At 38.3% G+C, this 71,769-nt stretch overlaps 2 protein-coding genes across 7 annotated transcripts; one reads left to right on the top strand and one right to left on the bottom strand.

Annotated features, from left to right (window-relative positions):
- The first annotated feature begins 42,780 nt into the window (after positions 1–42,780).
- Positions 42,781–46,545, top strand: LOC127241304 (pentatricopeptide repeat-containing protein At2g41080). 6 transcript variants are annotated; one of them, XM_051260276.1, is made up of 5 exons: positions 42,781–44,838; positions 45,057–45,158; positions 45,232–45,318; positions 45,617–45,735; positions 46,136–46,545. In XM_051260276.1, exon 1 carries the CDS (start codon positions 42,831–42,833, stop codon positions 44,835–44,837), a length of 2,007 nt encoding a protein of 668 aa, XP_051116233.1. In that variant the 5' UTR covers positions 42,781–42,830; the 3' UTR covers position 44,838; positions 45,057–45,158; positions 45,232–45,318; positions 45,617–45,735; positions 46,136–46,545. The 6 variants fall into 6 exon arrangements, with proteins under 6 accessions (XP_051116233.1, XP_051116234.1, XP_051116236.1 ...); XM_051260277.1 differs by having other exon boundaries at positions 42,781–44,833; positions 45,057–45,318; XM_051260279.1 differs by lacking the exon at positions 45,617–45,735.
- Positions 46,546–46,637: 92 nt separating this feature from the next.
- On the bottom strand, positions 46,638–64,773 carry LOC127241305 (trihelix transcription factor GT-4-like). The gene is made up of 5 exons (XM_051260281.1): positions 64,037–64,773; positions 63,010–63,048; positions 47,940–48,071; positions 47,534–47,758; positions 46,638–47,445 (listed from the first exon to the last, which is right to left on the bottom strand). The coding sequence occupies exons 1-5, from the start codon at positions 64,638–64,640 to the stop codon at positions 47,237–47,239; spliced, it is 1,209 nt and encodes a 402-aa protein (XP_051116238.1). The 5' UTR covers positions 64,641–64,773; the 3' UTR covers positions 46,638–47,236.
- Between the last annotated feature and the right edge of the window lie 6,996 nt (positions 64,774–71,769).

Below are 71,769 nucleotides of genomic sequence, written 5' to 3'. Positions count from 1 at the left end.
TTGGGTCAGAGCTGCGAGTGCTTTCATGATCTCTTGCAGCGTCATGCCCATGATTGCAGCTTGAGTCTCCAGTGCTTCCACTCGTTCTTCTAGTGCGGCAGTCGTTTTCTTTCCAGCGGTCAGTTCAGCACCCAGACTCCTAGCGTATGTGTCAATTATTGTCTGAGTCATCATATATTGGGTGAGAATGGCTGAGTCGAGTTCCTTCAATCTTTTTTCAATATTTTCCAGAGATGAGCGGGGAGCTGATGGTCCAGCACCCGCCGCTGCTGGTGACTATTGCTCGGACTCAGCTGAACTGATTTCCACTGGCTCTTCCCCCCGAATGGAATCAGGTGCTGGTTCAGGTGTGACGTCCCTGAGGAATACTAGCTGCCTCGCTGCCTCGTACTCCAGCTGTTCTGCCTTCTTTCTCTCCATATATCTTCTAAATCGCAGCTGGAGTTGAGTCAGCGGTTTCCAATATTTTAGCAGCTTGGCCAGCACCTTCATTTTCCTTTTCTTCTCTCGCTCGAGCTGTCGCAGTTGTTGGATCTGTTGTACTTCGGCAAGCAGCTGAGTTTGTTTCTCCTGCAGCTTCCTATCCTGCTCCTTCTCCTCCTCCTCTATTAGCGTTTTGTCTGATCTGACTGAGGGAGGAGTCAGAGTCCTTGCAGGTGTCCCCATCCTAGTAGGTGTCTTTGGGCTGCGTGGGGACACTTGTAGGATAGGAAGGTTTGCAATTATTGTCTCCACCTTCTCGGCTTCATTGGCAGCTTCAGCGGTTGTGGCAGCGGGGGCCTCGGCGGGATATTCTCTATACGATTCTACTGTGACATCGATCCCGCCGATGGTTTCTTCAGTGAGCACAGTCTCCCGCTTCTCCTCTGCTCCAGCAGCAGTAGGTTCTACCGCTCCCGGCTGGTTAACGGGTGCGGCGTCCTCGCCTGTTCCAGCAGCAATTGGCTCACTTACCCCCTGCTGGTTGAAGGGAACAGGTTCATCGCCAAGCGGACTTGGCAGTCTTCGTGACACCTCTACCATCGCTAGCCTCTCTGGCGAAGATCTCTCGGGTTGAGCGGTGAGTTCTCTAATGACGATCCCCTTTCGTAGTCTGGAGAGGGGGATCGTGTCTTCGCTTGACTATACATCACCGTTTTCCCCTTCCCTTTCTCCTGCCTCGTCGCTCACCGAGGGGGTGTTGGATTTTTTCGTAGTACTTCCTTGACCCTCGGCTTCTTGACAGGCGGCGGAGCAGGGTCTTCTTGCTTCTTTGACCTCTTCTCGCCAGCGGCCGCTCGTGGCGCTTTTCCTCCCTTATTCTGGCCATTTCAGCCCCGAATAGATCCTCATGTATCTCCCGAGCGAAGCGGAGGGCTTCCTCTTCCTCATCGCTGAGGGCTTCATTGGAGACTGTTTTCTCATAATCGGGCTCGGCCTGAGGTGTCACATTATCTCTGATGATTTCTCCCTCCACAAAATTCATCCTCCTTTTTGGTGGAGGGGGCGCTTCCGCTTGCGCTTTCCTCTTTTTCTACTTAGGGATAAGAGTAAACCCCTTGGACTCCAGCCAGTTTTTGTGGAAGGTCGCTGGAAACAGCGGCTTCATTTGTAGCTCTGGGGCTGCAGTGGGCAAATCGACGCCCGCGCACCGGCATAGTTCTGTGATCAGGGTCCCATGACCCAATGTTCTATCTCCGTTTCTTCGATCCTAGATGTCCATGCCTATGATCGCGCCCAAATCCACATCAGCATTCTCCTCCAGAATTGAGCGAAGGGCAAGGAGGTAGTCAGGACGGATGTCAGTGGTATGTGCTGTGATCATTATTCTGCTCAGCGACCACTTCACCCATTCCTTTTTGTGTTCATCCACCGACCCAAACTTTAAGTTTCTCTTCTCGTATATAGGGGTGGTGGCGAAGGTCCTGTAAAGCGTCTGCAACTCAAGCGAGCTGCAGACCTCCGTTGCCTCCAGTTTGTCTCGCATCTCCTGGATGGGGTAGTGGTGTTCCTATCCCAGAAGTCGGTTGATCTTCTTGGCTGAGCAGTCTACCTATCTTCCCCGGATGTAGACATGCTTTAGACTCTCAGCCTGGTTCAGATTAGCATAAAACTCACTCACCAGCGATACATCCACTGGCTCACTGGGGTTTCTAATCAACCAAGACAGGCCTCGCTCCGCCAGCCAGTCAGAGAGCGGGCCTGTGATCTTCTCGGGGTCAAATCCTCTCTCATAGAGGATCCCCATAACCTTCATCCGCTCATAGGCCGCTGCTGCATCAATGTTGGAAAAGTAGAGTTTGTCAAACGGCTTGGACCTCAACACATCCTTTGCAGCATCGGCAACATTCTTTTTGGAGGTTTCACCTCTGAATGCTTTCATCCTCCTCAGCGGTGCTTCTTGGCAGGCGAGTTTGTCCCTCAACTCGTTCAGCTAGAACTCATTCAGCTCCTCGTAGTCCAACCACCAGTCACTCACCGGGTACCTCTGCTCTGTTTCTTCAGTGTATTCGAATCTGAGGTAGTCCTCCGGAAACTCTGGAATGAATTTTCTGAAGGGAATTGAATTCAGCTGCCTGAGCTTCTCCAAAGTCCTCTTTCAGCTCCAATACTCTCCTCATCCTATAATATGCCTCAGGCGGCGCTGGCGCTGGCTCTACAAATTATGCCCCTGAGGTTGTTATCACCACCTGACGTCCGTCCGTGGATTTGATCCTTTGGACTCTCTTCTCTATTCTCTCCTCAACCTTCTCGAACTCCTTCTTGAATGTTTCTCTCTTGACTGGATCTATTTTGTTAAGCCTGTCCTGAACCTAGGATTTCCAGAGTTATTGTTTAATTAACAAAATTTATGAATCCTGCCTTACTGCTTTAGAATGCTAACAACATTAATGTACAGGCAATCATTTTCATAATTTCAGTGATTTTAACCCTAGCTCCTCCCCCTCACAACGAAACAGAACACTACTGTGAGTGTTACGTTGTGAAAAAAGGAGAAAATCACAGAGAAGAACAAAACATACAAATTATTGCAAAATTGAACCATAGGAAGCAAGGAAATCAGTTATTGTATCTAAATCTCATAGATAATAGACCTAGATTCACAGAAATCAAACATATAAAAAGTTTCGCAAAAATGACGAACAGGCAGTTATCGCAAAAATAATTTGGGATTCTGTGTTTTTGAACATTAAATCAGGGAAAATCAACCGTAAAATCGAGTTTATGAACTAAGGTTAACCTAGATCTTACCTTAGAGGAAGCTATTATTGGCTGAAATGTCGAGATTTTGAAAAAAAATTGGCTTGGAGAGTGGCGGCTACTAAAGCGTCTGGAGGAAGGTACTGTAGGGTAAAAGTGGAAAATGACTGGTGACTGGGGTATTTATAGGGTTTTCTAGTGCTCATCTGGAGGGCAAGCGGAGCGCTGCCTAATCCATTATACTTACTTATAAAGGTATAAGGGAGGGCTTTCAGGGCGGGTGAGCGAGTAAAGCAATACTTCTATTCATCTAAGAATGACACGCAAACGGTGATGGAAGCTGTACTGGATGAGCGATACTGCTCCCCCAGTGAATATCAGGGTGAGACAAGCGAAGCGATAGATGGCTTGGGTCAGGCTTAGGTTAGAAGTTAAAATGCTAACATTAAACTACTCCTATAAAGCGACAATCCTATTTTAATAAAAGCGATAACAAAACTGTAAACCTATGCTATGAAAGCAATAAGAATTATGAAATCTATCTATGAAAGCGATAAAGAAGACTGATAAATTTTAACTACGAAAGCGATAAATTCTAACTAGGAAAGCGATAAAAGAAAGCTGTAAAATTGGCGGATATAAGATTAGGCTTTTGGATTCTCTTCACGAAATTCTATCATCAAACGAGCTTCTGAACCTCCATCAGATTAATATCTGCACTGGCCTGCTGCAATACAGGCCATTCGATATACGGTTTCAGCCTCGCTCCATTCACCAAGAAGGAGTTTCTTTCACCTGGGGTTTCCAGATTATTGATCCTTATGGCTGCTCCACTTGGCAGCACTTGCCTGACGATATACGGCCCAGTCCACCTCGACTTCAATTTCCCTGGGAATAAGTGGAGCCTAGTGTCGTATAGAAGAACCTTGGATCCCACAGTGAATTCCTTTTTCTTTAACTTCTTGCCATGATAGAATTTAATCCTCTCATTGTAGAGTTTAGCACTTTCATATGCAAGATAACGGAACTCAGTCAGATCGAGCAATCTTTTAGCGCGCTTCTCCTGTGGTGGGAGAAGAACCAAGTTGAGATACTTGATGGCCCAATACGCGCGATGCTCGAGTTCCAGAGGTAGGTGGCAGGCTTTTCCATATACAAGCCGGTAAGGGGACATTCCAATTGGAGTTTTGAAGGCTCTTCTGTATGCCCACAGCGCATCATCCAATTTCTCTGCCCAATTCTTGCGACTTTTATTTACTGTGGTCTGGAGGATGTGTTTGATTTCTCTATTTGAAACTTCCACCTGACCGCTCGCTTGCGGATGATAGGGGGTAGTTAGACGCTGGCGGACACCATATTGTTGAAGGCAAGATTGCAGCGCCTTATTCACAAAGTGGGTGCCTTCATCGCTTATTATCATTTTGGGGACCCCAAACCTTGAGAGTATGGTATATTTTAGGAAGCGGATCACTGATCGAGCATCATTAGTGGTGAGCGCTTGTGCTTCAACCCACTTACTCACGTAATCCACCGCCAGCAGAATGTATAATTTCCCATCGGAAGGCGGAAAGGGACCCATAAAATCTATCCCTCATACATCAAATATGTCCACAAACAAGACTCCAGTTTGGGGCATCTCATCTCTCTTCGAGATAGATCCCAATCTTTGACACTTGTCGCAAGATTTGGCAAAGGCATCAGCATTTTTCTGTAGGGTAGGCCAAAAGAAACCCGACTGCAAAACTTTGGCTGCTGTGCGTAGGCCAGCAAACTGCCCTTCTACATGGGCCCATGACATTCATTCAAAATCAGTGGGATCTCAGATTCCGCTAAACAGCGACGGATTATACCATCTGCGCCGATGTTGAACAAAAACGGTTCATCCCAAAAATAGTCCTTTGCCAAACTTAGCAATCTCTTCTTTTCCCTTTGTATGGTATGCGCTGGAAACTGTCATGTAGTTAAGAAATTGGTCAGGTCTGCAAACCATGGTTCCTTCGCTTGCACCAGGAACAGCTTCTCATCTGGGAATTGTTCGTTGATTCTTGGAGATATGTCCTCTTCTTGCCTTAACCTACTGAGGTAATCTGCCACATGATTCTCTTTTCCCCTCTTGTCCCTGATCTCTATGTCAAATTCTTGGAGCAACATAACCCATCTGATCAAGCGGGCCTTTGTCTCATTCTTCTCCATCAAATACTTAATAGCTGCATGGTCGGTGTGAACAATGGTCTTGCTCCCGATAAGATATTGTCGAAATTTCTCGAAAGAGAAGACGATAGCTAACAGCTCCTTCTTGGTTATAGTGTAATTCTTTTGAGCGGAATCCAGTGATTTGCTTGCATAATAAATGACGTTCAATTTAGATTCCACCCTTTGTCTTAGTACAACACCGACGGCATAGTCGCTTGCATCCGTCATCAGCTCGAATGGCTCACTCCACACTGATGCTAAAATAATAGGAGCGGAGGTCAACTTCTCCTTCAGAACTCGGAAAGCCTCCTCACACTCGCTTGACCAGTGAAACTGAGAATCCTTGCACAACAGTGATGTAAGTGGTTGCGTGATTTGAATGAAGCCCTTGACGAAGCGGCGGTAGAACCCCGCGTGTCCAAGGAAACTTCGCACTCCTTTCTTATTCGAGGGCGCTGGCATCTTTTCGATTACACTAACTTTCGATCTATCCACCTCAATACCGGTAGATAAGATCTTATGACCTAAGACAATTCCTTCATTTACCATGAGATGACACTTCTCCCAGTTCAACACAAGATCAGTCTCAATGCAGCGGAGAAGTAGTTTTTCCAGGTTGTTCAGGCATCTGGAAAATGTCTTGCCATATACCGAGAAGTCATCCATGAATACTTCTATACAGGAGTCCAGGAGATCGCTAGAAGGTGGCCGGAGCATTGCAAAGCCCGAACGGCATCCTTCTGTAAGCGAAAGTCCCATATGGACAAGTGAATGTACTCTTCTCACAGTCCTCCGGTTTGATGAAAATTTGATGGTAGCCTGAGTAGCCATCAAGGAAACAGTAGTATTCGTGACCTGCGAGCTTCTGAAGGCATTGATCAAGGAAGGGAAGCGGGAAATGATCCTTCTTCGTGGCTGAATTCAATCGTCTGTAGTCAATGCAAACCCTCCATCCAGTAACAAGTCTTGTCATGAAGACCTCCCCATCGTCGTTTGTCTATTCGACAAAGCCTTCTTTCTTGGGAACCACCTGGGTTGGGCTGACCCACTGACTGTCAATAATAGGGTATCTAATTCCTCCATCGAACAGGTTGATCATCTCTTTCTTGACTACCTCTTGCATATTTTCATTTAATCGCCGCTGAGGCTGTCTGCATGGCTTAGCATCAGCATCCAGCTTTATATGGTGCATGCACACCGCTGGGCTGATTCCTTTAATGTCTGTGATCTACCATGCAAACCCCGCTTTTCTTCTTTTGAGAAGTGAGATGAGCTGAGCCTCTTGGTCCGGCAACAGTGAGGCGGAGATTATCAGCGGGTAACTCTCCTCCGGGCCAAGGAATATATATTTGAGGTGTTCAGGTAATTTCTTCAGCTCATCCTTTATGTTGGTGTCGCTGGCTGGTTCCATCGTCGCTCGTTCAATGGATTCAGTGGGCGCTGGTGTGTCACTGCTTGTCCCAGCTGAATCTTCCGCAGCTTCCAGCTCAAGCGACCCGTTATCTGAAATTCCTTCCAGATTTTCAAGTGTAATAAGGTTCTCAAAAGTTATTATTTCATTTAACTCATTGACAAAATCACAATTTTCTTCCTGAGGTTGACGTAATGTTGAGTTCATTGAAAATGTGACTTTATCTCCACCAAAGCTCAATGAGATTTCGCCTTCGGCGACATTGATCGTGGCTTGAGCGGTGGCAAGGAGTGGTCTCCCTAATATTATTGGAATTTTTCGATCCTCGCTCATTTCCATTATAATGAAATCTGCATGGAAAATAAATTTTTTTACTTGCCCGAGTACATTACGAATGATTCCTTTAGGCAATCTTATTGATTTATCGGCAAGCTGAATTACAGTTCTGCATGCTTCTAATTCATAAAGCCCTAATTTAGAAAAAAGCGATAAGGGCATAAGATTGATACTTGCACCTAGATCACATAATGCCCTAATCGGCTCTAAATTTCCTATAGTACAAATAATAATAAAACTCCCAGGATCGCTTAGTTTCTTTGGGAGGTCCTCCTTAAATACGGCGTTGCACACACTCTCCAGCTGCACCGCTGCCGCTTCGTCAGGGAATGCCCGCTTTTGGTTGATTATATCTTTAATGAACTTAGCGTAATGTGGCATCTGTGACAAAAGTATCAGCAAACGGTATAGTAATTTGAAAATCACGAAAAGTGTGCACAAACTTATCAAATTCCTTGGAGATGTCCTTCTTCCCAAGTCGTGTGGGAAAGAGGGCTTGAGGCAAAGGCTGAGCGGGACCCTTTTCCTTCGGTTCAGGCACACGAGCGGCTGGTATCGCTCGAGGTTGGGCTGGACCTTCCTCCCTAGTTGGAATCTGTACATCTTCATCCTGCACAAGTGCATTAGCAACAAAAGGGTTAGGAGGATGATTAATACCTATGTCTAGCAGGGGTAGTGATTGTGTCCGTTTCCCTCCCCTTGTTTCGATGGCCTTCGCTTGGTTCGGGACAGTCTCGACTATCCCAGGCAACGTTCCTATCTGCTTCAGCTTCATTGCTTCAGCTATCTGCCCGACTTGTATTTTCAGCATTTTGATCACGACAGAAGTATTCCTTTAGAACTCCTGATTCGCTCGCTCTGTGTTCCTCCAAAGCTCCTCCAGACTCAGCGGCACTTGGCCCACTGTGGGAGGTTAAGCGAATGCAGGTGCCTGCTGCGCAAAGTGGGGGGCTTGATAGTATTGCTGTTGATGTGGATAATATCCCCCTTGATGATATTTTTGCGCAGCGAACTGTTGTGGCCTCTGAAATTGTTGCTGAGGACGCGGTCCAGCGGGGCCTTGAGCCTGTCCCTTTTGGAACTGCTGGGATTGAGGGGCATTTCTGCCAGCCATATAGTAGACCTCCGCTGGGTTCTGAGCCCCTTCATTTGAGCACTCAGCAACCTGCTGACCTTGTTGGTCTTCAAAAGCTCTTTCCTCACATTCTGCGGCCTCGAGCAGTGCCTATTTTCCTTTATTACGCAGGTCCTGCTTCATGAGCTTAGATAGCTCCTTGACTTGGATCGACGGACTGTCGATCCTTGCATCATGAGAAACGGAAGCGAGAACCTGGTATAGACCCTTCGATGGCTCAGGCCTGTTGGATTCTGGCCAACTTAACTGATTGGCCGCCATTTTATCGATCAAAGCCCTCGCTTTTGAGGCACAGCGCCCCATCAACGAGCTTCCTGCCGCTGCATCCAAGGACATTCTTAATTCAGGAGTGATTCCTGAGTATAAAATTTGAAGCTCCATGAAGTCCGGAATTTCATGATGAGGGCAGTTGCGGAGCAATTGTTTGAATCTGCTCCAGGCTTTTGGAAGGGTCTCATCACTCGTCATCTTGAAAGTGAGTATTTTATTCCTCTGGCGAATGGTCTTTGACACATGATGATATTTACTCACGAAGGCCTACGCTGCTTCCTTGAAAGAGCCAGGAATGGGATAAAGGTTATCGAACCATTTCCTGGCTTCTCCAGATAATAAAAATGGAAACAGTATCAACTTTGCAGCGTCCTCCGTGATGCCGTGAGATTTGGAGGTGGCAACGATCCTGTTGAACTTCTGTAGATGCTCATAAGGGCTTTCATTGAGCTGCCCATGAAATTGGCTCTGGCTCGCCAGGCTGACGAGCGCTGGTTTCACCTCATAGTGGCCAGAGCCTCTGGGCGCAGAACTAGTAATTAATGTATGATCCAGAAGGGACTGGTAATGAACGTCCATGGGGACTTCAGCAAGCGGGCGATCAGTAGCCCTATGTCCCTCAGCCCTCTGGTAAGGCTCAGCAGTAGGTGGTGGTGGGGGAGTGATGGTAGTGGGGATCGCAGTGGTGTTGGCAGCTTGTGCCGCTTGGGAAGCACTAAACGCCCCCTGCGCAGCTTGAGCCTGCTCCACCTGAATGAGGTGCGCTTGCAGCCCCGCCATTCCCTGTTGGATGCTACTGAGGGCTCTCATTAGTTGCTCCTCAGTCGATGTGAGCGCATGGGGAACGGCAGCAGGGACCACAGTGGGATGTGGAGCGGCGCCTCCTGCGAACATGCAGATGTGGCAGAGTTGGAAGATGTCCCAGCGACAGTCTGGAAAGCTGGGACGACAGTAGAAGGAGCGGCAACATTTCCTTGGTTCGCCATGAGTTTTTCTCGAACTTGCTCTCTAAACAGACGTCTCTGTGATCGAGCGGAAGGAGTAGGACTTGTGGCACGCTGAAAACACTTCAGACCCCTACATAATGATAACCACATCAAAGAAAAAAAAGTCAGCGAAATTAATATAAAAAATCATTACAAAGAATTTAAACGTAATTTATGGCGCATTAAAAGATCCTCAACCAGAATACTTTTTATGAGTTTAAAATCCCCGGAAACAGCGCCAAATTATAATGAAGCTAAAAATGTGTGTTTGTTTTTACACAATTCACAGAGAATTTATATTTGAAAATCAGTGAGTGGGAATTTATAGAAAACGATCAGATATAGCAATTTTTGTGGTTGTAGACCCTGAGTAGTCATTACAATTATTTATACTCTTTTTACGGGTGAGTTTCCAGGTCGAACACAAGGATTTTAAGTCATAAATTTCTACGGTGAAGATCTTGAAAAAGCGAGAGAATGCTGAAAGGGGATCCGCTGTAACTAGACTATAAAAAGCGGTAAAGAAAGTGATAAAGATGGGATGAGCGGGGTTGAGCAAAGCGAAGGCGGAAGATGAAGTGCCAGCGGTAACCAGATGGTTGGGACATGAGCGGAAGCGGGGACAAGATGAACGGGACATGAGTGAGTGGCAGTTACCGAGTGAACGGGACATGAGCGAGCGGCACATTATATGTATAAGTATATATATATATAGATGAGCGACCGAGAGTGAAGGAGAGATGTTGTGTCTGAACTGTGCGTTACTAAATAGCTAGATGTCCCTGGAGGCAATGAGCGAACGATGAAGTTGTGTTATCGGAATTATATGTATTTACGGAAACGGTGAGAAGGAAGTAGTGTAATTATATAAACTGAATATAAGGAATTCATAACACTGGAATTTTTTGACCTTAAAGGATTTACAACAAGACTTTAATGACACCCAGATTCAAGATATTATTATAAAGAAACCCTACTGTCACTAGGAATCTTTGCGACTTAATAGACCACCGCCTATGTCCAATTAATTTTCCCGAAATCTGCCTCATTAGTGGCTTTACCCTTCTTTTACCTCTTTCTAATCAAAATTGAATTCAGAACAGCAGTTAAGCAGGCCGACAAGGCTCCCGCGTACTTAACTACATTGAAATACCTTGAGACCACTTTTGGCGCATAACAAGGCTTAAATAATCAACTCTTCATTAGCTCTAAACCAGTGAAATGGAATTCTTTAATTTCGAAGTTTATGTAAGTGTGTAAAAATGGTGGAAGGATTTATGATGAAGAATTGAATGATATTTCATTATCTACTACGAAAGCATGAAAAGATTAACGCTACAAAGTTGTAAAACGAAAACAGTAATATAATCTAGGAAAGCTGTAAAGACTTGGCCAATGGAGAAGAAAAACTCTTACTCCCTTGGCCATTCATGTGGAGAACTCCCTTACAGGGTTGGAGCTCTCGAATACAGGAAACGACTTCTGCATAGTACTTGCTAAGAGTGTTTAAAATTGAAGTATCGATTCTTTTTTTACATAAAGATATCTGGCCCTATTTATAGCAGGTGAAATGGGAAAGTTGCAATCGGTTGTTGGGCAGTTCCAACCGCTGGGCAGTTAGGCGGTTGCTGGTAGTTATTCTGTTGAGGCAGTTGCTGGCCATAACTCCCAGGGCGCTTGCTTTGATTGTCTTGAACTATAGGGGCGCAGATCTTCCTCGCTAGGCAAAGGGCTGGAGGGCATCAGCGCAGCTAGGCTCGCTTGTGCTGGCTGGAAATGGAATGGTTGTACCACTGCAGTTGAAACACTTAGTTAGAATCTGGTGATAGTCTGCAGCGGTGGGTGTCTGGTCTGTCGCTTGCAAGCGGGAGAGGCTGTCGCTTGCGGGCGGTGAAGGCTGTCGCTTGCTTTTCATGCCTTAGTGTTTCCAGACTGTATTCTGGGCGCTTGCGAGCGAAGGTGGTTGTCGCTTGTTGCGTCTGCCTTAGCTTTTCTGGCACCAGACTACCGCTTAAAAAGGCAAAAATCGTTAATAATCTCAACGACTTCTGGATCATGCCAAGCGATATATATCAATAATGTATGCCATTGATGACTCATTGTGATGGTTTTTATACAGAAAGTCGAGTAATACACAGTTTTGTCAAGCTAAGAATATGCTCCTATTTGGAGTTATCAATAAGCATATAGCTCATCTGATTTGAGTAAATAGTGGGGTAAGTGTACATTGGAGAAGATTTGGGTGAGATTGAAAAAGCTAAGAAGTGTCGATAAAAGGTAAGCAGTAAGGAATTAAATCTAATTTTAAAAAATTAGGTATGCATGTTGCATGCGATTCTGATTAATATGCTAATGTGATATTATGTGAATCATTTTGTCAGTGTATGTATATATTTATATGTATATGTGTGTGTTTGTATGCATGTGGGAGACTTCACGGTTTATGATATTTTATATATGTATTTGATCGCTTTGGTGAATTTATGAAAAGGAGGATAGGTGAGTTGTCTCACCAGCCATATTCGGTAAATTCACTTATTTGACATGTTGCACACATATTGCACGGTTTATCGGATATGTTTTATGGATCTATCGTTTAGTCGCTGTGTGCAGTAGTGCTAGGCGAGGGCATTATCTGGGGTTAGGATATTCGACCCCAATGTACCGTAACACTTTGGCGATAGTGGACGATAGTAGTCTGACAATTGGATGACTTAGTCGCACGGTCATTCAGGGATTAGACCCATGGTAGTTGAGACGTATTTGGTCTAATCATTCGTGTTAGGTGTTGTTCCACTCATTGGAGTAGCTACTCGTGAGGTCTACCGGTAGTTTAGGATCATATGCCAAACTCCAAACGTGATCCCGTTAGGGCCCGCGAGAAAGAGTAGAGTTTCCAGGTTGCACGGATTCTACTACATTACATGGGATATGGCTAGTCAGTGGGGGTCCTATCTTCGCTATCACAGACTATGGGGCGTCTTGTGGTTAATGGGTATATAGAAGTGATCGGATGACCGTTATATTATTATGGGTTTATCAGGTCCTTCCTTGAGCCGATGATTTTTCGGCTATTTATTGATGATGATCTAGTGAGCTTGTTATTACGTGGCCGAGGTTATTCCGGCTGCTCACTTAGACAGATGTAGTGAGCCTATTATTATGGAGCCGAGGTTATTCCGGCTGCTCACTTCGGCGGATGTATATATATATGGATATGCATTGTTGTCGAGTTTGATATCTTTGTTGCATCATTTCACTATTGGCATGACATGACACGTAATTTATGATTGACGGGAATTAGACTTTATTTTAAAAAGGTATGAAATGATATATTTCACATTAGTTCTTAAAATGGATTTAATTTTATACTGCTTTTAAGAAAAATATTTATTTCAGGTATGCATGGCACCTCCGGGACAGGAGATGTCTCGGGATATAGAAAGACGGCCTGAGTGAGTGAACTTACATCTATTGTATTATATGTAAATTTTTAACCGGAAAAACCTCTTGTTTACGAGTGTGTTTTGTAAATATTCATAAATCAGAATTTGTTATATATTAATGCATATTTATGGTTAATTTTAGCCTTAACACTGTATTGTGGGCCCCGAAGTAGGAGATGACGACCTCATGATGTAGTGTGGCGGTAGCATTTCCAGTATGAGCCAACTGAGAGTGTTACAAGTTGGTATAAGAGCATAGGTTTGGTAGACTTTGGCTCTTGTGATTAAAAATGTTTTAAAAATAATAATGATATTGAATTGGTTTGGCGAGGTTTGGGTTTTGTGGGTGCATTCATGTTAATATGGTTTATGCTTTAATGTTATACCTGGTTTAGTTGTGTTGTTGAGTTGATATTGAATCAGGGAAGTCGGGGGTAGTATGTCGAATTCTCGAGGTGACGGTTTACGTTGGGCTATTCGAGGCCTAGAGCTAGATCCTTCGTATGATGTGGCACAATATCCTGTGCCAGAGCATGTATCAATAGAGGCACTTAGTCAGGATTTCTTCCGGCAGTTTATGGCTGCGATGATGCCTCAACAGAGGAGTTTTATTGATGTTGTGATGCGGCATAACCCACCAACATATTCTGGTTCCGTAGAGCCTGGAGTTCTTGAGTTCTGGGTTGAGAAGATGGAAAAGATATTTCATGTCGTTCAGGTTCCAACAGATCAATGAGCCAATATTGGGGCTTATTTCTTAGAAGTGGATATGACTTGGGATGAGTTCAAAGCAAAATTAAAAGCTAGGTTTATACCGTTACATGTTCGAAAATCAAAGAAGCAAGAGCTGTTGGACTTGAAGCAGGGTTTGATGTCAGTCGAGGACTATTTTGTAAAGTTCAATGAGCTGGAGATGTATGTTCCTGACTACTTTTCCTGTGAGCGAGATAGAGTTGAGCATTTTGTAGATGGGTTGCAGTAGAGGATTCAAGAAGCTTTAGTTGTGTTGGATATCAGTTCGTTTTATAAGGCTTACGAGCGTGCTGCTCGATTCTATCAGAAGTAGGAAGTCAGACAGAAGAACAGTGAAAAGGAAATGGGGTATCAACATCAGTTTCAAGATAAGGGAAAAGCTAAGGTGGAGGATGAACCAAAGGGTAAAAATAAATGGTGGAAAATATTTAGGTCTGGACCATCGCATAAGGGGATTTCGATTAAAGAACAGAGTCAAGAAGGGTTTCAACAATCGGGGTTTTTTTGTCGACGTTGTGGAACAAGTCATTCAGGTACCCGTTATGATAAAGTTCCATTAACATGTTTTAAGTGTGGTGGTAGTGGTCATATTGCCAGGTTATGCCCAAGTGTGGTAACTGCAAGGGAGTTTCCAAAACCGAGGTATAGGCCATGGAAGCAGCCGCTTCACAGTCACAGGGGAGAGGATTAGGACCATCATGGAAAGGTGGTCGAAGTCAGTCACATTCCTCATCTAGGCAGCCAGGCAGAGGACCTGACCAGCGTGGCAGAATAAATGTTGTTACCCAAATAGAGGTTGCTCATCACCCAGGTGAGGTTTTAACGGGTAGATTTCTTGTTTACGGTTTGTCAGGTCTTGTGTTATTTGATTTGGGTGCAACGTTCTCGTTCATATCTAAACATTTGGTTAAAAGATTGGGTCTGAATTCATCGGTAGAAGTGGTAGTGGAAGTTTTACTTCCATCAGGAGAAGTACTAGAGTGCCAAGAACTTTATATGCAAATTCCGATTACTATTGAGGGAGTTGATTTTGTTACTAACTTGTTGAGTATGAAATTATCCGAGTTCGATGTGATACTGGGGATGGATTGGTTAATGGCATATCAAGCTCAATTTGATTGTCGAAAAAGATCAATTTCGTTGGTTGGAGCGATGGGTGAACAAGTGAACTATGCAGCATCTACAAGACAACCTTTTATGAATGTAATTTCATCTCTATCATTTCAATCACTTATTCGAAAGGGGTATCCAGTGTATCTGTGTGAGGTAAGAGATTTGAAGTAAGAGGAGCAATGATTGCTAAATATTTATGTGGTTTGAGATTTTCCTGATGTATTTCCTGATGAAATTCCTGGTATGCCACCAGCTCGTGAGGTGGATTTTACTATTGATATTGTGTCAAGCGCCGAGCCAGTATCGAGAGCTCCGTATCGCATGGCACCGTTAGAACTCGCTGAACTTAAATTGCAACTACAGGAATTACTGGATAAAGGTTACATTTGTCCTAGTACGTCGCCTTGGGGAGCTCCAGTTTTATTTGTGAAAAAGAAATATGGAAGCTTGAGGTTGTGTATTGACTATCGTGGACTGAATAAAGTAACTGTAAAGAACAAATATCCTCTTCCGAGGATTGGTGATCTATTTGATCAACTGAGAGGTGCAAGTATATTCTCCAAGATTGACTTGAGGTCTGGATATTATCAACTAAGGGTTGCAGAGCATGATATTCCTAAGACAACTTTTCGTACTAGATACGGCCATTATGAATTTACGGTTATGTCCTTTGGGTTGACCAACGCCCCGACTACGTTTATGGAATTGATGAATCGAATTTTTCAACCATATATCGATCAGTTTGTGGTGATATTTATCGATGATATCTTGGTATATTCTCCAGATAAAAAGACACATGCAAAACATTTGTGTGTGACACTAAATACACTGCGTGCGAGGAAGTTATATGCCAAGTTATCCAAATGTGAGTTTGGTTGAAAAATGTTACTTTCTTGGGGCATGTAGTTTCTGGTACAGGTATTTCAGTAGATCCTTTTAAAGTTGCGGCAATCTCAAATTGGCCAAGACCTACCAATCAATCAGAAGTAAGAAGCTTTTTGGGTTTGGTAGGATATTACCGAAGATTCGTTCTTGATTTTTCGAAAGTTGTGAAGCCATTAACTAATTTGCTGAAGAAGGACACAATGATTAATTGGGATCATGAGTGTGAGTCCTCTTTCATAGAATTGAAACATCGATTAACTTCAGCACCAGTCTTGGCTTTACCAGTAGAGGGTGAAGATTTTGAAGTTTATAATGATACTTCGAAAAAGGGATTGGGATGCGTCTTAATGCAGAATCAAAGAGTTATTGCTTGTGTATTTGATGGTTTGAAAATTCTTGTCTTTTAGGTAAAGAAAATTAAAATAGAGTCGTGGATGTGCTAGATATAATCTTTATGAGCCCACCAAATAGCATTGGTCGGAGATTTAGGGCTTACGAGCAATTCATCAATCAAGAACAACAGGTTCTATTAAGTTATTCCTTTTCTGATTTGAGGAATATATAGGCCAACAACAATTATTAACATTTTTAGTTTCTTGACTTTCTTTTCACTTCTTGATTGTAAATCAGTCTTTGGTTGTTTCACAAATTATATGTTGGTTGCTTTTTCCATACAAGACATTCTAAAATAAGCAGGCAGAGTGGTGTCATATGCGTGGATATCCTGAAAGACCAATGGATTGAAAATAACACTTATTTTTATCAAGTACTTTTGGTCTGGGTTGAATTTTAAGATAGGTTTAAGTTTTTGTATTTATTTGGTGTTTGGGTTTGGTTTGGGTTCGATGAGTTTTGATATGTACTTATTTGATGACTAATAAATAAAACTAGCGTGTAAACCCGTGCGATGCACGATTTGTATAAATTATTAAAATAATATTAGATAAATAATATAATAAAACAGTAAATACAAAATAATCACATATATATATATACATGTATGATAAGAATATATATATATACCTTAAATATAAGTATTATTTTAAAAATAAATCCACCAAAAACTATTTCAATATTTTGTAATATATAATTTTAAAATATTCTCCTAAAACTTAATAAATCGAAGTGAAAATATGTGAAATACCAAAGTAAATAATATAATGTTACCTTCGTCTGTAGCATTATTAGTGATGAAAAAATTCACATCACCTTGGTCACTTTCCCAAGTCAAAAATAGTATAACCGCAACATCTTAAAAATATTTAAAAAATGACATCATATTAGTAATAATTAAAATAAGAGTAATATAAATGACATTATTTGAAATAATATACAAATAAATCAAATTATGAATTAAGAATAAAATAAATTGAAGTGACCGTATTGAGTAACTATTTTAATAATCTGATAAAATAATAATAATAATAATAAATTCTTTTCAAGAATATATTAAACAAAGTAAATAATACAGAACAATATTCTTGAAACCAAAAAAATAATTAAAAGTGTTATATATCTATTTATATATTACATGTAATATATGCACACTTTTTTTTAATTGTTAAAGAAAATAACGTAATGTTACTATCATTATTGTTGATGAAAAAATTCACATCATGTTGGTCATTTTTGGAATTGAAAATTATATCACTGCATCATCTTAAAAGTATTTCAAAAATAATATCATATTAATAATAATTTAAATAAAAATAATATCGATGACATGAAATAATTATAGTATTTTGTTGAAATAAGATACAAGTAGACCAAATTATGATTAAAAATGAAATAAGATGAAGTAATGTTATTGAATAACTATTTGAATAATTTGAAATAAAAGAAAAAAAGAAAAAAATAATTTTTTTCAATAATATATTAAACAAAGTGAATAATGTATGATAATCATTTAAAAACAATAATAAAAATCAATTATATATTTATTTGTTATATGTAATATATACTATTTTTCCAAAAAATATTGATAATTAATAAATCTAATATATTATAAAGACAAGTGCATTATATTGTAACAATAAATATAACAAAAATGAGTAATGAAATGAAATGAAAAAAATTTTACTTTCAACTATAACATTGCTAACAATGACAAAATTTATATCTCCTTATATATTTGGTAGATGAGATTAATAAATAAGCAAAAAATAATTTAAATAGACAAATTATCATTTATAATTACTATTGTTGATGTAATTTTTCAACAAAAATAAAGTAAAATTCAAAGATATAGAAAATATCCTTAAACTTGATTAATTAGTGCCTGAGATTAGGAATCTCTAAACACTGTATGGTACAGAAAATAAACTGGAAAATAAAAGACTGAAATTTAAAGTGGTGATCCCCAAATCTGACTTTGCTTTGTTGAAGTTGATTGAAGATACCTTGCCAAATGATGATCCAAATCCTTAAATATTCCCTGAGAAACTGTACTGGAAACCGTCGCCCGAACGGTTACAGCGTCTCCTTTCCAACCGTCTTCCAACCCTTCTCCTGGTGACACGTGTCCTCAACGGACCAAAATTATCACTATATTTCACTCTTTGAGCCGACCACAGACCTTCCGCCCTTTTGGCCCGACTGCCAATCTACAACCGTATTGGTCCGACTGCCAGTCCTCCCGACTTGCAAACCATCTGACTTGTTTGGTTCAGCTACAGACCTCCCGACTAACAAACCATCCGACTTGTTGGTCCCGCCGCAGAGTTCCGACCTGAGAACCTTCCCACCTTTCTGACCTAAGGACTTTCCATCCTGAGGACTTTTCGACCTGCGGACTTTCCGACCTGAGGACCTCCCGACCTGCGGACTTCCCGTCCTGATGACTTTCCGTCTTGAGGACCTCCCGACCTGAGGACCTTCCGACCTGAGGTCTTTCCGTCCTGAGGACTTTCCGACCTGAGGACCTCCCGACCTGCGGACTTCCCGTCCTGATGACTTTCCGTCTTGAGGACCTCCCGACCTGAGGACCTTCCGACCTGAGGTCTTTCCGTCCTGAGGACTTTCCGACCTGAGGACCTCCCGACCTGCGGACTTCCCGTCCTGATGACTTTCCGTCTTGAGGACCTCCCGACCTGAGGACCTTCCGACCTGAGGTCCTTCCGACCTGTATTTTCCTTAGAAATAAACCTATTTTCCTTGAGTTCCTCACAGTGTCCTTCAGCCAGTTCAATCAACTCTATTGCCAGGCCCATTTTTCTTTTACCTTGGGCTTTTTAACCTAATTCTAAATTTCATACGTAACAACTTGCCCGCCGCCAAGGGACTTTCAAACGCCATTTCTCAATCGTCGTTTGGAAGTTCATAAATTACGATCCTCTTGAAAAATCCCTTAGCAACTGCACCAGTTACTGCAACGCTCCTGATTAACTTCCCTTTCCGCAATACGAGCCTTTGTGAATCATAATTTCAACCACTCTAACCATGACGAATCAATACATTCCTGCCCTTCCCTTCGACGGAAACCTCCCAGAGGGCCCGTTTTCAGCCTCGAAAGTACTAACTCCGACGATCCGCCCATATTGCACTACTCCTGAAGACTCAAATCGGATAAGGGAAGTTTTGGAATCTCGAAATTCCTTGGCTATCAACAACCCTAACTACCAAGCAGTTCGCATTCGAGACAGCATCAAAACCCATCTCACAGACCCAAAAGATCCTTACCGCTCTTGGTATCGACGAGTAGCAGAACACTTCCAGACCCAATGGCGATCTCAAAAAATCGACCAAGCAATACTATTGTCCACCATGCCGATCAATCTGCATGAGAAGGTGCTCTTGGCCATGTCTGCCTTCTGGAATGCGGAAAATGGGACGTTTCTCTTACCATCGGGCCCCTTTGGTCCAACTCTTATGGATGTGGCAATGATCGCGCATCTCCCAGTCGTGGGTGAAGACCCTGTGATGGGAGCCCTAGATGGGCAGGAGCCATCAGAAGACCATCCAGGGTGGTCTTTACAAGGTGTGAAGGAATGGGGTTGGACAAAGTTCGCAACCGACCAGCAAGGGGCTCCAGGGACCCCCGTGACCGACCGGGAGCATACTGCCTTTATCCTTTTTTGGCTTTGTAGGTATGTCATTGTTTCCCCTTCTAAATGCGTTCTTCCTTCTCATCTCGACCTAGCCATTCATATCGCGTCTGGTCGGTTCTTTTCCCTTGGCACTCTATTTTTAGCCAATCTGTTTGAAGGACTTACTAGAGTTAGCCTTCGTTTAACAGATAATGATAATAGAAAATTAGACACTGCCGCATCGGGTCCTTTTTGGTTTTTAGAACTTTGGTTCCGTTTTTACTTCCCCAACGCGTTCAACTTAGGATCTCCGCCCACTATGCCAAAATCCGAAAAACATTTGGGATTAGCCCTCAACCGACTCTGCTCAGGACGTAATAAACTCCAATCTTCCGATCCAATAATAACCGCAATTGTAACGGATACCCGCAGTAACTCTCGATTTTCTATGTATAAAAAATATGCGGGTTATGCTCCCGACCATTTTTGGCCCTTTCCAGCACCAAATCCTCTTCCGACTCCTGAGCCTTGTCCTCATCCCACCTATCCTTTTGCCTGGGACGTTGCCCTCAAACCCAGGTCTCTTTTTAGCAGAAAAAACTTGATAAAAAAGGGCAGAAAACTTTTTACACCTTTAATTATGAACCTCAATTCATGGCGCGCCAGTTCGGCTGTTGCCAAGGTATCCCTGGACCCGTCGCTTGTCCGCATGTAATTTTTCAAAGTCCTGACCGACGAGTCCTACCTAATTCAATCCCTTCTTATATCTCCCAGCTCACCACGTATATAATTTCCAATTCTTATATTCCTTTCCGCTCCAACCCTGAGACTGTAGATACATTCAATGAATGGTGGTCGGTTGTATGGCCCCTGATTTCCCCTAATGAGGATCGGTTGCTGAACATACTCCTTCCCCCCCAAGGATTAGTTCTAGGGGCGGCTAGACACACTAGCACTCAACAACAAACAGCCGCCCCGGGAATCGGATCTAGTGTTCCAATGCGAAAAAGGAAAGCTTCCCAGCTGCAAACACCCCCGACCTCTGGGGCCGACCAGCAAGCACCAGCGGACCTTGGAACTACTAGGACGTCAGCAAGGACCCGACCCCGAATAGGTAATTTTTCTTAAAACCGTGAACCAATTCACTATATCGTAACTTTAATTTCACTCATTTCATTCACCAGAACCGACCTTGGTAGCGCCGACCATACAAACGACGCCAGCCCCAGCCGACCATTCAATCGTACCTCTGGTCCAGACCAATTTGTCAATGAGCAATCGGGCGGAGGACCCGACGAGGAGGCAAACTCTTCCTCCCGTACCGAGGAGTGGTCGGGCCAGGCACCCGACCAGGAGGCAGTCTTCACCAGCAGTGCCTTCACCAATCGCATCAGCAGCAGGGGTCTCTTCAGACAGCGAGGGGACTACTTCCCAGATGGGTCGACCGCCATACATGGCATCCGACTCATCCATTTCGAAGGAAGAACCAGCTGCCCCTGCCGAAGCTGACCCTCAAGAAGACATCCCTGTTGCTGCTGATCCCGAAAACGTCCAATCGGATGCAGTCGCGCTGGAAACCGAAAATGCCACAGCCGCGGCTATCCGAGTTGTTCCTGAGATACCAGCTGCAGTGGCTTTAGACGCAGCTGCCCAACCTGCAGCCGCCCAGCCAGCAGCGGCGCTCCCTCCAGCAATCGAGTGGCAGGCAGAAGAACCACCTGTGGCAGCCCAACCTCCAGAAATGGAAGAAGTTTCTTCATCCAATTCGGAGACTTCTGTGAATCTGGTAAGATTAAACCAATTCATACCACAATGTTTCTTTCGGAAAACACTAACTGTTTTATATACTACTTTCCATAGGGACCCAGGTCGGCACCTCAACGACCATTCGCAGCAGCCGACGAGTCGGCTGCTGTTATACCAGCTGTCCGCCCTACTCGACCGACCTCATTGTTGCCCCCTTCACTGACAGCAGTTCGCCCAGAGGTGACACATATCTTATCTGAATAATTTTACACCTCCCTTGGAATACTTATTGAAACTGTAAGACTTGCAGGGGCCTTCGGACTTAGCTATCCTATCGACTGTTCCAGTTCCAGCGGAGGCCCAAACTATATTCATTGAGGCCATCAACCATCCCCTTTCAGAATTAAGATCCGACTTATTGGACAAACTCATTCAGACGGTTGGTGGCCTTCTTTTTTACACTCCGACGGAATCACCAGCCGTCCCCATTCTGCATCGGCTGATGGAGAGACTTACGGAGCTCAAGACTGAAGTGTTAGTTATTGGACTCCTGTCAGCCGAAACCCCCCAGCCTGACTTCGATCAAACAACACTGGAGAATTCTTTGGCCAAGACCCGAGAATCCCTTCAGCAAACTACTGGACGGTTGGGCGGTCTCCTTAGCACGAAGGCTCAAGTTGATGAGTCTATCCAGAAAAAGGAGGCAGAATTGCGGGAGCTAAGGAAGGAACAGTCTATCCTGGATAATCAAATTATCAATGAGCAGCGTCTGCTTGAGAAGTATACAAAGAACGAGGCCGAATTGGATCAAGAGCTAAAAACCCAAGCTCGATCCCAATTCATCCGAAGATATCAGACGGCTGCTAATACCAGAAGGCTATCCAGGGATGAAATCAAATGGACAAATATAAAAACTGCCTTAGGGGCACTTTTGTAATACCTTCCCCTCTGTAACAACAATTGACTTAGTAATCCATTTTTCTTTCTTCTCTCAAAACAAGGATCACCTTTCAATTTCCAACTTTGTAGGAATCGAAACAAACTCCTTCTTTAAAAGAACACTGTTTCTCACATTTTAAGAAACACATTCCAAGGCATATTTTGAAAATCAAAACACTTGAAGTGTTAACAAACATGGCGAATGACCGACCTCATGTTCCATCAAGCAACTGGGAGGGTGTTCTTCAACCCTTCTTTGTAGGTAATCACCCTATTGGAGGCCATGCAGAAGACTTGTTACATATACTCAAGCAACTAGACTTCAAATTCCGATTCTCCCAACGAGGTAGAAGAACCATTCATCGCGTCATCCGCCTAATGGAAAAAATCATTGAGGGGTATGAACCTCTTCGTGACATCCTTGGTCGCATTCCTGACCTCCATCATCACATGGAAATGATAGAAAATCACGCAGCAACCATACTTCCAGATCTTGGTTGGGATAACATATTCTCCAATCAACGAAAAGTCTTTTCAAGATTGCGTACCATTGTTGACCGTGAATATCAAGCCATAACGGACATGCAAGCACGTACCAATCAAGATTTAGACGAAATGCAAAGCCAATGGGAGAGGTACCGACCAGACTTGGAAGATCTTATTGAAGAAGAACCAGAACTAATATCCACTCACTGGGATGAAAAGTCTGATTCAGAGGCAGAAAATTTCTCACAAATACATGATGACTAACAGAAATGAACCTTTAAATAGGTTCGAACCCCACAAGTGGGTTCTGAATAATAGTTTGCTTCAGGCAGTTTTGTTATCTGAAAAGGCAGGATAATACCTCTTCAGATATTTAGCATTAATACAATCATGTACTCTCTTACCTTCATGATTTACGATAATGAAAGCACCATTCCCAATATCTTTTTGAATAATGTATGGTCCTTCCCAATTCGGTGACCACTTTCCCAATTGGTCAGTTTTCTTATATGTAGGAAGAATGGTCTTCCAGACTAGGTCTCCTTTTTGAAATGTCCTGTGAAGAACTTTCTTTCCATAACTCCTTGCTCTGATTTCACTCTGTTTCACACTTCGCCCTATTGCATGGAGTCGGTTAACATCCAAATCTTCTAACTGTTGCAACATAAGTTGTTGGTATTCTTCTGTAAAATCACCATCAGTAAACTCTGTTCGGCCAGATGATACTCGGATTTCGGCTGGTAAAACAGCATCTTGGCCAAAAGTGAGTTGGTACGGTGAGAACCCTGTGGCCGTATTTCTGGTATTCCTATGTGCCCATAAAGCCTGAGACAATAACAAATGCCACTTTCTTGGGTTCCCTTCAACCATCTTCTTTATAATCCCAATAATGATCTTATTTGCTGCTTCCGCTTGTCCATTGGCTTGGGGATAATAAGGTGACGAATGATGTAATCGGACACCAAATTCTGCCAAGAAAGTAGAGAACTTTTCCCCTGTGAAAACTAGGCCCTGGTCGGTTGTTATAGACTGAGGAATACCATATCTATAAATGATTTGGTTCAAAACGAAGTCTATCACTTCTTTCTGATCCACATTTTTCAAAGCAATTGCTTCTACCCATTTGGTAAAGTAGTCAGTCGCGACCAATATGAAACAATGATGTTTCGATGAAGCAGGATGTATTTTACCAATAATATCCATAGCCCATGATTTAAAAGGCCATGGTTTTGCCAAGAATTGCAATTCGGTTACTGGCAAATGGTTTAAATTTCCATGTCTCTGACATTCCTGACACCCTTTGGCAAATTGTATGCAATCTTCGAAAATCTTTGGCCAGAAAAAACCCAAACGATGAATGGCCCATCTCATATTCAGACCTGCCCGATGAGCTCCACATATCCCACCATGTACTTCTGTCATTACCTCTAGAGCTTCTTTAGACCCCAAGCATTTCAAAAGTAAACCTTCAAATGATCTCTTATACAAAATTCCATTTATCAATTGAAAACGTAAAGCCTTCAATCGTGTCGCAATTGAAACACTCGCACCTGGATTCTGTAAATACCTGATAAGCTCTGTTCTCCAATCGGGCACTGTTTCACTGGCATCTTTGTGTCCGACTGTACCTACGCCGTCGGGCTCATTCCCGACAGTAACTACGCAGTCGGGCTCCTGTCCGACAGCAACTATGCAGTCGGGCTCCTGTCCGACAGCAACTACGCAGTCGGGCTCCTGTCCGACAGTCTCCTGCCCGACCGTAACTTCGCATATTGGGTCTGTCTTTCCTTCTATGCCCGACTTGACCTCCGACCACATACCCTCCAGAATTCCTTTACAGGCCCTTTGAGCCAATTCATCAGCACGTTGGTTTTCTTTCCTCGGAACGAACTCAATTATTACTTCTGAGATTCTTGTCAGTAACCGACCCACAATATCCCTGTATCTACGAAGATGAGGGTAATTGCAAACATATTGATTGTTTACCTGGTTGATTACTAGTTGAGAATCCCCTCTTATGATTACAGACTGGACCTTCCTGGCTATTAAAGCCTCCAAACCCAAAATTAAAGCTTCCAATCGTAGTTGTAAGTTGATCTTTTGACCGTCAGGTCCTTGCAAAAAGACCCCTGCCCCTGATTTGTTTCCAGAGGTAGAACCATCAAAGAACATCAACCATGTTCTGGTACTTATATAAGGTACACATCCGACCTGTAGATTATTCAAATATGATGAACAACCAAGTGGTCGGACGCTATCACAAAGAGAATACCCGACTTGTGAAGATTCTGCTAAGAAGTCGGCTACTGCTTGTCCCTTGATTGCCCTCAAAGGGGAATGTTGAAGATCAAAAGGAGCCAATTTGATGGCCCACTTCATGAGTCTGCCCTTCATAGTAGGTCTCTGCAAAATCAATTTGATGAGATCCACCTTTGATATAACCTCAATTTTTCTGGGCAGCAAATAATGCTCGAGTTTAGTACAAGCGAAGACCAATGAATAACACATTTTCTCTGGCATAGTGTAATTCAGTTCTGGTCCTGTAAGGGTTTTACTGAGATAGTAGATTGCCCTTTCCTTCCCGTCATCACCATCCTGTGCCAATAAACAGCTAACCACTTCATATGTATTTGCCAAATAAAGTTTGAGTGGCCGACCTTGTTTAGGAGGCATCAAGACTGGAGGGTGAACCAATGCCTGCTTGATAGCATCTAAAGCCGTCTGTTGATCGGGACCCCATTCAAAAGCATTTTTTCCAGCTTTCAACAATTTAGTAATGGGTCTGACCTTGCCAGCAGCATTAGAAATGAAACGCCTCAAATAGTTCACCTTACCCAAAAGACTTTGGATTTCTTTAACCGTCTTGGGTGGCCGACTGTCAAGAATGGCTTTAGCCTTATTGGCATCGATTTCAATTCCTCTCTCATGAACTAAAAATCCTAAAAAGCTCCCGGCTGATATTCAAAAGCACATTTGGTTGGATTCATCTTCAACTTGTACTTCTTCATTCTTTCGAATGCCTCTTCAAGATTTCTCAAATGTTCGTCAAAACTGGCAGATTTAACAATAACATCATCAATATAAACTTCCATAGATTTGCCAATTAAATCATGAAAGATTGAATTCATGGCTCTTTGGTAAGTTGGCCCTGCATTCTTTAACCCGAATGGCATGACTGTCCATTCATAAATACCTAAAGCCCCTGGGCATCTGAATGCTGTCTTAGGAATGTCTTCTTCTGCCAGAAATATTTGGTTATAACCTGCATAACCATCCATCAGACTAAGGATTTTATGCCCTGCTGTTGCATCTATCAACATGTCGGCCATAGGCATCACATATTCGTCCTTAGGGGTAGCTAGATTCAAATCCCTGAAATCGATGCATATCCTAATCTTACCATTTTTCTTGACCACTGGCACAATGTTAGCCAGCCACTCCGCATAACGGCAAGGCTGAATGAAACCCACTTTGAGAAGTTTTTGGATTTCTTCCTTGATTTGAGGCATCAGATCCGGGCTCATTCGCCTTGGAGGTTGTTTGTAAGGTTTACAACCTTCCTTGATAGGCAATCGATGCTCTATTAGACTTCTTGTCAAACCAGGCATCTCTGAATAATCCCATGCTAAACAATCAATGTTGTTTCTAATAACTTCGAGCATCATTGTCTGTTGCTCTTTAGACAAATAACCACTTAGCCTGATCACTTTTGGAACCAATTCGGTTCCTAAATTAAACTCCAATAATGGGTCTTGTGATGAAGCTGTTGGTTCTGTTTTCTCCAATAAATCAGGCCAACGAAATTGTTCATCTTCTTGGAGGTGAACATCAAGAATCTCTTTACTATTTTCTGCTTTATGTAATAACTGCTTTAAATAGAACTTATTAATAAGAGAACTATATACTTCTAAACTTGTATCATCCATAACAAACAAATTATATGGGAATGGGTGTGGCTTTATCATGAGCCATACAATAAAGGTGTTCTTTTAATAGAACATCGAGTTCTGGCCAGTGACTTTATAACCCTTGTTTGGGTATTCCCTGGCCATATACAACTGAGACATCGGAGCCAAATGACTGGAATAAAACACTGACTCTTCAACTTGTTCTGTTACATCGAATGGATTGTCATTCGCTTCCATTTTGAAGACCTGATTTCCTTCCCAGAACATTAATTGTTGGTGCAAGGTTGATGGCACACATTGAGAGGCATGAATCCAGTCTCTTCCCAGCAAGAGAGAGTATGTAGTATCTGCGTCCACAATAAAGAAAACAGTGGAGATCTTCTTTGGTCCGACCTCGATCGTGGCAACCATCATGCCTTCAGGCTTAGTCGGCTGCCCTGTAAAACTTGTCATTTCGAATTCCACAGGAGACAGATCATGAATTCCTTTCCCTAGCTTCTTGAGAGTCTTCAATGGCATAACATTAAAGACTGCTCCATTATCCACGAAAACCTTTGTGATTGGTTTGCCACAAATGTGAGCATTAACATATAGAGGTTTCAAATGGGAGATCGCACCCTCTGGAATAGGAGGAAACACAATCAAAGGTGCCTCCGGCTGAGGCTCGGAATCTGAAGTCTTTGCCCACTCTGTTTCCTCTAATTCGTCATCTGCCAAGAATGCCCATAAAGGTTCGTCCATAGTGTCATCTACCAGACTCGCCCACATCGGTTCATCTTTCATCTGATTAATCTCTGTCATTCGACAGGGGATTCGTGGCCCCAGACGAGATTTAACAGATCTCGAACTTTCCTCTGTAGTTACAACTTCTTCCTTTGTCTTATCCCGAGATTGAACCGTCAAAGATTCTATACGGAATTCTTCAAGAGATGGATTGATGTTGATCCGTTCACAATGTTGGCATCTAAAACCTCTAATTATTTCATCTGCCATTCCTTTACCTTTCCCCTGTCCCGACGAACTTCCTTTGGTATAGTCGGAAGCACCTAATCGGTCGTTCGGTTGCTTTCCTGAACAGACCCGACTGGACCGACTTTTTGGAGATTGAATGGCTGCTCCCTGCTCGTTGGTCGTTTGTTCTGTAAAGACTATAATGGACTGATCTCCTGCCAAGTGGTCGGCTGCTTTTTGTTCGTCGGTTAGTTGTTTTGCTGAAGGAACTCGTTTCCCATACTTTGCGGCATACCTGCGTTTGGCATTGCGAATCTGTGTACGATTCATACCTGGGAAACGAGGATCTATATCAACTGATAAAGGCTTTTTATTTCGAGCCCAATTGTTCCCGACTGAACCTGTTTTTCTGGTCGGGTGGTCACGCACTAAAACCCTTTCTTTCACCTCCACATTAAAAGAACCGTCTGGACGGTCCCATTTTTCAGCGACTGGCCTTTCAACAACTTTGAGTCGTTCTTCCGGTCGGCCACTGTTTGGCTGACTTCCTTTTTTTGTTCCGGGGCTTGCCTGAGTTCGTTCCCCTGTATGTCCATCATTGGCCGAACTTTTCCCTGTTTCCGAACTTGGTTGGATGTCAAACATTGCCGTTGTTACTTTCGGAAACGGTTGCTGGTCTACACCTAGAGTGATGTATTTAAACCGACCTGTCTTAATGGCTTTTTGAATTTCCTTCCTGAAATGAGTACACTGACTTGTGTTATGTGTGAAAGAATTATGCCACTTACAATATGGTCTCCCTTTGATTTCTTCTTTAGTGGCCAATCTTTGCCCCTTTGGAATACGGATCTGCCCATCAGCCAGTAGGATATCAAAGATTTCATCAGCTTTCGAACTATCAAACGTCGGTTGCTCCTTTCCTTCAAATCCTGGTACTGGCTTCAATTTAGGGCATACATAAGGTTTTCCAGAAAGGATTTCGGCTGCCATCTCTTCTGACTGATTAAAATCAAAATCACATGTTTCTGTTCCCATACTCGCCATATGTTGGCCTCTATTACGCCTGTTATGCCGATCTTCCTCTCTAAACAAAGACTCTAAACGTCCTGCCTTGGATGCAAGACTTGCCAAATCCTCAACATCCAGGGTAGTGAGCGCCTTTCTTAAGCGAGTATGCATATTCCGGACCACTAAATTGGTCATCTCTTTCTCACTGATTACCGTAGGACATCGTCCCTTCATCAATCGCACCCTTTCTATAAACTGTGAAGCAGTTTCTTCTGGATACTGTTTCAATTCAAGTAAATCAGTTAAAGAAACAGTTGGTAAAGGATTGAAGAATCTGGCATGAAATGCCATCTCCAGTCCTTCCCACGTCTGAATTTGTCCAGGAGGCAGACTTGCAAACCACGAAAACGCTGTTCTAGTAAGAGATAAACCAAACAGCTGCAACTTATAAAAAGGGTTATTGCCAACTTCTCCTAATTGTGCTGTGAACCGACCAACATGTTCTATGGTGGAAGATCCGTCCTCCCCTGAGAATGCATGAAAATCGGGTGGTCGATAATTCCTTGGGAGAGGGTGTTCATTAATGATCCTTTCTGGGAAAGGTCTCTGATATGCAGGGCGGTTAGCCATCTGAGGAGTTAATCCATACTGATCCCTTAATATATGTGCAATCTCATCAGGATCTACATGAAAGCGTTGATGATCAGGAACATGGAACGGATCCTGCACAGGAATATGAATAGGATCATGTAGATATCCTTCAGGCCTGTCCTCCCTTGTATTGTTCGATTGCGGATTGGTAACCCTTGGTCCCAGTGGAACAGTGTTGGGAAAAGTCAGAGGAGATTTTCCCCTATCCATTCGGTTGGGATTTGTGGCACTTGGGAATGTACTATCCACAAATGATGGCCCTGCGAAATTTGCCTGTGGTCTGGACGGTGATACTCCTGGTGGAGTTTGAGTGGGTTGAAGACTAACCCTTGACAGTGCTTGATCTATCATGTTCTGCATCAGACTCTGTTGCTCACGCAACATGTTCGTTTGTTGCTCACGCAACATATTCTGCATAACCAAAGTGTGCTGGTTGTTCATTTGTTGAACATAAGACCACCAATCAGTTGGTGGTTGTGGGATTTCCCCGGCATTTGGCACAATAGGTGGTGGAACGGATTCTCCCACCGGTGCCGAAGATGATTGAGGTTGTGAACCTGCCATATGGACCCTTCCGATGATACGGCCGGATCTTAGACGTATGAAATTATCGCCGGAATTGGAATGAGCAATTTTGTCTTGCTCCCACTGTGGTCGCCAATTTGTTGATGTAATTTTTCAACAAAAATAAAGTAAAATTCAAAGATATAGAAAATATCCTTAAACTTGATTAATTAGTGCCTGAGATTAGGAATCTCTAAACACTGTATGGTACAGAAAATAAACTGGAAAATAAAAGACTGAAATTTAAAGTGGTGATCCCCAAATCTGACTTTGCTTTGTTGAAGTTGATTGAAGATGCCTTGTCAAATGATGATCCAAATCCTTAAATATTCTCTGGGGAACTGTACTGAAAACCGTCGCCCGAACGGTTACAACGTCTCCTTCCCAACCGTCTTCCAATCCTTCTCCTGCTGACACGTGTCCTCAGCAGACCAAAATTATCCCTATATTCCACTCTTTGAGCCGACCATAGACCTTCTGCCCTTTTGGCCCGACTGCCAATCTACAACCGCATTGGTCCGACTGCCAATCCTCCCGACTTGCAAACCATCTGACTTATTTGGAGTAGCTACAGACATCCCGACTAACAAACCATCCGATTTGTTGGTCCTGCCGCAGAGTTCCGACTTGAGAACTTCCCGTCCTGAAGGCCTCCCGACCTGCGGATTTCCCGTCCTGATGACTTTTCGTCTTGAGGACCTCCCGACCTGAAGACCTTCCGACCTGAGGTCTTTCCGTCTTGAGGACCTACCGACCTAAAGTCCTTCCGTCCTGATGACTTTCCGTCTTGAGGACCTCCCGACCTGAAGACCTTCCGACCTGAGGTCTTTCCGTCTTGAGGACCTACCGACCTGAGGTCCTTCCGTCCTGATGACTTTCCGTCTTGAGGACCTCCCGACCTGAAGACCTTCCGACCTGAGGTCTTTCCGTCTTGAGGACCTACCGACCTGAGGTCCTTCCGTCCTGATGACTTTCCGTCTTGAGGACCTCCCGACCTGAAAACCTTCCTACCTGAGGTCTTTCCGTCTTGAGGACCTACCGACCTGAAGACCTTCCGACCTGAGGTCTTTCCGTCTTGAGGACCTACCGACCTGAAGACCTTCCGACCTGAGGTCTTTCCGTCTTGAGGACCTACCGACCTGAGGTCCTTCCGTCCTGAGGACTTTTCTTAGAAATAAACCTATTTTCCTTGAGCTAGTTCAATCAACTCTATTGCCAGGCCCATTCTTCTTTTTACCTTGGGCTCTTAACCTAATTCTAAATTTCGTACGTAACAACTATAAATGAAAATATAATAATAACCTAAATTTATTTTAAAAGTAAAATTAAAAATTTTACAATTAAAATTAAAATATTATACTATTTTCTTAAATAAAAACAAACTATTTAAAATTTTAGAAATTTGACTAAAATAATATAAAATTATTCACATATATATAATCTAATATTATATAAATAATTCCAAAATATTAATAATAAATTTATATATTAAACATAAATTAATAAAAAATTATCGGTAAAATCATAATTGACACAATATTATATAGAATAATATCCAATTCTATATTAAATTATTTATACAAATTAAAAAATCATTCATATATTTTAATATTTATTGTGATTGAATAGTTCGTGAAAAGCGATAATATCCATGTGAGAAAAAACTAATATAATAATAATAGAAAATAAATTTGAATATCCAATTATATATTAAAGTTATTTATACAAATTCGAAAATCATACATATAATTTAATATTTATTGTGATTGAATGTTTCGTTAAAAACGATAATATCCTAAAATTGAGAAAAGGAAAAATTAATATAAAAATAATAGAAAATAAATTTGAACAATTTTAAAATTAACTAAAATAAATATGAATTTACCAATAAAATAATTGCCTGCACAATAAATTAGACCATGTAAAACATAAAAATAACATATAAAAAGTAGCATGCATAAATAAAAGTATAAAAAATAATTAAAGAAAGAAAAAACTAATAAAAATAATTGAAAATGAATAGCTAACAAATAGACTGAAATTATAAATACATATTTAACTATCAAATAATCAAACAAATATGATACTAAAAGCAAAGTAAAAAGAATGGAAAGTAAAAATTTAAATACGAAATGGACTTAAATTGTAAATTATGAGAATGTCCAACAATGTAAAAAGAGATGCTTTTTTGTACAAGGACTAAAGACTTTTGGATGAATAGGCACAGGGGTCAAGTCAAGGTGGTTGTTTTCTTCTTCGTCAAATTCGATAAATGTAATAATATTCTAATTGTTTTGCCCTTGTAAAAATCCCCAAATTAGGGTCGAAGAAAAACACCTTTAATATTAATAATATTAAATCAAACAATTATTATTAGGGTAGAAGAAAAACTTCCTTAATGCAAACACCCTTGGTTGTGTTTTAGTGGATTTTAAGGCCGGTTTTTACTATCCAGACTCTCTATAAATATCAAATCAAACAATTATTTTTTTTTTTTATATTATAATACAAATTTATTTTTTATTAAAAATATCACATCAATATCTATTTATATCACAAAAATAACTATTCAAATTCAACTTTTTACTGTTCATAAATCCAAACCCTCCAACAAACACACCCTAGTTGGTTTCCAATCCATCTGCATTTACTGATTTATAGTCTTTTTACATACCTCACAAAACTTGTGTGGACACTGCTCATTAGCATTTGCCAAAACATCATCTGAGGAAACAATATGCAAATTTCATCTTTGTTACCCATACTCTTTTGTAACATATTTTGCTATATTACAAAGCTGCTTGCTAAAATGTAAGAGTTCATACCCAACCCCCAAATGCATAGCATATCTGGCTAGCATCCAACTTTTGTGATTATTCTTGACAGGTGCAAAAGCTTGCAAATAATTTCTTTTGAAGAGATAACAAGGAAGAAAAAAATGTTGGAAAATTTTTATATCAGCTTGAAAATATCAAATAAATTGTCGAAAAATAAAATTCAATATCAAAATAATTTATTGAAATAAATTCGATAACCAATAATAATTTATCGAAATAAATTCGATAATCACAATAATTTTATCGAAATAAATTCGATAATCAATAATAATTTATCGAAATAAATTCGATAATCACGTTGAGTCGGGGTAGAACCTCTTTCCGTAAAAACGAATACGCCGGTAGTGCCTCCGGTTCATGGCGTAACGTTCCCAAAGGTAAAACGACGCTCGTCTCCAAATTAGATGGCACCCCAATATTTCGGAGCTCCGGCGAACTAAATTGAAGGGACTTGAGCTTTGTCGGAGGATTAATATAAGTGCAAGTGACCGGAACATTGATCGGCAACTCGCCGAAAATATTGCCGGAAACTTAGAGAGGAAGAGAGGGATAGAAGAAAGTTCTTTCTAGGTGTAGTGTCAAATGAAGTGGTGGAGAGGGCCTTTTATAGACATATGACCCCTCGAGAAATAAATTTCCCGAGTCGAAACCGTCGGCTCTTAATTACGGTAATGTCCGGTCATAAATATCAAATTTAATTTCGGTCATAATCACCAATTTAATTTTGGTTATAAACACCAAATTTAATTTCGATGATAAATATATTATTTGAATCTTAAATTTCAAATAAATATTATCTTATATGCATGTAATTATCTGATCCGGACAAGTGGCACGCACGTATATGTGGCTTGCCGGCATTTATATTCCTAACCACGTTATTAATTACCACCATACAACTCACATGCATTTTAACTCACCGAATAATCGGTTTCGGAAATTATGAATTTAATTTAAAATTAAATTCCATCTATGAACTAATTAATCGATTTTTCTATTAGACAGAACATAAACCCATTGTGTTATTTAGGGTGTGTTTTCCTCAGTGTGGTTTGGGGGAATTTTGATTTGAGTTTTAGGATGAGTTTGAGTTTTTGTGTTTATTTGTTTGTAGAAGTTTGATTTGGATTTGAAGAGTTGTTTCTGCGTGTATTGATTTGATGGATAATAAATATAATAATATAAATATGTATTAAATTTAAAATTTTAAAATTAATAATGATATTATTTTAGTATATCAACATAATATTTTTTTATCTATTTGTATTAAATTTAAAAATTTAAAATTATTGTTAATAATCAAATAATTATTTTATAAGAGTATCTACAAATATGTGGGAATGGTTCCATAATTCTCGAATTTATATAAAAAAAATTAAAAAAAAAAACTCAAAAGCTGCAGCCGTACAGCAACTGTGGGCTAAATGGAGTGCAGAAGCGGTCTAGCAGACCAGTTACTGTGCACAATAAGTAAACACTAAATTTGGCCATTTGGCCAAAATTATAAATGCCCGATGGAAAACACTTTTCTTTACTCCTATTCAGAAAATCCTAAGGGTGTCTTTGTCTGCGGATTTAGATTTTGAGTTGAGATTTAAATAGTAGAAATTTTGAATTTGAATAATTATATAATGTGATATAAATAGGTGTTAGATGCGATGTTTTGAATGTAAAATTGATTCTTAGTATAATTTAAAAAATAAAAAATAAATATTTGATTTGATGTTTTTTAGGAAAAAAAAAAAAAAAAGGATGAACGTGTATTTAAAATCCAATCCCTCAAACAAACACACCGTAAAACTATCCGCAACGGAGATACTCGTTTTTTAGTATTTTCACTATTTTTTATCATCCACCTCTTTTTATCTGCCAAATAAGTAGAGATGTTCTATTTTATTTTATACAACAAAGATACTCATTCTATTTTTTAATTAATTTTTATTCTCATATTATATATATATATCTATACTTTTTTCTAATTATATTTCTAATTTTGTAATTAATTATTATTATTATTATTTGTCAATATTTTGATTTATTAAAAATTTATGCAAACAAAAGTTATATTATTTATTATTTAATTAATTAATTTATATTAAATATATTTTATTTTAATATAATTTTATAATACTTAATTGTGTTAAAATATATAATTATATTTTATTATAAATTAATAAAAATATATCCAATATTGATATCTAAAATATAAAATTTTTATAAATTATCTAAAATATAATATATATATATATAATTTAAATCAATAAGGCATTACAAATACCTAATATAGAAGTATATCATATAAATATATAAATATATATATGTCATGTGTCCCTGACACACGGCAAAAACTAAACATCTCTAATATGGTTGGGAGAGAACATCCTTCTTTTTTTTTTTTTTTTTTTTTTAAACTGAAGTGGCGCATCTCAAAGTGGAGATACATCGTCTGCCCTAATCCGATGTTTCTTTAGATAATTGTTTGTTTGGATTTGGATTTTGAGTTGGAATTTGAATAGTAAAAATTTTGAATTGTAGTAGTTGTATGATGTGAAATAAATAGGTGTTGACACGATGTTTTGAATTTAAAATTAATTTTTAGTATAATATAAAAAATAAAAAATAGATGTTTGATTTGATATTTTTAGGGGAAAATTTTTGAATGAATAGTAAAACTTTGCCAAAATTCTTTAAACGAACACAAAATGGATGCTGAAATGTCTGTAGTTAATATTGAATGATACATAGTATTTAATAATTAAGTTGTTTAGTAAATATTGAATGGTACATAGTATTTAATGATTAAGTTGTTGTGTGTTAGTTGTTGAATTTTGAATATATTTTTACTTTCATTACTTTTTATACTTATTTGTTTATGAAAATTTATATTTAAGTCAATAATTTTAGATTTGAAATTGTTTCATATGATTATATTAAAATTATTTTATACTTTTTATACTTCTCCAACTCCTACGCCTACTACGCCTTTCTTCTTGTTGTTGATACCTTAAAGTCTATCCATAAATTATATGTGGAGGTGACACTCTTTTACTCATTGAGCTCCCACGTTTCTTGATGTACTAAAATTTTATAGTGAATGTAAGGGCGTGTTCTTTTTTATATAGGATTTTACTTAATTTTTATTATTCATATAAATTTTTTCACCAAAAAATATTGTTATATGCTATATATAATGATATTTTATTATTTGTTGGCTGTTCTTTTTATAAGAAATCTTGTATATATGTTCCTGATAGTGTGTTTTGAATGTTTTACTAGGCTTTGTGCGGTTGGAAAAACTTTAGGCATATGTTGAAACAAAATGAGCATAATGCAGAAGAGTTTTAGGCGTGATCATGCAAGTACAAAATATAATGGGAAGAGTAGAAATTACAAAAAAAGCCCCGGGGTTAAACTAACAATTTAAAGACTATATGTATTTAATTGCAAATGGGATCTACAATAGAGAAATTAAAAGGAGTAGTGTGCAATTGACGAGAAAAATAGAAACGTACAATCACGTTCTCACCACAACATCAATCTTTGGAGGGGAGAACAAGAGGCAAGCAAGAACACAGTGTAGAGAACTCCCGAGAGCAGTGTAGACAGACTTTAATGAGATTCTTTCTTCATTATGAGAATTGGTTTGTTGTTGGTTTAAAAAAATTGAAGGCACGATGAACTATTTAATTTGTTTTATATTTTCATTTTTATGAATTTCGAGTAATATCATTTCCAACGTAAGTGTGAAAAGATGTTTCAGATTGAATTTATGAGAGACTTGGTTTTGGTTGAATTTGGTGTTCATCGATGATGGATATTTCTAATTCTTATAATTTACGAGTTTAGAAATCTTAAATTGATTATTGTGCACGTATTGATATGAGATTTCATAGCTATTTTGGAGATTGACACCCATAATTGTGTAATCTTCCCATTTGTGTAGCAACGTAGAGGAAGAATACTCTAGGGAAGATTTAGAATCAATTTTGAACAGATCCGCGTGGGAAATTTGTTAAATTGAATTGAATCTCTCTAGTCCTTAATGTTGTCGAGTGTGTAAAACTACGGTCATATTTAGGATTTTCAATCAATTGGGGAAATAGCTAACGGTCGTACCTTAGCTATCGATATAGTAAGGAAATGTTGGTTGTGAATGCGTGTAGATCAACTATAACCAATTTATCAACTAGTCAATGAACCTAATTTTTAGTCGATGAACAAATTTCATATCCCGAACAAAAAATTCATATCTATGCTAGAGTTTAATAATCCTTAGTAAACCGTCTTGCATTTTAGTTTAGTTTATTTAATTGAGCGAATTTACTTTTCCCAAATTTAATGTGATAAATAAAAAATCTCCTCTAATATATATATATATATATATTGGTATAATTATATTCAACCGAGTGTTCAAATCATTACTGTTCCGTGTGGAGACGACCCTACTCATCAGCATTACTGTATTTTGTATATATTTTGAGTAGGAATTAATACTTGATGTGCTACAGGCTAGTTAAACATCAAATCAAATACCTATTTTTTAATTTTTTATATTATACAAAAAATCAATTTTACATTTAACACCTATTTATATCACATCATACAATTATTCCAATTCAAATTTTTTACTATTCAAATCACAACTCAAAATCTAAACTCACAAACAAACCCACCCTAAATGTGTTTGCATAGTATATACTACATAGAAAAAGTTGCAACTATTCACGCTATGCATTCAATCAAACCTTAAAATGTGGTTCAGGTTAATGTCTGAACATGCCGATCTTGATTTGTGCATTTGCATGCATTATTAGTGTGTTTCTCCATCCCAATTTTGGAGGCTAGTTTTGAGGCTGATTACTGTGCAAACATTGCATTATTGGTGCGTTTTGCAGCCCAGTTTTGGGGGCTAAATCACAGTAATCCAGCCCCCAAAATTGGGCTGTCTTGTTTTAAAGACAAATTTTGATTAGGTCAGCAGCCCCATGTAACTAATTAATTCAAAATTCAAAAGTCCAAATATGGATAAGAACTATGAGAATCCAAGCAGCGACAGTACAAACTAAAGATTAACGAGCAGATGAACTAGAGGCCGCCATGAAAGAGCAGAACCCATAAGCCCAAACTGATATATGTTTTCAAATCTAATCCTGAAGGGGAAAATATAAATTTTTGAACAAAATTAAAAAATTGAAAAAAACCAGAGGCTGCCCGCGAAATTAAACATCTACTGAAATTAATTGGCGTAGGCGGTGGAAGGGCAATGCAGCGAAGCAATAATTAAAGCCATTTTTCTTAATTGTGATTGAGAAGCCAGTGATGCAACAACCAATTATACCTCGAGCTACTCTTGATAAAAATTTGGAGATAATGGAGAAAGACTCAACTCTCTCTCTCTTTCTTTCTCTCTCTCTCTCTCTCTCTCTCTCTCTCTCCCTCTTCTCACGTGTGCGTCGGTCTGGTACTGACAGTAAGAAGTGAAGTGCAGACGGCGACGACAATTCTGGCCGGAAAACGATTAGGAAAGAATAATTTAGATGAGAAGGAAAGGATTGAATATACATTACATATATTCTGACCTAATTAGTTTTGGAGGTTAGTTTGTTGTCCAATGGAGCGAGTCTCCATCATTTTCAAACAACGAATGATTCATGAATTAGAGAGTCAAGTCTTTTGCCGTCGAGAATCAAACTGTGTTTTTTTTTTTTTTTTTTAACTATCGATGAATTCAATTGGTTCTGAGATAATAATACATCCTTAATTGTTAATTACAATTCGTGTAATGTCATCCTTAATTATGTTTATTTCTATGATCATGTGATTTTGTTTATACCTCTTGACATATTATTCTGCTTAGTCGCCAATGGTGCTGCGTTAGTGGAGATTTCATTAATCGTGCATGGAAAAGTATGGAAGCACAGAAGGTGAATCTCTTAGAGAGATTGGGGATAACAGGCTGATTTCAATAATTTGGAGTGTCTTACAAGGATGGACGAATTGACCAAGTATAAGACAATAGCAGCCCATGTGGTTGCAGGCACTGCTTCCACATAGCTGCTTGATACTTTCAAGACTGTGATACAGGTTTGAAATATGAGAATGATGTCGAAAATGGCTTTGCTTGCGCCATTATCGCTGTTCTGCGTGTGTGCATGTTTGTTGTATCTATTCTCAGTCTTTTACAGGCACATAATACAGGTCGGCTCCAGCTCGTGGTAAACATTGGCGGTGCCTGATGTACTTTACAGAGTCGGAGTTTTTTCAGGATTTCAAGGTACTTTTCTGTAACCCAAATTTGTGTATTCAACGACATTTTTGGTTACTAAAAGGGACAGTTATGAGAAAACATCTAGACAGAATCGAGCCCTATAGCAAATGTTATGCCCATTGAAAGCTCTATTGATCAAGGATGCTGCACTTTGGCTATGGAGGGTGTTGGCAGAGGTGTAATTGCAGAAAAGATTTTCACATCAATGACGAACAATGAGAAACAGGCAAATTTTTGGTGATGATAGATCTGATGAGGATATGTTTGAACTAATCAGTACGACAGTGTCCAATTAGATTACTAGCATAAGTTTGTACATCATTAACAAATTTAGTAGTATACTTAATGTCTTGGGCATGAGAAAAGTATCATGGGATATCCAAGACTAAATGTTATGCTTGATGAATAACATTAGAGGTCTTCCTCTTGCAATTCAGTTTCTACATAACATATGATTCCAATGCATACTCTATGTCTTTTGGATTATATGTGGTTTTAGTGAGGACAATTCAAAGGAAAGAAAGCGATGATGAGATATTGAAATCCATTGTGTTTTCTTGGAGTTGATTGTGAATTTGTGATTTCATGATGCGCAAATTACTGGTTGATTTGGAAGTTGACTTAGTTCAGTTTTAAGGTCATTAATGCCAATCTGAAGACATGCACTCACTATGTAATACCCCTGGAATTGAGTCGGTGCTAGGCCAACTCCTGTGGATGAGTAGGTATCATGCCATCCGAGATTGAATAGTAATTAAATGGATTAAATAGACTATTTATGTCAATAATGTGCACATTCTTTTTCAAGAACCCCACTGAAAGAACTTTAGAGTTAAGTTTGCTTACCTAGAGACTAATTTGAGGATAGGTGACCTCTGGGAACTCTTCCAGAGTGCGTGTGAGTGAGGATAGTGCTGAAAGAATTCGTATTGACCTGTGAGGCTGGTTTATAATCCCGAAAAACCCGGCTTTGCGTGACTTGCGGGCCGGTGTGTCACACACCACACGATGACAAACATGTCCTTTCGGCTCCAGAGAGAAGTGAATTTACTACCCTGTCTTAATAGAGATCCTTGTTTCCTTTGATTTCGCAAATCTTGTTATCTCTTTTCTTTGATTATGTGTTTATAAATTTAGTTTGCACATGTTCCTAATTTTGTGTGTTGATATATATGTCAATAACATAATATATTATATATATATATATATATTAACGTTGTACATGCTACTTGGTGAATAGATATGATGGATCAAATTTTCTAATAGAATTATTATTATTATTATTTTTTTGTTCTTTTCTGTTGAATGCAGATGGAATCATGAATCATATCTTTGAATTATGGCTGGCCAAAGCATGATGTGGCAGATGCTTTATGTTCAAGAAGCACATTGTGTTAACATTGGCAAGCTTGGATGTATTCTGGCTCAAATACTTTGGCCTTTGAGATGTTCAAGAAGATTTTTGATTTTGTACAGGTCGTTGCATTGAATCGAAGTCTGGTTGCTCTATATTTTTTGCAAAGTTTTATCTTCTTGTCAAGTTTTTGACAATGCGGGACTTCTGTTACGGAGATTGAAACGTGATGAGATCTAAAAGGGGATAGCGCAATTGATTGAAATTATTCTTTATATTAGACTTGTTCATGCTTCGACGATAACATACACATTGAAAGTAAAATTTCATTTATGTTGAATAATATATCTCTTGTATGCCTTATCTTAATGTTTATATAAGTATTTGTTATGTTGTAGGTATTGAAAAACTGCCTTTTTCTCAAACTATAGATCATAATTATATTAGGATAGCAGATTACCGGTGAAGATGAGTTAACTGAAAAGATTTAAAATACTTATGCATTGACAACAATGTGACTGTTGCTTTTTAGTTTATTTATCCAGTTCCTTTGAAAATTTTAATTTAGTTGTTTTTTTCTTATGTAAAATGTTATCTAATATTTCATTTTTCAACTTTTCTATAAAACTTCTGAGAGGTCTTTTGTCAGTTATTTTATTTTTTATTTTATTGGAGCTCAATACATGAAAGCAGTACACAGCTGTGGAGATTTATTGTATTTTGGATGAAAAGTTTAGATGTTTAATGTTATACTAGCATGTTGATTGCTTGAATTCATGAATTGGACTATGATTTTACCGTTGTTAGAGTTTTATTTATTTATTTTATTCATATAGTTGAAAAATTCAGTTGTTGATTGGTAGATTTTAAATATATTTATTAATAATAATATAGTTTTTGTGCTGCTGATAACCTTTGATTGTTATTTATTTGATTTGTGTAGCAGAATTTTGCAGCTGGTCTTATACTAACTATTGTTATTTTTTTGATTTGTGTAGCCAAAAAATCTTGTTGATATATAGATTTTATATTATTTTTTACCCGTAATTTTGATTATATTATATAAATTTCTAGTTTAATATTTTTATTTTTATTTTTATTTTCAACTTTCAAAAGACCATTTATGGAAATAGGCTTTGTAATTTTCTATAGTGGAAGTAGGTTTTAGCTCAGAAATCTATTATATTATATATATATATACAATATATAATTGTTACATATGAAATTTAAAATTAGGTTAAAAAGTCTAAGGTAAAACGAAAAATGGGCCTAGCAATCGAGTTGGTCGAACTGGCCAAGGGGCACTGTGGGAAACTCAGGGAAAATAGATATATTTCTAAGGAAATAGCGGGTGGGGAGGTCCGCAGGTCGGAAGGTCTTTAGGACGGGAAGTCCGCAGGTCGGAAGGTTCTTAGGTCGGGAGGTCCGCAAGTCGAAAAGCCCTCAGGACGGAAAGTCCGCAGGTCGGAAGGTCCTCAGGTCGGGAGGTCCGCAGGTCGGAAAGCCCTCAGGACGGAAAGTCCGCAGGTCGGATGATCCTCAGGTCGGGAGGTCCGCAGGTCGGATGGTCTTTAAGTCGGGAGGTCTGCGGCTGGACCAATAAGTCGGATGGTCTTTAAGTCAGGAGGTCTGCGACTGGACCAATAAGTCGGATGGTCTTTAAGTAGGAAGGTCTGCTGCTGGACTAACAAGTCGGATGGTCAGTAGGTCGGGAGGTCTGCGTCTGGACCAAACAAGTCGGGTGGTATGCAAATCAAGAGGTTGGTAGTTGGACCAATAAGGTGGAAGAGTTGTCGTTCGGGCCAAAAAGGGGGAAGGTTTGCGGTCGGTCCAAAGAGGCGGATTTTGTTGAGAATAAGTGAGAATGATACTGTGGTCGGTTGAGGGCACGTGTCAGCCGGAGAGGGGGTAGCAGACGATTGAAAAGGAGACCTTGTAACAGTTCGGGCGACGGTTTCCAGTAACGTTTTTTAAGGAGGATTTAAGGATTTGGATTTTTCTGAAAAAAAATCATCTTCAATCAACTTTAACAAAACAAAGTCAGATTCGGGATCACCACTTCAAATTTCCAACATTTTAATTTCTAGTTAATTTCTTTATGTACAGTGCTTTACAATATTTAGAGATTTTTAATATCATATGCTAATTAATCAAATTTAAAGATATTTTCCATATCTTTGAATTTTACTTTTTATTTGTCGAAAAAATACATAAAAATAATATACGATCCAACAACATTCATCAGTATCAGTCGTATAAAATATAAAGTTATGTTGTTATTTGTATTGAATACTTATTACCCTTCATTCATCCAGGTGTGCGATTGTCTGATCGAACTGTTCATATTTATGCGTTGGTGCCACCGTACCCGCCCAAAGGTTGTTAATGGGAAAATCTTGCTCAAAGTTTGATTTTCTGCTCCGTACTAGAAGTGGCCATTTCCAAGTTTTCTCGACATCAGCCGGCGATACTGTCTCCGCCGCACCGGAATCTTTCATTACCTTGTGCGCTCAAGGCCACTTAAAGCGAGCATTCACTGCTCACTTCTCTCTCATCTATTCCGATCCAACTCTCCTCTCCCACCCTCTCAAAGCATGCATCGATCGCCGCTCTTCATCCACAGCCAAACAGCTCCATTCGATCACCATCACCGGCGGATGGTCAAGGCTGAGGGTCGTGTCCAACCACTTGATGAACGCATATTCAAAATTAGGTCAATTGGAAACAGCTCGTAAGATGTTCGACAGAATGCCTGAAAGAAATGTCATGTCATATAACATTCTGATTGGAGGGTGCATACAGAACGGGAAACTGGGAGCTGCGGTAGAGATTTTTCATGGAATGGGGGAGAGGAATTCCGCCACTTGGAATGCAGTCATAGCAGGGTTGATCAAGTTTGAATCTAATGAGGAAGGGTTGAGAATGTTTTCAGAAATGCATAAGGATGGTATTTCTCCCGATGCATACACGCTGGGGAGTGTATTGCGAGGATGCGCGGGATTAAGGGATTTGATCAAGGGAAAACAGGTTCATTGCTACGGGGTGAAACTGGGCTTGGAGTTCGATTTGGTTGTCGGGAGTTCGATGTCGCACATGTATATGAAATGTGGAAGTTTAAGCGAGGGCAAGAGTGTGATCGAGTCAATGCCAATTCATAATGTAGTTTCTTTCAACACCCTCATTGCTGGGCTAGTGCAGAACGGCTGTGCCTCGGGTGCATTGGATCAGTATTACCTAATGAAAGGAGCTGGATTTCGTCCCGATAAAATCACTTTTGTTAGCGCAATCACTTCGTGCTCTCAACTGCCGACACTCGGGCAAGGGCAGCAAATTCACACTGATGCAGTAAAAGCCGGAGCAATGCTTGTTGCTTCGGTTCTTAGTTCACTAATTAGTATGTATTCGCGGTGTGGCTGCTTAGATGATGCCGTGAGAGTTTTCGAAGAAAGGGAAGGAGTTCTGGTCGATACTGTTTTGTGGAGTTCGATGATTACTGCGTATGGATTTCATGGGAAAGCAAAGGAAGCTATTGAACTATTTAACCAGATTGAGGCACAGGGGCTGGAGGTGAACGATGTCGCTTTCCTGGCGATACTGTATTCGTGTAGTCATTCTGGGCTGAAAGACGAGGGGTTTGAATTCCTTGACCTGATGGTGAACAAGTACAAGTTGATACCTCAGACTAAACACTACAATTGCATTGTTGATCTTTTGGGCAGAGTGGGGGATCTTGATGAAGCAGAAAGGTTCATCAGATCCATGCCTATCGCACCCGATACGATCATTTGGAAAGCTTTGCTATCAGCTTGTAAGACTCATAAAAATCCTGATATGGCTAAAAGAATAGCTGGTGAGATACTGAAAATTGATCCTCAGGATTCTGCATCCTATGTGCTCCTTGCGAATGCTCAAGCCTCTGCGCAGAGATGGCAAGACGTGTTTGATGTTAGAAGGGAAATGAAGGAGAGGATGGTCAAGAAAGTACCCGGGGTCAGCTGGTTCGAGCTCAAGAATCAGGTCCATCTTTTTGTAATGGGCGATGGATCTCATCCACAGTCGGAGAAGATAGATTCGTACCTGAAAGAGCTGACTGTAGAGCTGAAATTGTTCGGCTATGTGCCTGAAATGGGAGGTGTTCTGCACGATATGGACATGGAGGAAAAGGAGCATAACTTGGTTCACCATACTGAAAAATTAGCAGTAGGGTTTGCTCTGATGAACACACCTGAAGGTGTCCCGATTCGGATAATGAAGAATTTGAGGGTCTGCGAGGACTGTCATGCCATGATGAAGTGTATATCCGAGGTTAAAAACCGAGAGATCGTTCTGCGAGATTCTAGTAGGTTTCATCATTTCAAAAGCGGGATCTGTTCCTGCGGCGATTACTGGTGAGGTAGCTAACTCTTCTTAAGACATCAATAAATTAATTATATGTTGATTTGAGAGCCTGCATCATTTTTGTTTTGGTTGAGTTGTCCATACATAACTTTTCACCTAGAAGTAGAAGTAGAAGTAGAAGTAGAAGTAGAAATAGTTCGCTTATTGAATAATAACCAATTAACCACCCATCAAACCAAATACATTGTCCCTATAATTCGAATCTTAATGCAGGTGACAGTTGATTCATGTTCCTAACATTCGTGGAAGAACTGAGATCTTGAAGGTTCTTTGATTCCGATGTTTCACATGAAGTGATAGCCATGAGGACCCCAGGTTTTAGATCTTCCTAACCTCTTGAATGAAGCGGCTGGAATTCATCTAAAGAGATTGATGATTCGATTGATAGGATTGTTGCTGTCATGGAAGGAACGGCGAAAGCGAAAGCGAAAGTCTTGTATGAAGTAGGCCATGCCATTGCCATTGCCATTTGTGGGTAAGTTTCAAATCTGTACTCGACGCTTCTCGTTTGGGCATGGAAGTTTCTGTTGATCAAACTTATGTTATGCTAGTAATCTAAATAGACTATCTTTAATCTTTAGCAATCGTAGTGAAGCAAGCTGTCCAACTTGTTGCATGTTACCTCGTGAAAATATGAATATGTTAAAATGTTTTGGTTGCGAAAACTTCCAACAGGATTAACCTGCTCGATTTTAGAAACCTGAGTGTGCGTATTGGTGAGCTTCCTGCTCTGTTTGCATGAACTAATTATCGGTCACGATCCTGTTGAAAAGGTGACTTTAATCCCAGGAGAATGATCCAACCTTGATATCCATTTCCAAGCAGCAACTATTTGCCAGAATTGTGGGCGGGCGGCGGGCTGCTGAGGAGATCATATTCGGGGTCGCAACTGGTGAAAATTGCTTTCCTATTACCACACAAACTGTTGTTTGTTGCATTCATATACGCATTTTGTGCTTAGCCATGTAAGTTTCAGAGTAACACGAAAATGTTGTGTGTGTGTGTCATAACATAGTGGATCGTCAAATATTTGATATTATCATGTTTAGAGTTGCTAAGGTTAAAACATAATTCTTAAGCAAGTGATCGATGTATACATTCGCTGATAACTTTTTTATACTCATTGGTACTTCCCTATAAACTATGAAACTAAAATTGTTGAAAATTGACGACGAATTGTAATAAAACTGCAGTAGAAATGGACACATTTTGGTGTAGTTAGTTTTGTTCAACATTAGCCGGACCGGAGCCTTTTCATACTCAAGTCATCATCATATCATATTCCCTTGCAGATGGTGGCATGTCTGAAATTGGGAGGCCATGGTCGCTGATGGACTCTTCTGCTCAAAGTGGTGATGTGATGTGATCGTGAGATTGATGGCAGGAATTCAATGTTAGAAAAGCTAGCAGACAGCGCATACGAGGGAGGAGATTGCTTTCCTTTGAGCCACATCAGTGAGGCCATGGACAAGAAGATTGTGGAAGTTCTTCTGGAGAAGGAGACGAGATGATGACAGGAGAGGAATTCCGGGTGAAAAAAGAGTTCGTCCTACTGCTAATTGATAATTGAAGTATACAGCCACTACACTTTCTTGTGTTAATGTAAAGTTACACGAAGCACAGGGTATTTTGTGCAATTTTACTAAAATATAAGGAAGTGTTATATAATTTACTCCATTTTCGATTGTCATCGAAATCCATACTCTTTGGTAAGTTCTAACTTACTAGTTTTGAGCACACGATTTCACCAGTTTAGAATGAAAAACCTGATTGTACTATTTATAGCACATTCATGGAGAGATCTACTATAAAAAGTTGAATTGTCCATTCAAACCCGACAATTCAAAAAAATTTAAAACTAAAATCAAACTATAAAGAATCGATTGATTATCTAGTCCCACCCCGATCGTTAGGAGACTGATTTGGAAACTCCATAGATGAGATGTGACTAGTGTGATTCATAAACAAAACAAAATAGGACACAAGAAGAATAGTTTTTGCGACATGCTTCCCCTTCCTAATTGGAACATTTGGATCTGTTCTCATGCCAAATTAACATAAGAGAAGCTTAGAATGAATTAATTGTACGAGGAGGTAGTATGGGAAATTGCAAAAAATATCTCATACGTATACCCTATTATTACTTTTGTCATGTATTTATCTCGTTAACAAAATATATCACATATGTTTACAAAAGTCATTATTTATGTCATTTGCCCGCGCGTGACATTCACACCACACGCGATCACGCGCTGCCACTCTCTGTCAAAGGATAAAAATAGCGACTTTTGCAAACATGTGGGATATATTTTGCCAGAAAAATAAATAAAGAACAAAAGTGATAATGAGGTATATGTTTGGAAAATTTTTTGCAATTTTCCCGAGAGAGTACGCTAGAGGCGGCCATCGCTGACATTAACACTGCGATATATAGCACCGGGGCACAGCTCATCCAAACTGTCGATGTTCCTGAACCCATTGTACTCTCTCAAGCACGTCCATCCTCGCCGCAATAGGAACTCGCGGAAATCATCTTCTGTGTAGAAAGTTTTGTCCTCTGTGTGCACCGATTCCTCATAGTAACATACTTTTATTGTCACCCCTGAAACAAATTTTCTATCATACAACAGATTTCCATCTCTCTCTATAATGTCAAAATAAAGCTTTTCAAGCTGCAATGTTCTCTCTACCTTCATCTACGTGAAGAGTGTAATTTCCCAGAGGCATATCCCTGTCCAGTGTTCGGACAATATTATCTTCATCTTCCAACCAAAATGCACGTCTCGTCCTCAATCGGAAAGCAGATTTGATGGCCTCCTTGATTGCTTCGGCAGTGCCATCAATTCCTATTCTCTTTGTGTAGTCCCCCAACTTGACGGTGATTATCCTTCCATCATATGTATTACTATTTTCGCCTACACAAACGGAATTAATTAGTCAATACTATCAATAAGGAGGGCCTAAACTAACATACTAGCTTTTCAATTTGCAATAAAGATCAATGCTTTTACATAATGATCTGAGAGCTAATAGAATATGCGGAGTGAACATCAAAAGCTACATCTTGTGATAAAATGATATTTCAAGGAGGCTTACCATTACCGGGTCCCTCCCTCCAGTTCCAAGGAGAAACTCCACTTGCTCCTACAGCGTCCGCTGCAGTGATGGCAAGAGGATGTCCGTCGTGATCCACACGTCTTTCTAAATTGAGTGCAGATCTTCCGTTAGCTGCATACCAACCATTTCCCATAACATATATCAGATCATTATGGCCATTGAAGTTCACATTAACACAAAACCTTCAAAACAAGTTCAAAGAGATGATGCTGCTCTACCAGGTACGCACTTAGGCTGATAGAATGTTCTTTCATTTATTTTTCTAAATAAACATACGAGGGAGAAAGAGAGATAAGGAACGCCACCAGTAATGAGCCCGAAGCCCCGAACTACTTGCAGACATAAATGAATAAAGAAAAAATATATATATACTGAAGCCCTGAACTACTGAAGCATTGCAGACATAAATGAACAATAATAATAATAAATTAAATTAAATTAAAAAAAGGCAAATAAACAGTTCAACAAAAGGACTTATTTGTCATGTTCTTGCATTTTGTACTAGTATTACATTCACATCAAGCGGCTTACAGGTATGAAAGCAACCAACTCTACTGTAATGATTAATAAAAACATCTTGTTCTATACTTAATGGTATTATAATAATAAAAAATAAAAAAATTGTAAATCTTACCCCACATTCTCAATTTTCACATTATGCTCTTCAATTCACACTTCACTTCCTTGTAACTCTCCATGTTCTTTATACTCCACAATCGAGTAACTTTTTCATGCATGTCGTTATGGAGATAGGTTACAAACCAATGCAGTAAGAGAAATTATCAACCATACAATAATGCACTAGTGAGATCAAGTTTGTTGTTCCAAAACACCCCTTAAACTTGATTCACTACTCTCTCTAAGGGTTGTCTTCAATTTTTTAAATATGTCAACCAACATTAAATGGTTGTGTAGAAATATCAGTAGCTTAATCTTGAGACTTGACAACTTCAAGCTCCACTTCTTCTTTCGTAACACATTATCTAATGAAATAGTACCTTGTATCAATAAGCTTATTCCTCTTATAAAACATTGGGTTTTTTCGCCCAAGGAAGTGGGGGCTTGTTATCAACAAAAATTGTTGTTGGTTACTCTTGTGGTAGAAGTAGTAGCTCTTTCAAAAATATTCTATGTAACACTTCGGTCAGCTCAAACCGAAGTATAACCGCCATCCCACACCGAAACTCATTCATCAACCAACGATCAATATGTTGTGGCGCTAAGGCTAAAATAACCATTACAAGCAACTAATTAGCATTGTTGTCGTTGGTAATTTTAGCGTAATTGGATTTATTCGAGACCAATGAATGTTGGGATTAAGTGAACTTCGAGATGGGATGCGTGGAGTGCGCACTTGAAGAAGCTAATTTCGACATAATTTTGACAAGTAACACAAATTCTAGGATTGATTGTTGAAACGGCCTTAGTCATGGGCATGACTAAGTCTGCCGTCTACAAGTCTGAAAGATCTGTAATTAAATGTATGAGACAAAATGTAATAGTTAACTTAGTCATGCCCATGACTAAGTCGTACGGGCTATTCTAGAATTTTCCTAGAATTATAATTTCAAAATTGTGTTTATTTATGAATTGATGTGTCTAATAATATTTAAATTATAAATTCAAACTTTTGTTTGAATTGAATCAATATATCAATTTATTTTGAATTCAAATTAATATTTGAATTGAAAGAACACACTCTTTCATTTTGAAATTTAAATTTAAATTGAACCATTCTATCGGTTCAATTTGAATGAAAGGTTACTTATGATCAATAAATAGATGGAGTGGTCCCATTTGCAGAGATGATAAAAAGAGATATCAAAACAAGAAAAACACATTCAGTGTTTTATCCCTTCATACTCATTTTATTCTCTACGTTCACCTTGTCTCAATATTTTCTACCAGAATTCGAGATTGAACTTTGTATTATCTCAATACGAATTTTGTGTAACTCTTGATAGGAATTGGGTCAAAATATCGTATTCGGAAAGTGAGCTCATCACGATATAGAGTTATATCCAGCCATTTTCGTTGTTATCCAATAAAATCCCCAACATTCGAATACGATATTTTGATGACGAACATGGCGAGCGAAACTCTGAGCGACATGTCAACCAAGTTTGGCAAGTTGACAAAGTTCGAAGGCATCTATTTCCATCGCTGGCAGAAAAAGATGCACTTCCTTCTCACAACTTTGAAGGTCATGTATGTCCTGAGCACTCCATGCCCTGAGGAAACCGAAGATAAAACTTTGGAGGCAACGCGTCACAGGAGCAAATGGGAGAATGATGACTACATTTGTCGTGGTCATATTCTCAATGCAATGTCTTATCCAATTTTTGATATTTATCAAAATATGGATTCAGCCAAGGAACTTTGGGAGGCACTCGAATCTAAATACATGGCTGAAGACGCTTCGAGCAAGAAATTCTTGGTAAGTGACTTCAACAACTATAAGATGGTTGATTCGAGGCCTGTGATTGAGCAGTACAACGAGCTCCTTCGCATCCTTGGTCAGTTCATGCAGCACGACATGAAGATGGATGAATCCATTATTGTTTCATGCATTATCAACAAGTTGACGCATGCATGGAAGGAATTTAAGCGAACGCTTAAATACAAGAAGGAAGAGTTGACACTTGTAGAATTCGGTAGCCATTTGCGTATAGAAGAATCTATAAAAGTACAAAAGGGTAGTAAAGGCAAGGATATTGCCGGACCTTCGGTAAACATGATTGAGGAACAAAAGAAAGACAAGTTCTCAAAAGAAGGCTACAGTAAAAAACGCAAATTTAATGATTTTAACAAAGGTGTCAACTAGAAAGCCAAGATGGCCTGCTGGATATGTGGAAAATCTGGGCACCTTAAACGCGACTGTCGTGTTGGAAAAGGAAGCCGATGTGCTAGCACTAGCAAAGGGGGAACGGGATCAAATGATCTTTCCCAAAACCAAGGTCTGGATTTAGTGAATATTTGTAATAATTCGATTAAACATACTATATCACTAATTTTTTAAGCACTATGTGCAGGATGACATGTTTGCTTGGTGGGTAGATTCCGGCGCCACGTCACATGTATGTAAAGATCGCTGCTGGTTCAAGGATTTTCATCCGGTGAATGATGAATCCATGTTATATATGAGGGACAATCACTATGCTCCAATTCTTGGACAAGGAAAAGTGACGCTGGAATTTAGTTCTAGGAAAAGTATTACTTTGTAATGTTTTATATGTACCTAAGTTACGTAAAAACTTAGCTTCGGGTTCTGTATTAAATAAGTCCGGTTATAAACAAGTATTTGAGTCGGACAAGTTCGTGTTATCTAAACACGGTGTATTCGAAGGATTTGGTTATTACAACCATGGTATGTTTATATTAAATTTGGTCAATATACCTTGTGTTTCTAATGCTACTTGCATGGTTTTCAATTCAAAAGATGATTCATTCATGTGGCATGCTACACTTGGACATGTGCATTATAAAAGAATGCTAGATATGTCTAAAGTGGATTTAATTCCTGCAATTGATGTTACGACAAACAAGTGTAAGATTTGTGCTTTAACGAAAACCACAAAGAAACCATTTAAAGGGATCACTCGAAAATCTGAAATTCTTGAGTTGATCCATAGTGATCTCTGCGATTTTCATTCAACACCATCATTGGGAAATAAAAAATATATTGTCACTTATATAGATGATGCAACAAGGTACTGCTACGTATATTTGTTGCATGCAAAGCATGAAGCTTTTGAAAAATTCAAGGTTTATAAAACTGAAGTTGAATTACAGCTTGGTGCGTCAATTAAAACGCTGCGTAGGGATCGAGGAGGAGAATATCTCGACTTTCCATTCTTTCAAGCTGTTGGAATAATCCATGAAACCACGGCTCCTTATACACCTCAACAAAATGGTGTAGCCGAAAGGAAAAACAGGACATTGAAAGAGATGGTAAATTCCATAATGTCTTTTTCGGGTTTGAGTGAAGGATTTTGGGGAGAAGCAACGCTAACGACCTGCTTTATATTAAATAGGATCACTAACAATCGAAACAAGTCACTCCCTATGAGCTTTGGCACAAACGGCCTAACTTAACATACATACGAATATGGGGCTGCAGAGCAATTGTTCGAGTTCCTGAACCTAAAAGAAAGACTTTAGGTGAAAAAGGAATTGACCGCATTTTTTAAGGATATGCCAAGCACTCAAAGGCATATCGGTTCTACGTCCTGGAACCAAATGATTGTCTCTGTACACTCAATCATTGAATCACGTGATGCAATCTTCGATGAAGAACGTTTCACGTCGATGCCTAAGCCTTCATCTAGTGTCAAATCCACTAGGTATGATGAGCATAAGAGTGATGAACATCTACCTCTGGACGTGACCTTTAATGAAAAGGAGGAAGAAAATCAAAATATTGATGAAAATAATCAATTGGCTGAACTTAGAAAGAAGTAAAAAGGCTGGAAAACCAAAGTCCTTTGGTACCGACTTTCAATCTTTATTTAGTTAAAGGATCCGGAAACAAGTTTGGATCTTTATATCAATATTGTCGTAATTTAGAAAAAGATCCAAAGACATATGAAGAAGCCATGAGAACTCGGGATGCTTCCTTTTGGAAGGAAGCTATTAATGATGAGATGGACTATATTTTAGAAAACAACACTTGGGTGATGACGGATTTACCTCCGGGATGCAAACCTTTGGGCTATAGATGGATTTTCAAACGGAAAATGAAATCCGATGGAACCATTGACAAATTTAAGGCTCGATTGGTCATCCAAGGATTTAGACAAAAGAAAGGTATCGATTACTTCGATACCTATGCACCGGTTGCTCGAATCACTACTATAAGATTGTTGATTGCTTTGGCTGCAATTCATAATCTTATTATCCATCAAATGGATGTTAAAACGGCATTTCTAAATGGCAATTTGGGGGAGGAAGTATACATGAAGCAACCGAAAGGTTTTGTTGAACTGGGAAACGAACATAAGGCGTGCAAGCTTGTTAAATCATTATATGGCTTGAAACATGCTCTCAAACAATGGCATCAAAAGTTTGATGAAGTTGTATTGTCAAATGGTTTTGTTTTAAACCAATCAAACAAGTGTGTATATAGTCGATTTGACAATAATGGAAGAGTCATTATTTGCTTATATGTTGATGACATGCTGATCTTCGACACAGATCAAAGCAAGATAGATGAAACCAAAATGTTTCTCGTATCTAAGTTTTCTATGAAGGACTTAGGAGCTACTAATGTGATTCTTGGAATTAAAATTATTCGAGAATCCAAGGGAATTACACTTACACAATCACAATACATTGAAAGCATTCTCAAGAAATTCAATTGTGAAAATTGTACTCCGGTTGGTACACCTTGGGATCCTAATGTGAAACTTAAGCCTAACACCGGGAAACCCATCTCCCAACTTGAATACTCGAGGGGCATAGGTAGCTTGATGTATGCTATGACATGTAGAAGGCCGGATATTGCTTATGCCGTGGGAAGATTAAGTCGATTTACTAGTAAGCCTAGTATACATCATTGGCAACCACTTAAAAGAGTATTCAAGTACTTAAAATCGACTGTAAATTAGGGCTTGTCATATGTTGGTTTTCCGTCGATTTTGGAAGGATACTCAAACGCGAGTTGGATAAGCCATGCCGAAGATTATTCTTCTACCACTGGATGGACGTTTTTGCTTAGGGGAGGTGCAATTTGTTGGGCTTCCAAGAAGCAAACGTGCATTACAAGTTCTACGATGGAATCTGAATTTGTAGCATTAGCCGCGGCTGGAAAGGAAGTTGAATGGCTTTATAACCTGGTATGTGAGATTTCATTATGGCCGAAACCGGTGCCACTCATCTCTATCCGTTGCGATAGCGCCTCAACAATGTCTAAAGCTTATAGTAAAATCTATAATGGTAAATCTCGACACATAGGTGTGAGACATAGCATGATTCGTGATTTAATCATGAATGGGTGATATCGGTTGAGTTTATTCGGTCAGACCATAATTTAGCCGACTGTTTGACAAAAGGGTTGGCGAGAGACTTAGTGCACAAGTCGTCGATTGGGATGGGATTGAAGTCCATTAAATCTTCCTAGTGTGAGACCCAATTCCCTTCTAGTATGACGCTAGAAGCTGAATTCAATGTGAAAAGCTCATATTGGGAAGATTGGATCGCATTTAATTCAAACATCCCAAGTATGCGTTCAGACCTGCAAGAACCATATCTTGATATTATATCTCTTAATAACTCCTTTGAAAAATTGCTTATGCAAGAGCGAGACTAAAGGAGCTACCTATACGAGCATGAAGTTTTGCCGCTTTAAGAAAGTTCGGACTTGCTTTCGATGAGCTCGCGAATGGATATGGACACATGGCTAGAAAAGTGTCAAGTTAGAACCAAGGGAATTGTAAATTCGTGTGTACTCTGCCTACATGTATTCAAATGAGTTGAAAGGGTTCAATCCTTAGCGACACCCTGATTCTCGAATATTTGTAACGTGTGTTGTACTAATGCGAAAATTCAATCTTCGTGACATTCTTGTTTATGCATGGATTTATTGTGTATGGTTGTGATTTAATTTGTGAATAAATCAAGGATTACACTAAAATGGGGGAGGATTGGTGGTAATTTGAGCGTAATTGATTTTATTCGAGACCAATGAATGTTGGGATTAAGTGAACTTCAGGATGGGATGCGTGGAGTGCGCACTCGAAAAAGCTAATTTCGACATAATTTTGACAAGTAACACAAATTCTAGGACTGATTATTGAAACGGCCTTAGTTATGGGTGTCAAAGAATAGCTGAGTTATAATGTAAATATGTTAGGAGAATCAATTTGTAATTCAAATATGTTAAGAGAATTAATTTGTAATCCCAAAAATTGAGGGATTTAGTCGGTCCTTAATTGAGGGAATCAGTTAGTTTGTTTCATTTTTCCTCCTTGTAATCTCCTTTTTAACTCAGTGTATTATCAATTCAAATCATAGTGGAAATACAGAATTTTCTTTCCTTTCATCTCTGATTTCTCGCATGGTATTAGAGCTCTAGGAATTTTTCTAAGGTTTTGTAGTCTTCTTCAAGCAGCCTTCATCGTTGTGTTTTGTTCCAGCCTTAATTGCTATGAATTTTTCTTCTTTCACTAAGTCATGTCTGAAACCATCATCTCCAACAATTCCAACCCTTCCGAAGAATCTAACTCTATTCAGAAAATTGGAGAACTGCAGAATATCCGGGCATCCAATAGGTTCAACTGTAAACCTCCAAGCCGGGAGTGGGGCTACCGTGGGGGCAGCAGCAAAGGCCTCAAGCGCATATGGCAGAGCAGCCCAATATTGAGGAAAATCCAGCAATAGGGGGTTCAGCAGTGAAGAAATTGAAAGATTGAGAAGTTTGTTGGGGTCTATTGAGAAGCCTTCTGGAACATGTTCAATGGCTCTTTCAGGTAAACCTGTGTGCATGAATGTCTTAGACAAATTCTATACCAACTCTTGAATCATAGACTCCGGTGCTACAGACCATATGACCCCCACATCTCAACTCTTCCACACCTATACCCCATGTCCAAGTAATAGAAAAATTGTTGTGGCCAATGGCACCTTAGCCACTGTTGCAGGGATTGGAGATATACATATCACACCTAGCCTTATCCTTAAAAATGTTCTCCATGTGCCCAAACTGTCAACAAGTCTTGTTTCCATTCAAAAGTTGACTCATGATCTTAAATGCTATGTTGTTTTTTGCTCTTTTTATTGTGTTTTTCAGTACCAGGACTCGGGGAGGAGAATTGGACTTGCTAAGGAAAGGAATGGTCTTTACCACCTTGAACCATCCAAAAAACTTAAAGTAACTTGCCTTCTTCTTTCCTTAGTTCCTCGAATAAAGATGCCATTTAGCTATATCACCTACGTCTTGGTCATCCCTCTTTTAGGATTTTAAAAATAATGTTTCCTCATTTGTTCCAAGTATTAAATATTTCTGAGTTTCATTGTGACATCTGTGAATTGGCCAAACATATCCGTGCATCTTTTCCTATTAGCAATAAAAGAAGTTCTCATCCTTTTCATTTGATTCATAGTGACATAGGGTCCTTCCACTATACCTAATGTTTCTGGGGGTCGTTGGTTTGTGTCCTTAATTGATGATTGCAATCGGGTCACATGGCTCTTTTTTCTTAAACAAAAATCTGATGTTAGCACTGGTATACCTAATTTTCAGTCAATGGTTCAAAATCAATTTGGGGTCAAAATAAAAAGCTTTAGGACAAACAATGCTAGAGATTATTTCAATCAGATTTTGTCACCTTACTTTCAATCACATGGGATTATCCATGATTCCTCATTTGTGGACACACCCCAACAAAATAGGGTAGCCGAAAGAAAGAATAGGCATTTACTCAACACCACCCGAGCCTTATTGTTTCAAGGGAATGTTCTTAAGTCCTATTGTCCTTACTGCCACATATATGATAAATAGACTTCCCTCCCATGTGTTAGAAAACAAAAGCCCCGTAGAGGCCCTTCATAGCTTCTACCCTCACTTCAGAACCTCAAATGGCCTCACTCCTAGGGTATTTGGGTGTGCCGCCTTTGTTCATGTCCACAAACAACATAGAGGGAAGCTAGACCCTAGAGCCATCAAATGTGTTTTTCTCGGTTACTCATCCACTTAAAAGGGATACAAATGTTACAACCCCTTGACCAAAGAATTTTGCATCTCTGCAGATGTCACTTTCACGGAAAAATAGCCTTTTTTCAAGTCCTCTTTTCAGGGGGAGATTTCAATGATGGAATATAGTACTTGTGAGTCCTTCGAACCACTTAAAACCCTTGACCTTCCGCATGTGCCACCCCGTAGTCACTCAGAACCAAACCCTCCTCATATTCTCGTTGAACCCGAGTCCTCTAAACCAATCACATCTGAGTCACCCGATCCTGTCACTGAACCCATATCATCTCCTTCTCCAACCAACATCACTCACAATTTTCCAAAGTTTCCTCAGGTGTATTCAAGGAGAAAGACCGTTCTTGAACTGACACAAGTCCAAGAATCCAATCCAAATTCTGAGAAAATGAAATCACGGTAAGATCAGATCCACCTTTACACACACAATCTGCTGGACAATCCACTGATTCAACTACTATTCTAGATCTTCCCATTGCTGTTAGAAAAGGAACTAGAGAATGCACTAAAGAAAAACTGAAGGAAGAGTTACTGTGTATGTCCTATGTTCCATCAGAGAGACAATTAGCCGATGTTCTAACAAAAGGGCTGAATAGTTCGAGTTTTCATGATCTTGTATCCAAGCTGGGAATGAAAGACATCTATTCCTCAACTTGAGGGGGAGTGTCAAAGAATAGCTGAGTTATAATGTAAATATGTTAGGAGAATCAATTTGTAATTCAAATATGTTAAGAGAATTAATTTGTAATCCCTTAAATTGAGGGATTTAGTCGGTCCCTTGATTGAGGGAATCAGTTAGTTTGTTTCCTTTTTCCTCTTTGTAATCTCCTTTTTAAGTCTGTGTATTATCAATTCAAATCATAGTGGAAATACAGAATTTTCTTTCCTCTCATCTCTGATTTCCCACAATGGGCATGACTAAGTCTGCCGTCTACAAGTCTAGAAGATCTGTAATTAAATGTATAAGACAGAATGTAATAGCTACCTTAGTCATGTCCATGATTAAGTGGTACGGGCTATTCTGGAATTTTTCTAGAATTTTCATTTCTAAATTGTGTTTATTTATGTTGATGTGTCTAATAATATTTAAATTATGAATTCAAACTTTTGTTTGAATTGAATTAATACATCAATTTATTTTGAATTCAAATTAATATTTGAATTGAAAGAACACACCCCTTCATTTTGAAATTTAAATTTAAATTGAACTATTCTATCTGTTCAATTTGAATGAAAGGTTACTTAAATAGATGAATTGGTCCCATTTGCAGAGATGATAAGAAGAGATATCGAAACAAGAAAAACACATGCAGTGTTTTATCCCTGCAAGAAATTATAGCCTCCATACTAATTTTATTCCCTACGTTCACCTTGTCTCGATATTTTCTACCAGAATTCGAGATTGAACTTTGTATTATCCCAATACGAATTTTGTGTAACCCTTGGTAGGAATTGGGTCAAAATATCGTATTCGAAAAATGAGCTCATCACGATACAAAGTTATATCCGGCCATTTTCGTTGTTACCCAATAAAATCCCCAACAGCCATAGTATCCTGGCGCCTTTTAGGGGGCGCCGCAAAGTCTTCGCCTCGCCTTATTACAGAAGGCTGTTTGGAGATGCTTAAGCAACACCGCGGCGACGCTAGGGCGATGCCATGGCACTGGGAAGGCTAGCCCAGAGCCTTGTAAAGCCGAACCCAAGCCCCAAAACCGCTTCGACATCAACCTTGAAACCGAACCCTTAACTTCTCATCCTCTCTCTCTCCTTTCATCTCTCCCCCTGCTCTCCTCTAGTCTAGTCGCTAATGTCCACTGCTATGTGCAGCCCCTCCCCTTCTCATCTCTCTCCCCTCTCTTCTGGTCTAGTTGCAAATAACCGCACATCACATCATGGAGTTTTTTTTCACTATTTCTTATATTTTTTAATTTGTTATCTACTTTATTGCTTTGATAGTGCTACTATTTATTATACTATTAGTATTAGTATTTTTTAGGGTAGTACATTATTATCTAGTTTTAAATTTCAAATTAATTATTTATTTTTATTTTTTAATTATTTTTTATTTTTTTGGCATGTTACTATAAAATTAATAATTATAGGCATTAATTTCTTATAACATATAATATATATAAATTTTTATACATGTGCGCCGTGTTCGCCATTTTATCGCCATGGCGGGCGCCCTGTCGCCATGGCAATTCACAGGCGCCGCACCGCAAAAGGGCGCCGTGACAACCTTGCTAATTAGATAATTAAAATTAAAGAGCACCGGCTTATCATTATATAAATAAAGTTCGAGTCAAAAGCATAAGTCGGAAATTAGTTCAAAAACCAAAGTCTATTTTTTAAAAAACGCATAGAGTTAGAAAACAGGGGCAGCAGCATGTTTCATCCTCCAGCCAGCCACCGCCCAACTGTCCTCTTCTTCTCCAGGAAATCTTTTCTTCTCCTCTTGGATTTCTCTTTTTGGATTTCTCTTTTAAAGTAAGTGAGATTAATCTTAGGTAATCAATATGTTCTAGTTTCTAAACCTATTTGTTGATTCTTGGTGGTTTCTTTGAAATTTTTTTTAAATGGGTTTGTAAAAGATTTTGAATTTTCCCATCTTTCCTTTAAGAGGTTTATTAGGATGATATTTAGGGTTTTTAGGAAAATCTTTACGGTAATTTAAGTAGGAAAGTGAATGATTTGTGAAACAGGTTAGAAACTCTAATTTTGCCCTAACCTAGTTTACGAATTTTAGGGAAATAATGTGATTATCTTAAATATTATAATTTTTGGAGTTAGATTATGCCTATTTGGATTGACATATTGTCCAAATGTTTATTTGGCAAAATAAAGTGAGATTTTATTAAACACCAAATATGACACCCCTGTACGCTTTTGTCCTCACTCACGCGCACCTTGAGAGAGTTCCGGAGGTCACCCATCCTCAAATTACTCTAAAAGCAAGCACGCTGTAGAGGATGGGTGATCCCTCGGAAGTCTCCCAGGATGCGCATGAGTGAGGATAGAAGCGCTGGAAGGACTCATGTTGACCTGTAAGGCCAGTCTAGAATCCCGACATGCCCGACTTAGCCTGACTTGCAGGCCGGGATGTCACATTCTTTGCCAAATATCATAACAAACACATCAGAATACTACAACATACTCTGCTTCACAAGTTGAACGAGTACAATCAGTTGCTTTTTAGGATTCTACGTGAAGAATTTCGCATAAAGAATGCAAATCCAATAGTACATTTTCAATCATCCCTATCTCCGCCCCACTCATTCTCAAAATAACCGACAAACTTGAAATCTTGAAGAGTTGTGGATCAATATTGTTGAAAGAGTACAAGGGGGACCGAAAATTCATGGAACAGTCCAACCGCAATAAACACACAGAATGATTTGTGGCAATACGTGGTTGTTACAGCAACAAAACAGAAGATATGAGAAAAGAAATGGAAATCACAACATTAGCAAGTTGTTTACCTGGATCGACCTATGACCTCGTCTTTAAGGATCCCAATCCCAAGCATATTCACTATATACTTCTCAAAATATAAAAGAATACATCAAAACAGCAGCCTAAATGCTTAGCTCACTCATCCTCTCTATGAACCCTTTATGCATACCACTAGCACTGTTCTACCGACTAGTTTAGAGTATAAGAACTAACCATCAATTGTGTCAAGGCCGGATCGATAGCCTTCACCAACACTCGAACTTTGATATCTAAGAGCGAGGAATGAAAATCTCACACGAAACACATTCTCCCATCTCTCTATTTTCTCTCTCATGATTTGGAAGTGAGAATCGCTTCTGCACATGCAGCTCAACCTTAAGCCACATTCTAAAACCACTTCCACAAGGCATGAGAAACTCTTTCCAAAGCTCAAGATGACACAACACACTTTGATCCATGGGAGATTGCCAAATCCCTCAAAAACATTTTTCATGCAACACAAAATACCCAAAAATGCACCTTGGTCAACTTTTAATAAAAAGCTACGTTTATAGTTTCCATTTTTGGTGGAAGCTTCTTTTCCCTCATGCACTCTTCCACGTGCATAAAACCTCTACAAAATCAATACTTTGAGTCGAATATTGTTTAGAGAGGCTGGAACTTCGATTTAGAAAAAGCCACCTTTTGCAGAAATTACCTAATGCAACATTAGAATTATATGCAAGGCTTCTTACTTATCTTAGGGACAATAGGTTATTCTCCCATTATTGTGACAACTTGGAAATAAGTGTTTTAATCCCCCTTTTTGGCATGATGGTACTTAAGAATGTCAATGCAATACAACAATTAACCATACCGAGAGAGTTTTAGGAGTTTATAGTTCATTAAATACTAAAATGCAGCCTATAAGTATTAGAAACCACAAAATGATGGAATAATGGTAAAATAAAATTTGCCAAGAGCCAAAATAGCATCAGCTCCCTATTTCATTCGCACTTCAGAGCATTGTTCCCCCCATTTCTTGAGAACAATCAGCCAAAAGGATCAATCAGCATCAAGTCCGGCTGCCACTCTTATCATTTTCTTAGAATTTTCAATCTTCACCCATAAGATCAAATACACAATACTAACTCTTATTTGTTCATATACATTCATATACATATTGAAACATCAGCACCTCAATTAAGGGTGCAAGGCCTAATAAACATCGAAGGCCCTCAGATTTCATGCTGATGGCACTACAACCATAATGGCAACAATCATAGATGTCCAAGTCACTCCACATTTGATTCTTAAAATGTTCATGTTCCTCGATTATCTACAAATTTGGTGTTAGTAGAAAAAACTTGCCAAAGATCTAACAGGCTCTGTTATAATTGATGAATCCAGTTCTAACTGACAGGCTGGATCTCGGGAAAGAGAATTGGACTAGCTGAGCAACATTGGACTCTAATACTTGAATACGTCTAATCAACCAGAATTTGGTTAATATGCCTTGTCCACATGGTCTTCTTACTCCAATAAGGATGTCATCTAGTTACATCATAGACGTCTAGGCCATGATGCTTTTTCTACATTAAAATTAATGTTCCTATATTGTTCAAAAGAGTTGGAGTTCAGTCTTTTCATTGTGATTTGTGACATTTGTAAGTATGCTAAAAATGCTCATATTCCATTTCCTATCAATAATAATAGATCATCATCTATTTATTGTTAATCCAAAGTGATATTTGGGGGCTATCCACTATTCCAAACACCTCAGGTTCTAGGTGGTTTGTCAAATTTATTAATAAATTGCACAAAAGTCTTTTATATTTATTTGTTAAAACATAAATTTGATTTCTAGCTACATTTTTCCAGTTTTCATGCAATGATTCAAAATCAATTTGGCACAACAATAAAGCACTTTCGTTCAGATAATGCTCGAGAATATTACAATCAAACATTTATTTAGTTTTTTCAAAAGGAATATGTCATACATGAATCTTGTATCACCTTCTTGAATGGTCAAGATATCCAAGTCTTTGGACTCATCAATGGCAACTACAATGTAGTTGAATTTTGAATTCAATGATCATACAATTGATCAATCTTTTTACTGCATTTTCCACGGGCTTCCAAGCATCACAAGCTCGATGGAAAACCCTCAATATGAATGCACCACATCCGAAAATTACCTCTAGTGAGGGTTGGTGATTAGAAGGGAGTGGTTGGAAAGAGAGGTTATTAGGATTCTTATGTAGGAGGTAGAAGAAAATTTTGGAGAATTTTTTTAAAACTAATATTTCATTCACATTAATAATTTACACAAATGATAGCAAACAACGTTAATTATGATGCAATGTATAAACATCTATAGTATTATATTTAATGGTATAATAAAAACAATGTATAACTCTTCCCCCACATTCCCAATTTCAGATTATGCTCTTCAATTACTGTGCTCCATTGTAACACTTCATGCTTTTTATGCTCTACAATCTCTACTTGTAAATCTCAATATATACTTCACAATCTCCACTGTGTTGCTACTCTTCATATATGCTTCTACGGATACAGGTTACAAACCAATGCACTTAGGAGATCAACATTTTTGTTCCATTGTACTACCCTTACAATTGTTTGATCTTCAATGAAAAATGAAAGGCTGAAATTGAGACTTAGAACAATATGCATAGGTGTCCTTAGTCATTTGATATCTAAATCTGAGATCATGAGCATTAACTATGTAATTCAATCTCCCTATCTTATCATTCAAACTTGGTAATATCTTTTTCATCAAGGTTGAAATCTTAGAAACTTACACCTGTGTTTCCCTTCCTAAATGATTAGACGGAAACCTGGTTTTAATTGTACAGTAAGTAGGAAAGGAATGCGTTAATGACAGCATACCTTCCACCGGTCCAAAGGCAAGACTTGCATCATCAACACCTACAACACCAAACCAGAATTTCAGATCTTCCAGCAATCTCTAAAACGGGAAACATTTAAAAAGTTACCACGTTGATAGACTGGGTGAATAGGATCGGTCATGCAACATTATGTGTTGGGAATAGCTAAAAATGAATTCAAACAATGATACAAGCTTTATACCAGCGCAGAAAAAACATGCTACTGGAATAGAATACTGGCACACGAAATAAGGTGGTGGAACACATTCAATATATCATTACTGCATAGCTAAAGCAGAACATTCTTGTAAAATAAAAACAAAGTGGAAGAAATCACCCTGACTTTTCCCTCTTGTGAATTGATTATGATTGAAAAGCACACATACCCATGATGGTATGCAAAACAATGCATCAGTATATACATGTAGCCGTGTATCTTTGACAACTCAAAGGAACAAACACCAGAAAAGGGCCAATAACAAACTCAAATGACGCAGAATCAAACCGTTTAAATCCTTCCATTAGGCCAAAAAAACATTCCTAAAGTTGAGCAGGAAAGTATCATTTCTGTAATGACAAAATACTAAACAACTAATCAACTCTACAATGGACAAGTTCATAAAATACTGATTATTTCTTATTTGCGATCCCTCCGACTACAAAAGAAAAGATAATGCTCCATTTTCTCTTATATCTTCTAAACTAAGTAAACCATTTATCATTACTCGTTCACCCTCTTCAATGTTTTACTTCTGATGCAACGATAAATAGAACTAAAAAAAAGTACATAACTAGGCAAATTACCAAAGCATGTACTCATTCCACATGAAGCAACTAATTGAGCATAGGAACAAAGTACAAAATCAGAAAAGCTGAAATCGCATAGCACAACAATGAGCATCCAAATGTTTCTAAAGGATAGGAACAGATGAACAATTGTGTTTATGGATTTGAGTAATAAGTTATTAATAAGCTCAAAATATTTCATATGCAAAGTGAAATGAACGGTAAGAAGATATCTTCTTTACCTTTATCAGCAAACTGCAAATAGGAATCAACTTTAGAGGCAGGGGTGGAATTCTTCCAGCTAGGCCCATTTTTATTCCTCTCCGTCAAAATATCCTCAATGTCCTTGTAGTAATTCATCTTGGCGGACCCGTTCCCGTTCCCATCATGATGGTTCTGCTTAGCTTTCTTGTACTCCTTCAACAAATTCCTCCACTTGTCCGTGCACATTGTTGGGGATCTATCAAACCCCTTTTCCCTCATCTTCATGGATATGTTATCCCAAAGATGCTTGTTGGACTTAGAGGTGTTGAACAGCATATCTATTTCCTTCCGAAGAGATATGAGGGCCCGGGTTTCTTCTTGAATCCACGTCTCCGCCCTTTTCTTGGGAGCAGAAGAAGACGGCGGGTTACCGCAATTATGACCGGCGGCGGTAGGGGTGGAGTCATCTCCGCCGCTAGAGGTGGCACCACTGCCATCGGTGAGCAGGAGGTGGGGCTGCAGGGGCAGCGGGATAATCATGTTGTTAGGGTGAGGAGTTTCGGGTTTGTTGCTATAGAAATCTATGGCGGCGGATTCATCTTCGTCTTCTTCTTCTTGATGGGGTTTGTCCGGCAAGAACATGACGAACTGCTTCGTGCTCTTCTCGTCTCGTCTCGTCTTGATTTATTAAACCACTCTTCCTCCTTCGAGGGTGGAGTGGACCATGGGTGGGTTTCACAAAATTTGGGGTCTCGTTGGGATATTTAGATGATGGGTCTCGAACATAGCTAAACTGGAGTACTACTTTAGAATGAAATAATTAAGGCTCTACTTATTAGACAGAAATTTTGATTATTGAAGAGTTTTGATAATAATAATAATAATTTAAATAAAATACATAAATTTGATATGATATAAATACACTAAATTAAATAATATATTATAAAATCAAGTTCAATTCCATTTTTATTTTTTTCTTATGATAAATTTCGCTCTAATTTATTTTATTTTTTTTCTTAAAAAAAAAGATATTTCATATTTGTAATGGTAAATAATTACTATCATTTTTATTTAATTTTTATTTATTTATATATTACTTTCAAAAATATTTTTATATAAATTTTAATTACACAATAAGTAATTTTTAAAATAATAATAATAATAATAAATTATTTAGTTTGATTATATTTTGTATAAAATATTTTATGATTCAAAAAACAAATAAAATAAAATGAATGTAAAATGACAATTATATTAAGAAAATAAAACTATAAAATACAAATATAAATAAACTAAAATATTATTTATTATTATCTTGTTGATTAATGTATTACTTTCAAAAGTCATATGTTAATGCATTCAGTAGTATTATATATATTGTCTCTAATTCGCCTATGTTAAATCAGAAGTCGCTGAAATCGAACATCTTCATCAATAGCTCTTTCATCTATAAATGCCTATTACCTGTGCAATGAAATCATATCATTTTCGATAATTATAATATACATGATAATGCACCTCCACATTATGTCATGCAAAATATTTGTATCCAAAAAACAACATGCATGATACTGCGATAATTGCAAAAAGTGTTGCAAAACTCCGAATGCACGATCAACATATTTCCTACACTTCTCTTATTTAATTGCAAAATATTGTTTCTTTCAAACTATGTGGCTTATGAATAATTTGCACTAGTTTTTTACCATTTTGGGTATATAGCATAAGCTAAATTATATCAGATGTTGTACTATTTTATTTGATAACATTATTTAGAACTTGAGTAATACCTTGTGAAAGATTAGAACATAAATTTGATGACTCGAGCACATTGATGTCATTATTTGTCTTTAACAAACCAGAATAGGCATATCATATCCAAGTATTATAATCGGCTACAACTTCCAAGATGATTGTTAATTTTCCTAAACGTCTTGTATATAATCCAACAAATATTGTAGGACAATTTTTCAACTTCTACTGCATACAAGCTAGACTACCCAATATTCATTGAAAGTCATGGTTATAGCCAGCATGCAGAGTCTTATCATTAGCATTAAGTAATCTTAGGAAAGTTCTTGAAAAAATTTTAACAACCGACAAAATCTCTTAAGACTCTCAATTACAGTTAACTCATCGACTTTCACATATTTTTCTGTGGCATCTTCTAGTACTATACATGCCACCATATTCGAAAAATAGTAGTTTGCTTTTTTGAGATGTGATCATCCAATATTTTTCTACTCTATCACACTGTTGCTAGAAGTATTTATCATGATATTTAACACTCTAAAAAATACAAAATAAGAAAGATTAGGACATTCGAAATCGGCGAGGAAATTTTTCATCGTTGTATTTTGAATTATCACTGAAGTAATTATTGAATAAATTGAGATCCGCAACTTCATGATTACAACTGATCAGTCTACGACCGAGAGTTAAACCACCTGGAGAAGAATAATTGAGCATATAAAATTATCTTGCAATTTTATATTGTTATTTTGAATCATTTGGAGTAATACTTCTTGTTTCATTTCATATTCATCACTCGAAGAAGATGATAATGAATTATGATGTGAAGAACTAACATTGTCATAATTCATTTATCAACTTAGATGAGTTATATGTTCATATTACAGTGATATCTATAAATAAATAAATTAATTAATTAATTAATTAAAAATGAATATAAATTAACATTGAATACCATAATTGGATGATTAAAGTTCATTCAATATTGAATATCATAATTAAATGGATACAACTCATATTTCAACATTATATATCAATTGAATTGATATAATTCACAATGTAAGATTGGATATCATAATTGAATGGATACAATTCATTTTTCAACATCGGATACCAATTGAATTGATACAATTTCTCATCCAATATTAGATACCATAATTGAATCGATACAGTTTGTATAACAACATTGGATACCAATTGAATTGATATAAATTTGTAATTCAACATTGGATGTCACAATTAAATAATACTATTCATATTTCAACATTGGATACTAATTGAATGAATATAATTCATATTTAAACATTGGATACAATTGAATGAATAAAAGTCATATTTCAACATCGGATATCAATTGAATGGATACAGTTCATCATCCAACATTGGATGCCATAATTGAATGGATACAATTCATATTTCAACATTGGATAGAATTCATCATCCGACATTGGATACCATAATTGAATGGATATAAATCATTTTTAACATCATATACCAATTGAATGGATACAATTCAACATCAAATATTGGATACCATAATTGAATAGATACAATTCATATTTCAACATTGGATACTAATTGAATTGATATAAATTCATAATTCAACATTTGATAACATAATTCAATAATTAGCACTCATATTTCAATATTGACTGCCAATTGAATTGATATAATTCGTAATTAAGCATTGAATACCATAATTGAATGGATACAATTCATTTTCAACATCGGATATCAATTGAACTCATACAATTTATCATCCAATATTGGATACCATAATTTAATGAATACAATTCATATTTCAACATTATATACCAATTAAAAGGATACAATTCATCATCTAACATTGGATACCATAAGATTTTTGTCTATATATACTAACATTTAAATATATATATATAACATTTAGCATTATTATTCAAAAAAAAAAATCATCACTTTTTTTTTATATATAATTTCTCATTCAAACAAAATGAGTTCTTAAGCTTTTGGATACGGTGTCCATGAAGATATCAATTTGCATGTAATTTATATGAGTATTTTTCAAGATCTTGTCTTAGGTGTGCATTAATCTAAAAAGCAATTCTGAGCAAGAGTTGAAACAACATATAATAAACAAAGGGGACCTGAATAAGAGGTTGTAATGTCAAATCATTACAATATCGATGAAATAATATATAGAAGGTTGTTCAGAAATTATATGTGTCTGGTAAAATTAAAAACACAAATCCCAGTGGAGCATTGGAACAAGATATTGTAAGTATATAAAAATTATATGTCATTATTGAAGTTTGATATGTTTGAATATATTTACTATATTCCAAAGCTATTTGCAGTTGGATCGAACAAAGTTGTTATTTATGAACAATTGAACCTTTAAAAAATGCTTCAAGTTTGACCATGTTTGGAATTCACTAAAAAACTTTGAAAAAAATTGCGATAACATCTCAACTGTAAGATAACAATCTGAATCACAAAGAGCCGGCTATGCCTCTTCTGATCCTGGTAATCCTGATTCTACTTTTGAATCTAATTCTCCAACATCGCAAGGAGTGAAGAAGCCTAAACTAAAAATAAAATTTTACAAAGACTCGGACCCAACTGGACCCAGTGACAACATTTTAACAGTGCAACAAAAATTCATACTTTCTATTCAACAATTGCAGTGTAGCAACTAGGGTCATCTCCATAGTAATCGATTGATTTATATCTTTTACTCAGTAAAAATCAATTAAGGAATCTGGATTTATAGTTTTAAATCTAATCCTAAACTAAAAGAAAAAGAAAAAGTTAATTAAGCAAAACTAAGAATGCAAGAACTTCGAATAAAGATAGTAAAAAACGCCTAGTCCAATGAGTGATTTCAAAAGTGAACCATGGGTTTGATCATCTATGGCAATTTTATTCTATTAAATTTATTAATAAAATTGTTCGAGAAGTCGCATGTGCCTAAGTTCCAACTTTTATTTACAGAATCATTAACTAAGGTACGATTATTAATTAATTTCTAAGTTGAAGAAAGAAATCCGGGTACGACCACAAATTTAAAATTTTCAATTACATTAAACCCTAGAAAAGCCCAGTTATAATTCACTAACTCCTAAGCAGGATTATCGAAAACGTATCATAAATTCTTAAGATGGTTTGTAAATATTTTATTGTCACTAGATCAAATAATCACATAATACAGATGCAATCATTCATCTGACTATGGTTTATTAACTTAACCTAAATATCTCTGGCCACAATATAAGATCAAGAAAATAGACAAAGAAACACTACACAAAAATTTTACGAATACCAACAAATGCAATAAAAATTAACAAATAAAGAGTTAATCTCACAAACCATGGTGTTCAAATCTTCAATAGATCATTGGACAAGATATAAAACTTATTAATCTAAACAAAAGTAAAAGAACAACAAAAAGGGATAGAATAGTATCAAGGCGAGTTTTTCTTCTATCAAAATATCGGCGCGTGATTTTTTCCTCAAGAATGCGACTTTGCATCTCTTCTCTCCAAGAATTTTTTCTTCATGTTGCTATCCACGAAATCTATTACGTTTCTCTCTTTTATATCCTCTTTCTTTCCTCCACATGTTTAGCTTTTTTTTTTTCTCTTGGCCCAACCCACTTCTTTCTTGTTTTACTTGATTGAGAACGGCGGTTGAATGGATTAGATTAGATGATTTCTCCAAATATTTAGGGCCTCCAAGATATGATATATTTGACTTGAGTTGTTATGAGGATAATTTTTCTCTATCCAAAAATTGAAATAGTTATACAATTCAAATTTCTAAGATTCAAGTCACAATTCTAGACAGTTTGGCTGCTCTTAGTCATAGGCAAGACTAAGAAGAAACATGTTGTGCTCTATTTTCATCTTCTACTTTTCGTTGTATGATTGTCTTGGATTTTACCTAAAATAACTCAAAATTAGTAAAAATCTATTCAAACCATCAATATATACATATCAAAAGTCCATGCAAAATTTAACTTATCAAATCTCTCCACACTTAAGAAATGTTTTTCTTCAAGCATGTATCGTAAATTCGCGACTCATGGATTCTATTCTTCCATTAACATCCTTAACTACAACAACTTCACCAAAATAGAAGTATACCAAGTAAGACCATCCTCACCAAATTTAAAGGATATATAAGTGTATGCACTCGCACTACAAAAAAACTCTTGACTTGCAAAGAAACAATTCCCTCACAAATAAATTATTTCCTTCGCAAAACATGTTAGCGAGGGAAGTTACGAAGGAATACATGTCATCGCTATACACATGCTCATTAATTTGGATTCGAGGAAAAATCCCCTCGTAAATGTTTGCGAGGAAATTTAGCGATGGATCGATTCTTTTGCAAATGTTTGAGAAGGAGTTTTCGAAGATATAGTTTTCTTTTGAAAATTGATTCAAAATTTTTGAGGGAGTTCATTCATTCGCAAATATCCATCGCAAATTGATTCGAAATTTGCGATGAAGTTCATTCATTCACAAATATCTATCACAAATTAATTCGAAATTTGCAAGGGAATTCATTCATTCGCAAATATCCATCGCATATTGATTCAAAATTTGCGAAGGAGTTCATTCATTCGAAAATATCCATCGCAAATTGATTCAAAATTTGCAAGAGATTTCATTCCTTCCAAATATCCAACCCATATCATTTTACAAAGTTTCATCACTAGTTCATTTCGAATTTCTATACTTGTCCCAAATAATTACAAATTAACAATATATATTCATTTTAAATTCATACACATGTCTCAAAGAAGTACAAACTAACAATATAAGAAATCATTTCAACAATCCAAATAGTAAACATCATGTAATACAAAATAAACTTCATCTCCAATGCTATATGATAACATAAAATAATAAAAAAAATAACATTCCATCAGTTCAAAATGTCAAAAGTAAACGAAATATGAAGCAAACATACATCACGCAACCGAGGGAGCACCAGTATTGCCATCCGGACCACGACAGTCTAAATGAGCCTAAATCTTTTGTAACTATTCCATGACGATCATATTTTCTTTCTTCATAATCTGCTGCTCGTGTTCTATTCTCATTATGTGTTCCGTATATGTAGGTTCAATTGTAGGAGTGCGACTGTCACTGTTGAACGATGATTGTTCAGTAGGCACTGTTTTGCCAATGACCCCAATCCAAATTGTTGCCGTCAGAAATTCAACAAAAAGAAAAGAAAATTCGAAAATGGATTTCGAACTTGATGAGTTGTGCCTGAGATTATGAGTCTTTAAGCACATATTAAGATAGTACTAAAGCCAAGTAACAAAGAAGAAAAAAAAAGTAATGGAAAAAAACAAAGTCTAGCAGTTCTCTTTTGAGAAAGACCAACCTCTTCTTTCGTCCCTGCGCCAGCCTATTGACAGTTCGCCCACACCGGTTTCAAACGGTTTGATTCGGTTACCGGATCATGAGGTAACCGTTTGGTGGTTAGCCCTGAACCTTCAACTACCCAAATCAGTTACTTTAAAATGCATGTGTAGCTCACCGGTTTTCGGACTCTCTGATCGACCGGTTTTTAACTTCCAACTTTGTCACCCATTGGCCTCAATAAGAACCCAAGAACCCATTGGCCCACCAAATTCACATTAATTCGACAAGGCATCCAGGCACTCATTTTTTAAATTGAGAGCCCATGGGCCAAAACCCTAAACTTAAATTTTCAATGGCTCAACAACTTTTCGCCCCCTAAAGAATGTCAAGGGTCACATCTCAAGGATGGTGATACGTGGATGTTGACATTACAACTTCTTTTCTTTGTTCCAGGTCTGGAAGATCATAATTACGACAGTCAAGTGGCGGAGGGAAAGACTAAAACCCTTGTTTCATCACTAGTAGTTCTCTTTTTTCCTCACGAGTTTTGTTTTCCTCTCCCAAGTGAATCTTATTCTCTTCGTACAACCTCCTAACCAAAACACATGTTCTTTCTGCATGCCCTGCAAATCAAACAATAGAGATGACATCAACCATAC

Source organism: Andrographis paniculata, unplaced genomic scaffold, assembly GCF_009805555.1.
Source record: "Andrographis paniculata isolate CXL003 unplaced genomic scaffold, ASM980555v1 Contig82END, whole genome shotgun sequence".
Taxonomy (NCBI): Eukaryota; Viridiplantae; Streptophyta; class Magnoliopsida; order Lamiales; family Acanthaceae; genus Andrographis; species Andrographis paniculata.
This window is presented reverse-complemented; position numbering and strand designations above follow the sequence as displayed.

What these genes read in the sequence shown, in the direction of transcription:
- LOC127241304 (XM_051260277.1), top strand. Translation starts at nt 42,831, where the DNA reads ATGGGAAAATCTTGCTCAAAGTTTGATTTTCTGCTCCGTACTAGAAGT.
- LOC127241305 (XM_051260281.1), bottom strand. Translation starts at nt 64,640, where the DNA reads ATGTTCTTGCCGGACAAACCCCATCAAGAAGAAGAAGACGAAGATGAA. An exon ending in TGCCTTTGGACCGGTGGAAG is followed by an intron (nt 48,072 to 63,009) that starts GTATGCTGTCAT and finishes GTTGGTATGCAG; the next exon opens with CTAACGGAAGATCTGCACTC. An exon ending in CACTCTTCACGTAGATGAAG is followed by an intron (nt 47,446 to 47,533) that starts GTAGAGAGAACA and finishes AATTTGTTTCAG; the next exon opens with GGGTGACAATAAAAGTATGT.